General features: G+C 39.4%; 3 protein-coding genes across 8 annotated transcripts in view; 2 read left to right on the plus strand and 1 right to left on the minus strand.

Annotated features, from left to right (window-relative positions):
• Positions 1 to 14,969, minus strand: part of mfsd14ba (major facilitator superfamily domain containing 14Ba) — an 18,174-nt gene extending 3,205 nt beyond the window's left edge. Inside the window, exons 1-12 of one of the 2 annotated variants that reach the window (XM_063463687.1) lie at positions 14,654 to 14,969; positions 7,222 to 7,366; positions 6,595 to 6,693; positions 5,487 to 5,549; positions 5,097 to 5,224; positions 4,526 to 4,640; positions 4,115 to 4,333; positions 3,574 to 3,687; positions 1,909 to 1,980; positions 1,499 to 1,611; positions 1,264 to 1,361; positions 950 to 1,113 (exon numbers count right to left, since the gene is read on the minus strand). In XM_063463687.1, coding sequence (XP_063319757.1) covers positions 950 to 1,113; positions 1,264 to 1,361; positions 1,499 to 1,611; positions 1,909 to 1,980; positions 3,574 to 3,687; positions 4,115 to 4,333; positions 4,526 to 4,640; positions 5,097 to 5,224; positions 5,487 to 5,549; positions 6,595 to 6,603 — 1,095 coding nt within the window. In that variant the 5' untranslated portion in view covers positions 6,604 to 6,693; positions 7,222 to 7,366; positions 14,654 to 14,969. The remainder of the gene's footprint in view (positions 1 to 949; positions 1,114 to 1,263; positions 1,362 to 1,498; positions 1,612 to 1,908; positions 1,981 to 3,573; positions 3,688 to 4,114; positions 4,334 to 4,525; positions 4,641 to 5,096; positions 5,225 to 5,486; positions 5,550 to 6,594; positions 6,694 to 7,221; positions 7,367 to 14,653) is intronic. The other variant, XM_063463686.1, reaches the window with a different exon arrangement.
• Positions 14,970 to 22,764: 7,795 nt separating this feature from the next.
• Positions 22,765 to 37,416, plus strand: zmp:0000001301 (uncharacterized). The gene is made up of 18 exons (XM_063463691.1): positions 22,765 to 22,826; positions 24,959 to 25,031; positions 25,145 to 25,184; positions 26,038 to 26,116; positions 27,613 to 27,701; positions 28,151 to 28,297; positions 28,424 to 28,475; positions 29,384 to 29,484; positions 29,865 to 29,950; positions 33,257 to 33,338; positions 33,430 to 33,515; positions 33,615 to 33,702; positions 34,829 to 34,877; positions 35,045 to 35,135; positions 35,273 to 35,373; positions 35,545 to 35,629; positions 36,845 to 36,949; positions 37,312 to 37,416. Exons 1-18 carry the CDS (start codon positions 22,765 to 22,767, stop codon positions 37,414 to 37,416), a joined length of 1,521 nt encoding a protein of 506 aa, XP_063319761.1.
• A 5,569-nt stretch (positions 37,417 to 42,985) lies between these two features.
• LOC134618332 (spindlin-1) lies at positions 42,986 to 59,201 on the plus strand. Of its 5 annotated transcripts, none has more exons than XM_063463698.1 (9): positions 42,986 to 43,129; positions 45,863 to 45,996; positions 50,053 to 50,156; positions 51,739 to 51,834; positions 54,791 to 54,839; positions 54,940 to 55,075; positions 55,903 to 56,020; positions 56,134 to 56,367; positions 57,921 to 59,201. In XM_063463698.1, the coding sequence occupies exons 4-9, from the start codon at positions 51,795 to 51,797 to the stop codon at positions 58,118 to 58,120; spliced, it is 777 nt and encodes a 258-aa protein (XP_063319768.1). In that variant the 5' UTR covers positions 42,986 to 43,129; positions 45,863 to 45,996; positions 50,053 to 50,156; positions 51,739 to 51,794; the 3' UTR covers positions 58,121 to 59,201. The 5 variants fall into 5 exon arrangements, with proteins under 5 accessions (XP_063319768.1, XP_063319765.1, XP_063319769.1 ...); XM_063463696.1 differs by lacking the exon at positions 42,986 to 43,129 and adding an exon at positions 43,202 to 43,437; XM_063463695.1 differs by lacking the exon at positions 45,863 to 45,996.
• The last annotated feature ends 2,394 nt before the right edge of the window (positions 59,202 to 61,595 follow it).

Genomic DNA, 61,595 nt, shown 5'->3' on the forward strand with positions numbered 1-61,595 from the left:
AGGAGAAAGGGAGAAAAAGAAAGCTAATTTCAACAACAAAGCACATTTAAGTGTAGTTAATTACTGACATGACGATGGAGTCACCTGCTAATTTTAAGCATAAAATAGCCAATCGTGTGAATTACAAAAAAAATAAAAATCACTGTACAATTGGTATGAAGGGAGACACTATCCTTACAGACCAAAACCACTTCTCTTTAGCAGACTGTAAACTTGTTTACTTTTGCTGTAAAGTTGCATTTTGCAAGCAGCCTCAAGTGGCCATTAGAGGAATTGCAGTTTCTGGCACATTCAGTTTACAGCCCTTAAGACTTCTCCTTGGCTTGTGTTACTTTTAAATTGTTGTGGAAAACACATCTAGAAACAATCAATGACTCCATGACATCACCGGAACCTAAATAAAGGTTCAATAGGAAGAAAATGTCTTTATTTATTTCAAATGGCTGTATGGAATTAAGTTCCCTCATCCCGCACTTTTCCTGTGAATGTTGAAGATGACCACATCCCAGTTTTAAAGCCCCAACTTTGTAAGATGAGTAAGCTCATTTTCTCATTGGCTTCTTTGCAGTCAGACTTCTTATTGGGACCATAGAAGGCTCACCCTGCTGGCTGCTAAAGATAATGCTGATTTAAGGCACTACAGCACAGACCTGGAAGCCATAACTGTTCCAAAAGCGACAGGCTTCTCCACTAGTACCTACTTGACTTGACTGTTCCCAGTTTTGGTGACAACAATAGAGAATGTCGAGGAGATGGTGTACCTGTTGCTCTGTCTATGACTTTTTGTCAGACTCAGGGACCACAATGCTGTTTTTTTGTACAGCCATTTACCTTGTTGCCAGGTTTCAAAAATGCTGGTTTTGAATTTTTTTCCAGAAGTCACTAGTAGAAGTAAGTAGACACTAGCGAAAAAGAGGCATTATTGTCAGGATTGGAGTGCATGCTGTACCTCAGTGGGACTGTGGAGTGGCAGGGGGTCGATGTTGTAGTCTCCCTGGATGGGGTCCATGGAGTTAAACTCGACGTTGAAGAGAAAGAAGATGAATCCGTACAGAGCTGGGCCGAGGCCGTTACACAGACCTCTGATGCCTGTGATCATCCCCTGCACCACGCCTGCAACAGGGCGGAAGAAGAAAGGTCATGAAGGCGCAGCAATGCAAGAGTTATTTTACTTCCTGGTTAAGTAACAAAAACTACAATCTGAAACATCTATTACACAACAGTGACCTACTGAAGTGAGAGAGGACAGATTTTATTTGTCACCTTGTTTATCGGGATCAGCAGACTGTGACACCAAAGCAGAAACTGCTGGGAAGGTGATGGAGGACATCGCTGCTACAGCACCAGCAGCCCACATCATCCTGTTGCAAATATACATATTTATACTTGGTTAAAGATGTGCATATCTGGTCTTTTTGTGAGTTGGAACTTAAAGCAAATACCAAAATGTAGTGTAAATAATTGCCTGCTACACAAGCACACACTCAGCAACTCTCACCATGGCTCTGATCCAAAGCCGTACCAGGCCAGCTGAAGGATCTGGAAGCCCAAGCCTAACAGAACAGTGTTTTTAGTACCCAGAGTTCTCATCAGCAGAGTGAGGAAGAGAGTCTGTGGGCAAAGAGGAGACGGGAATTTACAATTATTTAACAGTTCACTAGAATTTATTAACATCTCTTATCGTAATAAGCAGTGTAAGTATAAAGTTGACAGAGAACAAGTCACCCAAGTGTGTATGTTAACTATCAGCCTAAATATTTACTGATGCACTGCTTATGAGGGTAAGTTGTTCTTCTTGTTCATGGAAACTAAAATAAAACAGCGATTTTTTCAATTATATCCTAATGTGTGTGTAAAATAGGCTTATATTTAAAAGGGGTAATAAATAGCCTCCAATGTGTTGGTTACCTGAGCTACAATGGACAGAATGCCCACAACTCCTATAAAAACAGCGAGGGTCGTTGAGGAGAAGTTTATGACCTGGAAAGAGACAAGAAATAATTTTTATTGATACTATATAAGACAACATAATTTTGTTCCACATTTTTAATTGATAAAACAAGAGAACTGCAGCTCAACATGGGTCAAGTGGGTAGTAAATTAATTCTGAACATATAGTTAAGATCAAAGTAAGCGGGTATTCACACATCAAAAGAGTTGCAGGAAATCAGCAACTTCCAGCAACAAAGGAGAAATAACCATTGCCGATGCAAAGTGGACAGGTCAGCTTTAGGGTGAGCAACTACTACCAACACAGCAAGACAAATCTGATGATTAGAGTTGTGATTCAAGACCTGAGTGGGTTGCAGATGGTTTTCAGATTTCAAAATGGGATATGGCTGCATGTAAGAGTTACACAATGAAATAGACTCATGAGCAAATTATATGTGGATGGACTTCCGGCATTTGACTTGAATTTTGCAAGATGATCTGACAAAAATCTAGTTCTTTATAGTACTATGTTCAGAGTAAATGTTTGGAATGATTCCAGTATAAAAACCTAAGCTTCATGCTCTGCCAAGAGCTCTACTTAATAAATAAGATGATATCATCTGCATAAAAACTAACATTGCACTGTTCAGTTGAAAAGCTGATATTTATGTACAGAGGAAATTGCAAAGGCCCTGATCTAGGCCCACAAATCTATGATTCATTAATTTTGTCTTACCTAAATTTGTTTGTACTCTATGAATTCATTTATGACTCCCTCAGAACATGAAGGTCTAGCTGACTTAGAAAAGTAATTCACACAACTTTCAACTAACTACTGCTTATAATGATTATGATTATTTTTGCAGTTTGGTCATTTACAATTTTCCAAAACACCATAAGCCATAAAGTCTCAGAATTAGAATTAAATGCATAAAATAAGACATAAAATATACATAAAGAAAACCTATTCTTACAGGTGTTATCCAATCCAATCTTCTTCGTTCATTAAAAACTTCCATCCTTGCTGGATGTCATCACTTATAGTCTGATTTCTTGAAACTGGATTTCAGTGAATTTCTAACAGATCAGTTGCGCCTATTCTGGCATCCTCCTCAGACACTATTGTTCCAGTTTATTCAGTCAGATTTTCTCCTGTTTTTTTTGGCTCAGCGTGTGGTCTTCTGTCTTATATTGCCACCTCTTTCTCAATTTCACCTCAAGGTAAACATGTCTCACTATAAAAAGACATGTAAGTGTGCAGATTGCACATCGAGTTTCCACGAGCTCACTGATTTCAAATAATTCACTAATATATGCATGGTAGTATAAACAAAAATGGCCAGTGTGAAAGGTTTATGAATCTGTCAGTTACTTTGCACATATACTTATTTTTTGTGCAGGGTAAGAACATTTTTACACACATATTTCTGAATGAGGAACATTTAATGTAAAGACAGACACAAAAGAATGGCTGACCGTTGATGCAGCAATGTGATCCGTGCCTTAAGTGTTTCACGCTACAGCTAATGACCCTGTCTGCTGTGTGACTGTTGGTAGATTCGTGGTAATAGTATCCTTAACAACATCAATACCAGCATTGACGCTAATATTCTTGGAAAATGAGTGCATCAGGTGGCTCACCTGTCTCAGGTACAGGAAAAAACTGGAGTACTGTCCGGCCTCAGGTAGGTAAGACAGGAACACGGTGATACAGATCAGTAAGACTGTGGAGTCCTGTCCCACCTTCCTCAGAGACTGAAGGAGAGAGAGAAAGAAAGAGAGAGGGACAGAGAGACAGGAAACACAACACCGAGGCTGTCAGATGATCAGTCAGTCTTCAGTTAGCGTCTGGGATTCAAAGGGTCAATGTTACAGGCTCTGACGTGCAAATGACTTGCATCTCATTTTTCTTTATTCTCCCCCCCCTAGCAGAAACGAGCTATCATGCATTATATAATGCTATAGCATCATTAAATTATTAAAATAAAGTTACTGCGTTGAGGAACATTGCGGTGCCTTCGCCCACGTCTCCACTTTACATACTGTGTCCAAAAACAGAGAAGAGAGTCAAATCACTGAGGAAAGGCTTCATGCAGCTACAAAATAGACCAGAGTAATCTGATTTGAGCTCATTATTTAACCAGCTAATCAAATATGGTTCTGTAAACGATTAGTTACTGACAGCAAATGGGTCGGCCTGCTCCCAGGAAATGGGCGTCCCCCAGCTGCTGAGCCTCATCTTGTCGGGCAAAGACTCGGGCACGGCCAGCAGGATGAAGCAGATGTCAGCCAGAGCAATCAGCGTGGCCACCAGAACCACCAGATTGTCCCCGTACCAGGCGGAAAGGTACGCTCCGATGGCCGGGCTCGTCACCAGGCTGGCTGCAAAGGTGGCCGACACCTGAAGGGATGAATTTCAACAGAACACAGCTCAGGTATTTTTCTGTCCTCACTCATGTCTGCACACAGATTAAGCTGATCTGTCAGTTTCTTTTCGTGTAAGATTCAGTTTCAGGAATTCAATACCATCAACAGTCTGTCTGTCTGCCTGATGCACTGTTTGATTTTAGGGGTGTACATTAGGACTCCTTACCAGACCATAGGCTGTACTCCTCTCTCTCTCATCCGTAACATCGGCAACGTAGGCGAAGATGACTGAGAAAGTCACGGAGAAAGCTCCAGACATGGAGATCATGGCGAAGTACCACCTGGAGGAAGTGAAAAATAGATTCCGTTTCAAGAAGACTGATACGAGAATTTAAACTTCTCTGACTCTCTAAATGACTGAAATCCAGCAGTGAATTGATTTTTGACAGGCACACTGAAATATTTCATTAAAAGATTGATCATTTCACTCAGGTCGGATCCATTAGAGCAGCAGTTCCTAACCTTTTACATCTGATGTAACTGCCCAACAACACTGTTTATGTTCAACTGCATAATGCTGTATACATTTTAAACTCAATATCAACTAGTTTGAACTCTTTGTGTCTCAGTTTAATCAACAATGTTACTTAAGATTCTAACTCACATTTCATTTGCTTGAAATCTTGCTATTCCAACTATTAATTTGTGTTAGCTCAGAAGGTAAATGCTAGCCATACTTTCCTATGTAACCTTTTTTAGTCATAATATTGTTGCAACAGAGAATATTAGAGTCCTACCAGGGGCTGAGCCTCATCAGAGGGATTGGAGCACAGGTGAAGAAGACGGTGACCAAAAGGAAGGACCGCCTGCCCCATACGTCTGACAACGCACCAATCAGAGGCGCAGACATGAATGACAGCAGACCCTAGAAAGGCGGAGTCAATGATAAAAATTGTTTAAAAAAGTTTCAGCAACAGTGAAATATATCTGTGTGGTCAAGCCATGCTTGATTCATCTTTTATTCATGATCAGTTTTCTGTCATTATTACTTATCACGCCTAAAGTCTAGATATTGTTCAAAAATGACCCATTTCATTGTAGCTATTTTCCTAAATCACTGTTACACCCGTTTAATCTGTATAGCATCAACAGAATGAGTCACAAAATGGAAAAGTTGAGTTTCTTACCTTCACGCCCTGAATAAGTCCATTCATCAGGAATGTGTGCTGAGGAAATGTTTCATGCAAAACCTACGAAAAAAGGTACAACACCATCACGGATGAAACAGTATGAAGCAAGGTACAGAATGTATGCAGTTAGAGCTGAAAAGTCTTGGACAACTTTCACAATTTTTCATTAAAAACTATTAAAGATAAAACAATCAAACCACTGGAAATAAGGTTCTGTGTATAAAAATAACAGTAATTTCTCATTGGTTAATGCAAAGTTTTTTTTAACCCTTCAAATTACAGCTTACGATCTATACTTCATTCACACACTGACATATTTAATTTCCAAAGTTTAAAATTTAACTCATCTTGATCTGCAACATATATGCTATTTATGTACTTTGGAACACAAAGGACTAAGATACACCTGTTGATCTTACAAACAATCACAGCCAAATTTCCCAGATTAAGGTTTAAGTCTAGTCCCAAACTTAAAGAAAGACTCAGTGGAGATCTCCACTGAAAATATTTATGGTCTAGGACTGGGAAACACACATAATCAAAACACATAAAATTACTCTGGTATTCTTTTACCATATTTAGATTTGTATTATTTTAATGCTTTCAAATGCATGTAGATGAGATTTGCTAATACAAAATCACTACTTTTCCTAATGCTTTACATTTTGACTTCAAAAACCTACATTCACAAAACCAAACCCTCTTCCAGAGAACAGAATAAAGACTGGATTACTACCAAAGGGTTCATTTTGGTTGTAATAGGGGTTTTGTCCCATATTGATGTAAAATAACCATATACTGCCAGTCAGATTTGAGAAGGACAATCCAATAATATAGATTTTTCAACATCTTCTTCTAACTATAAACAATATAGCTCAGTCTTAATTCAGTAAGTGCTAAATCCATTGTAAAATGCAAAGCAGACCTGGAAAAACAGACTAACAGTGAAAAGGACACTGACACCATCTCTGCAATAATGCTGCCTACACAGCATGACTAATTTTTAATGTCATCATTTCTTGTTCGGTCTTATTCACACGGAGGCTTTGAATGAACCGGGGTAGCTATATAGATGTTAATGTAAAAACCAATCTGTGTTACTCACAGTGAGCATGGGTGTGGTGAGTAAACCCCAGGAGAAAAACTCCAGGAAGATCACCACCACGGCATGATACACGCTAGGCCTGCCGATGCCCTGCTGGAGCTGAAACGAAAGAGAAACAACACAGACATGTGTCATATGATCACGAATGGATTTTAAGGTGGTATTTCAGCAGGACTTTAAACAATCATCCATCGAGTTTTAATGGTTTTCCTTCGTTCCAGGCCCTTATTTTGTGTTTTTTGGTACAAAAATCAACTTTCACAGACAGACGCTGGTTACCTGCCATTTTTTTGTCTCAACATGACATTATCATCATCACATGGTAATGTTGTTGAGAGCGGGGACTGTTTCCAACATTGTCCCCTAGGGTCTGACATCTAAGATTTGCCAGTGAATACTGAAATTATTGACACACCAAGTCAGAATTTATGTGCAAAATATTTGCAAAAATTCATGGAAAATCTTTTGTTTCTTCTTGCGTTCCAGAGCTAAAACTTCACATGATGAAAAAATGATTCTTGTGTCTTCCAAAATTAGGTTTTACTAATAAATCCGTGTCTACTTAATGAGGTTGCAACATGCCGCTGAGAGACAGCAGCCTACGATTGTCATCTTTTCTCCACCTACCTGGTACCCCTCTTATTTAGCGAATTATGTGAGCCATCACCACAGGTTGAGGCCACCATTACAACAAATGCCACCAGATAAAGGTGAACCACTGGAACACAAACGAATCTTCGTCGCACTCATACGAACCAAAGATTTTGCGTTCCTGCAAACAAATAACAGCGTTACAATCCTTCCTCAAACACAGTACCAGCCGCTGTCATTTTCTTCTCGCTTCGCCAAGGCTGCATGGCCAGAAGCATGAAAAGCAAATCATCATTTTCGTCGTTAAAGCTTGGACCAGCGTGACTATGAACCAGACTTGGTGTGAGGCAAGATTTACGTTTGTTTTTAACTGGATTTCAGTGTTTTAGAAGCATAAACCGAGGTAATGGTTTTGTGGAAGGGATAAACACATAGGGTTAAATAAGACACTTTTTATGGCAGACAGGTAAAACTGCAGTCTCAACTGAACCCATTTTCTAACACGTTTTAAAGATGATTAAAACACAGCGAGTATTAAAACTGGAGCACAGCACATGAAGTGATTACCAGCCGGCTGACACAGATACACAGGATTTAGGTGGCAAATTGGACCATTTTCTATATTTAGTTTGACTAAAAGCAGGTTTCACTAGCACACATTAGAACCACATAGATTATGTGTTACTCTTGGCTGTCCTTCTGTACAAATAATTTTTATAAGTGCAGGAGTGATATGGAAAAGATTCCTTTATGACCAAATACAACCTTCTTCTTTAGTGACTCCATAAAATGACATGATAAAGAAATTATATTTGCATAATTTAAAATTATGGGTAATAAGTTCTTTTGTTTGGTTTTTTTTTTGCAGGAATTAGCCAATTTGTGTGGCAGGTGGTGTGGGAAATAAATACTTCTAATTACCACACTAACATGTACATCATGGTTATTTGTCTTTTTAGTGTTTGTGCACAAAATATTGGAAATATTACAAAAATGCAAATCCCATATCCCCCATGTCTTATGTTTATTTAAATATTGTTGTATTTCATTTATATTACGGTGTTAAAATCATACTAGAATACTCTAAATACATAACTCATTTAATAATTCTTTTATTTTTTATTTTTTCTAGTATTATTGAAACAAATAAAATTAATTTCTAAGTACTAACAGGAGACAATTGTCTACATAAATGTAATGTTTGTACAATTTGTGTTTAAAAAAAAAATTATAAACAGAAATTAATGAAAAGTATAAATAATGATAATAGAACATGTCAGAAAAGTTGTCATATATAACGGAAAGATCAAAGCTTTTATAAACATAAAAAAAGTGCTCATAAATAAAACACTGCGACCCCACTCAGTCATTTTGGTGCTAAAACAGTTTTAATGTCTTCTATTTTTAGACTTAAGTCACTGCTTTACCCTCACGTCCAACCTAGTTTCTGTCTGAAAAACACCTAAGTTCAGTCATCAGCACCACAACTATTAACATAAACAATTTTTGGCTGTATGGATAAAAGAAACTCAGAGATCTGTTTTAAATAAAATGAATCTATGTGTCTCTATGATCAGGCCAGACTGAGAGATGAACAAATCTAGCTAAAATTTGGAAATGAACTTGGAAATCTCTGTTCAGGACTTTTTAAAGCTGAGATGCAACAAATGCTACACAAACGAGAAGAAATGGAGGGTCCCTTGAAATCTATTTTCAGTTGTGAATTTACCCCCTACTGCCCTTCCTGATTTCACTGATAAACATCTCCAAATTTTGCCAGGAAAAGCTTCATAGCTAAAAAAAAGTATTAGATAATGATTTTTAAATCAAGTCTTAATAAATATGCTGTACAGTTCTTCTTTTTCTACTTTATGAAAATTGATGAAGGGGTAGATGTGACCTTAACCCTAAACAGTGACCTGTTTAATATTAAGAAGGTAAATGATTAAATAGAGGACTCTTTGGGTAAGAGACACTTTGGCGTAACTCTGGGATTAGAATAGACATTTGACATTTCTGCTTCAGCCTAACTGCAACTGTAAATTACAGAGAAAATAACCTCATTTTAACAATGATTTATTAAACTTATATTTCTAAATATTCTGGAACTCTCCCATATCTGATGTAATAGAAATAAAAAATGATATCAGTATGATTCCATTTTAAGATCGACGTCCTCTCCATTAACTGCACCCTGCTCTGCAACCTTTGAAAAAATGACCTTGGCTTGCGTTTCGATAGGGTCCTCCTGGATGCTCCAGAGACCACAGAAAATACTATTATGGCTCTCTCCCCATTACTTTAGATAGAGGTTTTAAAATAACTGCTCAAAGATGGTTGCCGAGTGAGAAGAGTTGCTTCTAGAAGGTCTCTGGAAGCATATGAATTTTTAAAAATGCCAGCAGTGAAAGCAAAAAACTGAAATACTGAAAAAACTCTGCTCAGAGGTTTCCACTGCAGTTAATAAGAAGAACAATAATGTTAAGTGTAATGATGCATTCACAACAGATGTGAAGCCAAGTTTTTGCGAGATTATCCCGCAGACTGTCGAGTCTCACGACGCCATCGACAATCAGATATGCAGCAAGCTTACTGTCACCATCTGAGGGCAGCTGGAGCTGAATGGTTCAACTCCATTTTTATAGAGAAAAATAGAAGAAGGCTTGGAGAAAATTGAGCAAAAAAATCTTATGATTTTATGGTAAATTCTGCATGACATAAACCATAAATTGTCTATGGTAAATAGACAATAAATGATCAAACAGTAACTAAATATGAATCTAATGCTGACCCCAGCTTTTTGGACTTGCCTGGACTTTGTCAGCATCCTGAAGTGATAAAAGGTTTAGTTTGAGGCTTTACTTGCAGAAAGATCTCTGCTGAAGCCAAAGCACATTTACTCCATAATGCTGTATTATTACACAATGCACTTAACCACCTACCTGAGCGTTACACAGTGGGGCTGTGTTTTTACAGATTTACTAGAGAGGTTGTAATGCATGTACCCAGATGAGCTGCCAAGCTGCCACTAGTGCTGTTGCCCTAAAGGCATTTACAGGCAGTTTCTACTAGACATGCATTAACTATGTACCGTACAACCATGCTTTCACCTTTCGCTACAATTAAATATTAAGTGACGCTTTTAAACTGCATCTGCTAACTACATTAACAAACAACCCATCACTAAAAAAGCTATTGGTCAGTTACAGTTACAGCTCATTACTAAAGAGCACACCCCAAAAACCTGACCTTTCTTATCATTGCTTCTCAAAAATTGTCATTTTATCAAATTTCATTACTATTTTCTGTGTAATCAGAAAAATGAAGGAGGTGTGCCCAAAATGAAGCCAGACAATGTAAATGGGTAAAACAATTAATAGTTATAAACAGAGTTATACTCTGGGATTACTTCAACAGTTACAGTATGATGGAGCTGTGTTTTGTGCCTGAGGTTTGAGTTTTTGTATTAATATTTGGATTCCTGTGTATTTGAGTTTCTTTTGAGTTTTGTATTCTTTTTATGTATCAGATATTTCCTCATTGGTTTCTTTATGATTATATTCTCACTTTAGTCTTTAGGTTTGATTAGTTTTAGTCTTGCTACCTTTGTGTATCTAGTTCCTGTTGTGATTTAAGTTAAATATAAAATTTAATTCCCGCCTCTCCTGTTTCCCCCATATCTTATTGTTAAGCTCTGTCACTGTGTTAGGTGTTCCTCTTTTATTTTGGTAGTCTTTATCTTTTGTATTTAGTTTTACTTCCTCTGTTATCATTGATTAGTTTCAGCTGTCTTCTGTTACCCAGGTGTTTCCCCTTCCCTTGATTGGCCCCAGTGTGTCTGTGTGAATATATAAGCATCAGTTTCTTTTTGTCCTTTGTCATATTGTCCGCTGTATTGTTTGCTCTAACGACCAGTTAGCAAAGTGCTCTAACAGTTACTTTGCTGATGACCTCATGGTCTTAGTAGCTAGTTTTAAGTTTTTAATAGAACAAGATGTTCTTTTGGTAGATTTTGGTCACTTTCAGAGAGAAACAGATCATAAAGCTACATATGCTTTACACTATAGTTACCACATGTTTAATGTCACTTCACCTCCTCACTTGTTTTTCTTGCAAGTGCAATTTAAGCCTCTTACCAATTTAGTTTTCCATTTAATTGTAATTGTAGCAAATGATAGATGCATTTTGTATGTTCCCCAGGAATGTGTTACCTAATGCTTGCACTAGCATAAAATCAGTTAAATATGAGGCTGGGTATTTTGCAGACATTTTAAGTGACAAACATGACACTTCAAATAATCCAAAACTGAAACCACTACGAAAATTTGCTACAGCAAAAATAGTGCCAGAAATATAACTTCCAGAGGGGTAAAATCTTTGTACAATCTTAATTTGGGGAAAATTCTGCAAAATATGTAAGTAAATAAGTAGACAAGTGCTCTAACCAATCAAATTTGAGTTCACTTAGACCATAGGCTCCGAAAGTGTGGGGCCTGCCCCCTAGGGGGGCTGCACAGCCAATATGGGGGGGGGGGGGTATGAAAAAAAAAAGAAAAAAAAAAGAACGCTTGGACACTGCTAGCATAATGGACAGGTTGTTGACGGGGCGCCCACACAAACGCAAAGCAGGAGATGAAGCATCGCCAAATATGTTTCCAAACCAACTTCCTTCCAAGCCAAAGACTAGAAAATCTGGTGAAGCATATCTTCCCTTTGGCTTCACCTGCACAAGTGCCAAGGTAGGTCTCCCCTGCAGAATTGGTTTTCCCTGCGTCGGGAGCAGTGCTCGGCTCTCCAAATCACGGACAAACAGTATCCCACATTCTTGATTTTTAGTTCACAAACACTTCTTGTAATGACTAACTACTCCTGACATTTTGGAGATGTTAGCTCTTTATACAGTAAAGTTACAGCGGGATACAAATAATATCAGGCTGATCCTGCCACGATTTGTTCCCCCGCTTCAAATCAGTATCCCACAGTTGTTTATGTTTTTGAACCCATTTTGCACAGAGAGGCATTTTTTGAAAAATGTATTGATAGCAATGTTGAATATTATTACACAGGAAAAAAACAACTACATGTAAAATAATTACACCGTGACGCCTCTGCCTTTCTAAATGGAGGGACAGTAAATCTGTGTGTATATGTAAGTGTGTAAAACCTGAAGATAGTCAGATTAACACTAACAGTATGTTGTCTCTATCTGCCATTCATCTCATGTAAACAATAATGTGGCGCACAGCGTGACGTGAAAAAAGGCACATACCTTTGACGAACTCTGTATTCCTCGTCCACATGTAAACACAAAAATTGAGTTTTAAAAAATCTAAATTTTCGGTGATTCGAAACGCCGTTTACGTGTGGACGAAAGGCCCAAACGCATAGAAACAGCTGCGTTTTCAACATTTTTCTTGTAAAACAAAAAAAGTTTGGGAACCACTGACTTAGACAATGACTTAAAATAACTAAATAAATAGGTGCCCTGAGGCAATTGAAGATGGCAGCCGATTTGCAAGACTTGTTTCTAGAAGGTCTTGGGGTCATTTTTGTGAGAAGAAAATCATAGAGGACTGACTCTGTTTGCTCCATCTCTCCAAAACTTGGGAATTTCTTTGCGTTAGGTCTCTCACAACTGCTCCCGTTGATGTCAGTGGTTTCACCTTTGGACTCAGCAATTTAATTTTTTTTTTTTTTTGAATTTTTGAGTAAGGCAGCAGGGATGTACAACTTTATTGGCTGAAAATTGGCTTTGTTGACTGCTGTCAGCTTATAGGAAAAAATAATTAGTATCAAGTTTTTGTACCACATTCTTGGATTCAACTTAATGAGCTTGATAGTGATTATTCAAAGATACTGATTATTAACAAGGTTAGGATTACGACAGTTATTAATTATAACAAAGACTTCTTTGTCTCACTCTGGAATAAACAACAAAAACCCCAATAAACTAACAACAAATTTTCTCTCATGACAAAACCGTCATTTTAAACAACCCATTAATGAAGCAATCTTAGCTAATCTTGTGCACCATATACATTTAGTCCTTTCAGTGATTTCCACTGAGAAGCAATTTAATCATTCAGCTTGTTAAATATGAGAAAATAGTGGAAAATTATACTGTCAATTATAGGTGACGCATTCAAGCGAAAAGCTTAAATCCAAAAAAATTATTTCCACTTAATGGTACCAGTTTAAATTAAACTCATTTATTATTGTCTATTATTGTTTGTGTTCAGAGACACTTTGGTGATAAACCACTAAGAAACCATTTATGAGGATCGCTTTGTTTGCCTGAGGTAAATAATAACAAACAAATTGTAGTCTGAAATATCTGTAAAGGCAGATGCTTTCCCTTTAAGGCAGAGGTCCTTCTGGCCTCTCAGTACTCTTAATTTTGGCACACCTTGATCACCAAACATCAAACAATTATTCCCATTGATTAAACTTTAATCACCTGGCCTGGAAAATATCAGAAAACAGTGAATGTGCTGTCCATTACAGGTGATGTATTTATGCCCCAAACAATACTACTGCTGTTTTATTCCTGGTTTATTATTGTCTTAAATATTCTCATCAGATTTCTCCCAGATGTCTTCTTTCCCTACTAAATCTGAAGATATTCATTTCACCGAGGAAGAAAAGCAGTAAATCTCAGAAAATGTTTCACACTTGCATCACAATCACTGGTGGTGATGGTGGGGGTCTTCAGCTTCTGTAAATGTCTGACTCGTCTTCATGAGGGATGTTAAAATGGACGCTGAGGCTGCGGAGCGATGAGTCTGCAGTGTGCGCCCTCCCCGGGTGAATTTCACGCAGGGAGCTGTTATGTAACAGCTGATGGATCCGTCCTGACCACAGCAGCATCGCACTAAGCTGCAGCCGTCTGTGTGCCACATTAAACCTGCCCTGTCCTCTCCCCGTTACTGTGCACTCACCTCCAGCCATTTTGGACCAGACCTGCTCTGTCACGGCTGATTATTATTATTAATATTATTATTGCTATTATTATTTTTAAAATAGCAGCACTGTCACTACTCAAACGTCCCGTTTTTGCCTTTTCCCCTTTTAGATTTGTTACGTTTGAGGTTTTTAATCATTTGAACAGTAAACACAGTAAAGTATAAACGATTTAAGCAGAAATTTCCACATTTTGTTGGCATTTTGCTGTGAAAAACACTAAAAACAATCTTCTTTTTAAAGCTGCACTGATTTGATAAACCAGCCTTACGTCATGTGTTTAATTCCCTGTTATGTCATAAACATACAGCCCTTTAATTGTTTATTTATTTGCCGAGAATTGAGTATTATTATGGTTGCGTGGGTGATTGAACTGGACTGAATATACGTCACACGTCATTTATAGATATTGATTATCAATATCTAAAAACACCTGCTGGACAAACAGAGCTGTGCGTTTATAAATGAGCAATAAAATACAAGTAAAAATGGCGGGTCGTGTACCCACCCCAGCTCCGTCCTTCATGATGATCTTCTTGACCAACAGCACTCGGCCGGTGGCTGCCGCCGGTTCCCCCGCCGTCTCTTCGCACCTGCCGCGGGTCACGAAGCATCCGTGCCGCGTGGATATCCGCGGTTCTCCGGGCGCTTCCAGGGTGTCTACTTAATGAGTCCCCACGCAGAAGCTAAAACCGAGCTAACGGAGGATAACAATTACAGAAACGGTGACCGGTAATATCCACAGCACCTCTTTCTCTGGATCCTCCGTTCTCTTCAGCACCGAAACGTCCGCAGCAGCTCGGAGACGACGTCAACTTACACGCAACACGCAGAGAACTTCCGGCTGGTGCTCTTTTCACAATAAAAGCCGAACATAGTCACGTCATTCCATAGACTGTATATAAAAGATTGAGCAGTCACTGTAATGTCATAAAATTCGCATTTTGGAGCCTAAATGGCAGAGGTGTTTAGTAACGAGTTACATTTACTGAGTTACATTTACTTGAGTAAGTTTTTGAAAAAAAATTACTTTTAAAGTACCTTTTTTGCACGATACTTTTTACTTTTACTTGAGTACATTTGTGAAGAAGAAACAGTACTTTTACTTCGCTACATTTGCAAAATTCGACTCGTTACTTTTTTAAAAAATAATTAGTTTAACACATTAGATAACATGCCGCCAGTGGAGTTTCCGGTAACTCTTTTACCAATCAGATGTGGCCATGCAGTCACATGACCAGTTTGAAACTGTGGCGGGCAGAGCGGCCCAAGCGTTTCAAAGTAGCGGACACACGGAAAGAAACACATGAAAACATGGCATGCGATTTTTTTTTCAGTCGCGTTATTCAGCTCCTGCTCAAACTGTACAATTGAATCTCAGGGGTAAGAAGTTCAAAGGTCACGATGCAGGGTCTCACACTATACGGCCCGATGCTCTGATGCGACTTGAGTTCTCAAACTGTGCGTCCATAACATGAAGCTTATCATACAAAATCTGTCTCTCGCTCTCCCTCTCTGTCTTTCACTCACACAGACACACACACCACCACCATCAACTTTGCTAAATTACTAATGAAAAACATTGACCAGGCAGCTGCAATTGAGCAGCAGTGTCCATCCAGCTCTTTTCATGGTTGTTGTAGTCGTGATAATTTTGTGAGGCCACATTGAAAAGCCTCAGATACGGAAGCGTAGTACATAAGCGTAGAGCTGCCACCCAGGCAAAAGAAAAATAGAGCTATATCACGTTATAACGTGAAAAGTATATTGTTCTAACAACATTATTACAATATACATAATTATCACGTTCGTACAATATAAATATTATATTGTACGAACGTGATATTATATTGTTCAAACGTGAAAGGTATATTGCACTAACATGAAAAATATATTGTTAGAACAATAAACTTTTCACGTTATAACGTGATATAGCTCTATTTTTCTTTTGCCTGGGTGGCAGCTCTACGCTTCCGTACTCGGATGAGCATGCCAAAGTTCTACAAGTTGTGCCTCCATCTCGTGTCCACTGCCGTGCTGCTCCGCCTTTTCACTTTCATTTCTGTGTTTGTGCGTGCGCAGTGTGAGAGGTTGCGTTGAGGGGCGACAAGATTTCAAACAGGTTTGATTTTCTTGCGACCATACGATTGATGATTGGGAGCTGGTCGTGAGGTGTTAATCGCTTTTCGTTACCCCATGTATACTACATGATGCACGACACACGATTAAGGCGAAACTCGGGCCGATCCCCAAAACGGTTGCGCGACTGAAAAATCGGCTCAAAATGGGCCAAAAAATTGCACAGTGTATGCCCAGCTTTTGGAGGCTAGCTTCATCCAACTCCCTACCCTGTGGTTGGAAGGGACGTTTTTCATCTTTTTGCAGCCACGCAGACTGAGGTGTTTGTCTTCTCAGGACAGCCATGGAGAGATTAGAGGCTACATCGCAGCTCCAGTCATGGCCAGGGCTGGACTGGGACAAAAAATCGGCCCAGGCATTTTGACTAGAGACCGACCCACCAGGTATTATAGGAAAAGCCATAAAACCTTTGAATGAAAACAGACGCTGTTGTGACAGTGATGTACACTGTCTTGTTGGTATATGTATGATTTCTATACATTTTACGTCAGATAAAAACTTTTTAAATGAGAATAAGAAAGAAAAGTATTTCTTTGTGCCCCCCTTTCCCTGTTAATGCCCTACCTGGCCCCCTGGGAAAACTTTGCTAGACCCGCCCCTGCACAGTTACCAGCTGTTAGATACGTAAAAAAGGATCCTGGTGTTATTTGTCTCTCAGAAACAGTTCATAAATTCCCTTCAACTCATTCATGTCACCTAAAAGGTAAACCGGTTTCTCCATCACCTGTTCAGCTCTGATGATTCAGTAAGGACATCTCCTGGTTTCATCTTCATGTTTCCCTCTCACCAGATATACAAACCAACATCATGACCAGCAGCTTTACAGCTGTGGCTCCAGCAAACATCAGCTGATACTAGAAATTAATATTAAATAAATTCTAACAACAGCTGATCAAGCTTAAACGTGCTGCTGTTGTTTAGCGCGACATCCGCTGGTTTCCTCTTTCTGGCGCAAAGTGGGCGATAAACAAACAAGAGAGAAAAGCCGATCAGCTGATCATTGATCAGTTTCATGATTGAAGTAGCAACAGGAGAGGGAGGGAGAGAGAATGAGAGAAGAAGAGGCAGCTGTGCAGCAAAGACACAGAATAACTCCAGCTTTGTGTTTTTTTCCATTGTAGCTGAAGTCCGGGACAAATTCTGTTCCTTTTCAGCTCAGTACGAAACGCGTAATATTTTCTCTGAATGCGGGACGATTCCGTTTTTTACGGGACGGTTGGCAACTCTACTAACTAACCTTATGAATAAAATAAAGTTCAACATCAGTAACATCATAGCACCCACCCAGCTGTGTAGAAACTCTGTCATGCTAGTTGGTAGGAGTTATTGTAACTGACTGTAAAAAGTCAGCACAACGAAAATAAACTCCACCTGAACTTGGTTTATATCTGACTCAGATAGACTGCAGGTCATAACTTCTTACCTGAAGTTCATTTCACCTGACACTCGGACCGGCGGCCGCCTCGGGTCTCTCCTCCTCCTGCCTCACCTTTCCCTCATCCACCTGCTGGCCTCTGTGGAAGCTCCGCCATAGCCACCACCAAACAACTGAGTTATTTTTACACATCGACCAGCATCTGGCCAATACACCACCTCTCATTGTTCATGCCGTTACAAAAAAAAAAAAAAAAATCATCGGCCCATAAAAACGAAAAATCACCATCGGCCCACCGGGCAAATGCCCGGTATGCCCGATGGCCAGTTCAGCTATGGTCACGGCTTCCATCACTGTCTTTCCCCAGAGTAACAGCCAAACAGTGCAAGGAGGATCTATTGGTTCTTATTTTAAACTTAATCTGGAATTCATTGCAAACTGTTTGTGTGGGATATGAATGACAAGATTTTGTTTTTCAACAAGAGTTAGTAAAAAACACCTCCAGTGTGATCAAATTTTCTTGCCAAACATCTGCAGCTTGGCAGTGTATACAGCACTATAATGACCAGACCTAATTCTTTTGAAAACCATACATCTTTCCACAGGTCTCAACTTCATCAGACATCACCTAGACTCAGAGCTGGATGAGGCCAGCACAAACAGCAGCCTAACCGACTAAGATGATGGGTCCATGGGGTCAGGAAAGCCAGAAGTAGGGGAGCTGGAGAGGTACCTTTCATGTCCATTCACTGGAGGTGTGGATCTATTGCATGGCTTTCCTCACATCAAGAAGCTTTCGATCAAAATCAATACAGCTCTTCCTGCATCTGGAGCTTGTGAAGGACTTCTCAGTCATGCAGGACTCCTGTTCACTGCTAAACAGTTACAGCTTCACAGAAAAAACCTTGAGAGCAAACTGCTGCTGAAGCTTAACCATCACTTCACTGAGTGAAGAAATGTTACGTTTTTGCTAAATATGCAGAAATAAATGCACACCCATACAATTTATGGTATACTGAGCTGCCTTGTATGTACATATGTTGAAGATGCCTCGTTCTAATGGTTTCTCTGAGGCTGCTGTGCCATTTGGAGCAAAAATGAATGTAAAATTTACAGCATATCTTGTCACTGGAAATTGTTTGCACTGTTTATATTATTTACTGTAGGTATTGGTGAAAAAAGCTTTATGTTGTGAAAAACTGAAATCTGGAAATTAGAATTGTTGTGCCTTATTTTGTTGAAGTTTTTACATATATTCCTTTTGAAAATACTAAAATTTGTATATTTATTTATTTTTGTTTGTCTGATAGCATTTATTTAAAAAAAAAAATTGAAAATGAACATTAACGATTGGATTTTATCTAGGCATCTAGCATGCCTAGATAAAATCCTCAAAAATTAAAAAAAGAACTACAAGAGAATTAATTATTGTTTTTAAGCTAAAAAGACCCAAAGAAATACAAATGTTTATTTCCACATTTCACTAACAGAAACTAAGCGCTAATTTATTTTACTTTGAAAGCCGAACTCTATTTCCTGTCTGATAAACTAAACTTGACTGATGATCAGTTGAGTACGGTTCGGTCCATTGGAGATATTTGTTTCTTAGAGCCTCCCTGAGCCTGACGGGGCCAGAACAGAAATCGGACTATCTATTTGATTTACAAGCCATGAAGAAAGGGACTGAAAAAGGACTGTGAGAGCGTCCGCTTGGCCAGGACCCCCATGGATAAGCACGTTTTTGTTAAGTCAAGTTGGGACAATAAGGTCTTATATAAGGCAGAACAATAACACAAGAGCGGATATAATTCTTTCACAATAAAAGTGCTATGAAGGGGTGGAATAGAAAAAAAAAATCAAAAATCAAAGAATCAGTTTTTATTTGCAACATTTAATTAATTAAAGATTTAAATACATAATTTATTCAAATCAGTAGATTTTCATCAGCCTGAAGACCAGTACTGAGAAATTGGGTGAACGTGTGTGTATTATTTTGAAAACGAGGCTGGACCCCGGTTGGTTTGACAGTGGCAGACGGAGGTGAAAAAACGAGAAACTCACGTGTCCGTGGCTGTGGTCGTTATGTATGTGTGTGTGTTACTGTCTGTATGAATAAAACATGACAAAAAAAGAGTGGTGACGGTGGGAAACGTGACCGGCCGACTCGCATCATCAATCAGGAGAGAAGCAGACGCAGATTGAAACATTTAAAGTGATCACCGTCTTATTTTAGAAGCATTATTCTGCCTCCACACATAAAGGATAGCCGTGATTACACTTTTTAGTGCCTTAATCTACCCAGTGAGGCCAAAAAGATCATAAGAATGATGTACACGGACATGAAGAGCCTCAGAGGCAGAGAAGAGCTGTGATCGTGCTCCAAAAAAGAAATCAGATGTGAAGCAGTGTCTGCAGAAATGAAATCAAAGATTTTCTCTCTGGCCCTGTGTTTACCTGCAGCAGCTGGTGCACTGAGGAGAAACCAGGCATCTTGGAGCATCCACCAGTTAAAAGCAAATCATATTTCCATGGATACATTTGAAAGAACACATATTTATAGACTCCTTATCCGGAGATAAATGCAGGTGACTCAGCGTCTCTCTGGCAAAAACACATTTATGTACCATTTGATCTGTTTTCAAGTCACCAGAAGCCCAAATCTTTGGCTTTGGGCAATTTAAAGGGCATGCTGTATTTACAGAAGCCTTTAATCTTTCATTTAGACCTTTAAACGGAAACCACATCCATGTGGAATTCCTCATTGCTAGCCAATGCAAGGACACTTTTGCAATCAAGAATTAAATGATTAATTGATTTACACTGATCAGAGTTGGTTGAACTTCATGGGTATTAGTTGGTTCAGAAACTGAGACCAGTGAGAGTCCATTTCATCTGCTCTGCTGAAAATCAAAGCGACAGACCCCACTCCAGACTCTCTCACATCTGCCACGTGTGTTCAGTGTGAACCTGTTAAGAAAACAGGGCACCAGTGGCTGACCTGCCAGTTCTGCTGTTCTTTGGTGACTCCCAGCTGATCTGGTGTGCTGGACCGTCACAGAGTCTGTCTCTGACATGCTCATAAGTGATGTGGTGCAGGTCGTTTTGCTGTGAACTTCCTGTTCCATGGAGCCCAGAGTTGTGTTTTTTGGTTAGAAAATGCCTAAAATACTGAAATGATCAAAGTTATAAAACCTTCAATGGCCCAAATTCAGCCTGAGTGGAAATTCAGGCAGTTTGTTTTAAATAACAAGCAGATTTTGGACCAAATTTAGTGAAGTACATAATTCAAACGACATAAGCCATGTTAACACACCAAACAACAGGACTGACAGGCCCTTACTCTGTAGTAAGTATGGATAAAGTAGTTTATCTTTTCTCTGCAAGTGAAGTAATACATATGATCAGTTATTACCCCGTGAGTGTCAATGACAGGCTATTGCATTAATTTTTCCTTTAGCCTGAACACACATTTGAGCATATACAGCAAGTAAACACTAAACATTCAAGCCTACATCTTTATTATCAGTGACAGATAACAGAAAGGCAACAAAGGCTAAAAATGTCTGTGGATTTCTCACTTTCAGCCCTTCTCCACCTCCTGTCATCGTTACTTCTTTATGAGTTTGTCGCCCCCTGTCTCTCCTCACTTCTAATTGCATATCTGCATGTTTCATGTATTTATAGCAGCCCAATCACTACAGTCTCTGGGTTACAGTTAGATTTATACTGCAGCTGAAGGTCTTTATAAAAAAACAAACAAACACATTTACAATTTAATGCTGTGCTCGGTTAGAAGTTAGTGCAGCTTTTAAGGGGCTGAAATTTGAAGCACCTGGAAACAAATCAAAGAAAGTTCGCACACTGCTGCTGTGTTTCATGTTTAATGTAAACAAACCTGTCTCAGAAAAAGTAAGACTTCAGCTAAAGAGGGTCAGGTTGTACCAACTGGTTTATTTTAACTGTGCATTACTTAACTATGCATTGAATATAAGTCACATGGACTTAATTTTAAGTTCAATCCATTTCATGTTATATTAATTTAGAAAAATATAGTCAACATTCATAAAAGTAACTTTAAAGAGTTTTAAAAACATAAAGTCATGAGTTTTTGTTGCATTACTGCGTCCCATACACTGCAGTTATGGAGAAAAGTGGAAAACCAGACAGAAAAACATAGATAGTAAACTCAACCTGGATAAATACAATAAGTGAGCGCCACCTACTGTACAGAAGCTGTTATAAGAGAGAATATTAAAGCCAAGTGTAGAACATGAGTGGATTTCACGTTACATATAGATTAAAGAGTGTTTTCCTCACTTTTTTCTGCACTTTGGTCTCACTCTCATCCTGTTAAATGCTGACCTGCTTGGCTCGGCTCTGTGTTTGGAGGTGTTGCTGGGTAACGGTCTACCTGCAGAGGGAAGTGTAGCTTACCTGTAAGCTGAGACTCAAAGAGCAGCTGTCAGACTGTGGAGCTGAGATGACTCATCTGTGGGCTTAATCCAGCATCAATAAAACAACGAAATAACAGGAAAGAAGCCGATTTCCTGGCAGACACAAACACCTCCACAGGTGGGTTTTATTCCGCTGCTGCTGTTGGTGTTCGTAACTGGAGCTACAAAAATGCATATTTTGAGATTACCTTGCATCTGTGGCACCACCTGCAGGGGAAACTGCATGAAAATTTAAGGTTTGGTCACCATTAAGAATTGAATTTTGCAAGAACCACAATTTGTGTTGAGTAAGGATATATTATGTGCACACCTGGAAGAATTTTGTATAGAGAATATGAGTATGAAATATCAGACTGTATTAACAATGAAAATCTTCATAATATGTTTTCGAAAATGAGTAAAAAACCTCGGCTGCGTTATTTCACTTTTTAGGGCTTATGAGCAAAAATTGGTGTGATGCTCTTTAACAACACATTGGTACTTGTGCCTTTATTAGCAGCTGTTACTTGTTCTTACAGATTCAGTAAATTTCAGTTAAAAAAAATTAAATATTTTCATGATTGAAAAACAAACTATGTGCTTGTTACAACTGTTACTCCAATAAAGCAAAACTGTGTGTGAGACAGAGACGGAGACACAGTAGGTGTGAAGATGGCATTGGCCAGCGGTCACTGGTTGGAGAAGGAGATAAAAGGAGAAGCCCCAAGTCCTAGGTGAGTGCGCCAACCTAAATAATATAAAGGTGGTGCTCTGATGCAGTATATACCACAAATAAACAGGTAACAATCACTCTTGAAAGATTAGTGTATAAATGCTAACATATGATAATGCTTAGTATATTGTGACATTGTTATAGTGAAGGTTGTTTTACACGATACGATCAGGTCAGTAGACCGTTAAAGTAATGAAATAAACTGAGTTTAATCACGTTAAAACCTTAAACCTGCATTCTTTTAAATGACCAATAGGGGCCAACTCCTCTGGTTGCAAAAATAAGTTTGGTTGGGTAGAGGTTTATGGGAAGCCCCCAGTTCCATTGCTGCATGTCTTTTAAATAGTTTGGTGACTTTATTGGCTTGTTGAAGTGTTCCAGGTTTCTTGGTCAGCTTGGTTGTCCTGAGGTTTCTGGACATGGACAGATGGAGACCCAACAGCCGAGTAGTCATTCCTGTTGGAATTCGAGAACATGCCTAATTGGTGCATTGAAATTCACATTCTCTGTGGCGGAAACCACAAAACAGGCTTGTCACCGTCTGATGACAAAATTTATGTCAACTCATGGATGTTGAAAGTATAATTTAGGCATTAGGGTACTTCAGTGGATATCAGTGGATGATGTCACTCATGGCTACGTCAGTTTATATACCATATGTCCAGTCCGGTGATTTTAGATGGTGTGGGCTGCAAGAGGTCATTTTTTCAATTTGTAATTTAATTTTTATCACCATAAAAACAGAAATATTACATAACACAAACTTAAAAGATTTAAAAATGAAACATTACCACAAATTTTACATTATTCTTGATTTCTGGCTTATTTTGGCTCCTGATCTCTTTAATATAGCTCATTAGTGTAAGAGCTAAAATGCAGCACTATTGGCCAAAGTAAAGCTGTTGATAAAGAATCAGCCTCAAACCAAACATCAGAAGATCAAAAGGAATCAATGACAACATGAAGCAGAAAATATGTCTTCTTATGCTAATGTGAATAAAGACTTTGGTGGGCTATAGAAGATTTTTTACATTTCAAAACAAGCTTGTAATAAGTAAAAGTCTTAAGTTTAGGAATGCCCAACTTAATGTCGTGCCAACATTTCCATTCACCTCATCATAATTCATTCTTGTAATAATTGGGCTCAAAATGGACTCAGTGAGCAGACTCAGACAGCTGTTGGCAGTTTTTTGTAGCTTATTACAGTTGGCAATGGTTATTGATGACTGCCAGTGGGACTGAGAGAGAGAAACTTTATAACAACAATGTGCAGACGAGCTCTGCTGAAAATGAGTTGCATTAACTGTAGTTCCAAAGGAGAAGGAATATGACTGTGAGTATTCCGAGTCTGGACCTTTGCCTTACATATCGGGAGGTGGTTTTGGGGCTAAGAGGAGCATCAGGTCAGCAGGGGGAAATTCAGACACTCCGGGAATGAACAGCGGGCAGGCAAGTTTGCTGAGGTCTTTCCCTTACAGGTTAATCAGCATTGCTGGGAGTGTCTACATTCCACGGGCAGGTGAGTCTCCAAACAAAAATGCTTCCAGGAAAGGGTCCAAAAAGGTAACTAGGAGAGAGACAGAGACAATGGGTAAGATGACATTAAAGACTAAGGTTCACTAGAGACAAAGGTGGCCTAAATTTCATCATATTGGTAAAAAACAACCTGGTGAAGAACTGCTGCACACCTCGGCTCACATATACTTGACTTTTGATTGCTTCAACAGGAACGTCTGTGCAGAACAGAAAGCAACAAATGGGCCTAATAACTCCACCTGAGAGTAATCAAAAAGAGAAAAGGGAAACCAGATTTTAGGGCTCTTGATTAATTGCAGTGAGTCAAATAATGCAGTCCTGTTAGTTGTCAATGATGTACTCCATCAAAGAAGTTACTTAATAAAGAATTGAATTATCAATTGTGCCCTTGTGTTTTATCTGCCAACGTGCTCTTGTGGGACTGTCCCCACTATGTTCATTTTTATGTAAAGTCTATAAAGTTGATTCATTTCAGAGTGACTAAAAAGTCAGAATATGTACATTTTGAAAGAAAATTTTGTTTTGTTTCAGCTGCTAATACTGAGCTCAGTGATGTCTGACCCACTTCTATTTCTGTGTGTTTCTTTAAATCCACAGACACGGCCACGCTTTAGCCGTGGCTGGAGACGTTGCCTTTCTTTTCGGAGGTGCCTGCAGCATCAGTCAAGAGGTGAGACCACTGTTTATTTTTCTTTTCATTCAGTCACAGTGAAACATGAGTGAAGCATGGAGCCTGGGTGGTCTGTGTTTCTGCTAATCAGTCTTTTCTGGTTGATTCAGGAGGGCAGTGTTGTTTACTTCAGTGACTTCTACATGCTAACAGGTACAACATGCAGCTGTAGTCCTGATGTGCTTTATCTTGCATGCATTTTTGGAGGTTTGGACTTCTGCAAGTGGTATTGAGCAAAGTTTTAGGATGTTAATGATGCTGAATTTAAAACCCATTTACTGAACTCAGTTTTAAGTTCACACACAGCCCAGTTCAATTAAAAAGTCACGACAAAAAAAATCTTCTTCTTTAAATTGTACCATGATGATTAAAAACAGGAAAACAACCTAAAAAGCACCATAAGCTTTAGAAAACTGGGAGTAAAAAAAGCTACAATAAATAAATAAAAAGAAAGAAAGTTATTATATTTTTCCAGTGGTTTGGAATAATTATCACATCTGATTAAAATGATCAGTATGTCCATTTACAGTGGCAAGGTCAGTTTTATTTACGCTATGTAAAATATCATGAATACCAAAATAAAAGCCTCACAGGGTTTTTTCTAAATAATTTTTGGCAATAGCAAATTTATTTCTAATGTGTTTAAAACAGAAGATTAAAAACATACAAAGCGGTGTAACTTTACAACGAAACAGCAAAATAAAACGTTACAAAGAAGTAAAACACAAGTTAACATACACACACGCACAGCAACACACAGACATTGAGTGTAGATTTGTGAGAACTAAAAGGCTTCAAGTCTATTTTTGAATGTATGCACAGATGTAACTGACCTCGGGTCGTCAGCAGGCAGCTCGTTCCAAAGAAACATGACCACAGTAACTGAAAGCACCCTCACAGGTCACGGCATGTTTTTATGACCTCTTAACTTACTAACTGGTTTTAAATGACGTTATCAGATCAGTTATTTTGGCCTTTGCATTTGATGTTTTGGCGTTGTTTGTAGTGACTCCTGAAGATGTGACCTGGGAGGAGATTCCTCAGAGCGGAGACGTTCCCTCGGCCAGAGAAGGGCACACTCTGTGGTAAAATACAGCACTGACTCTGAACTCTAATTATTGATAGTTTAAAACATTTTGAAATCAGTGTCAGAAAGAAATAGACATTTTTTTTTTAATAACGTTACATAAATTCTTTTCACATTTAGCATATTCTCCACTGAATTCTTAATTTTGGTCTTGATTGTACTGTCCTCATTACCAATACTTTTTGTAGTTGTTTGTGTGAGGTAAAGCAGCCAGTAAAGCTCAAACTGCTTTTCTCACAACTTGCACAGACTTTGACCCTAGTTCAAAGTCTTTGTAATGTCCAGTCGAGACAGATAACAATAAATGAGGTGACTATCTTCAGAATTCAAAGCAATCAAGTGGACTTTGTGTGTCCTTCTCCTGCACACTTGCTCTGAACACTACCCAAAACCAAAGAATTTCTAGTGGTGAGATGCCTTTTCTCCTGCTGTGTGCTATATTTAGAAAAAAAAAGGTGTCATGATTTTGGGTCTTCGACCCAGTTTTTATGTTTGTTATGGTTTATGTTCTAGCCCTATATTGGTGATTCTTTAGCTCAGTCTTCCCTAGTCTCATCCCTGTGTTTCTCAGCCTTCCCAGTCATGTACCCATGTCTGTTTTCTCCCCAGTCGCTCTGTCAAGCCCATGTATCTTAGTCTTGATCTCATTCTTTCTACTTCTTGTTTTATTTTAATAGTCTTATGTTTCATGTGTATTATGCTCAATTTTGCTTTCGCTGTCTCGTCAGTCAGATTAGTGTCAGCTGTGTTCCCACCTGTGGCCTGTTCCCTCGTTATCCTCCTTGTGCATATGTTGTCTGTGTTTCCCTATTGATTGGTCAATAAGATCTAGAGTTATCTACGTAGAATTCCTGATAAGGTTTCTCTGGCTGGACTTGAAGAAGGCTCATTAATGGTTGCACAGGATCTCTCACCTGGTTCACGTTTGGTTACTTGAGTTATCTGTTGATTGTTAGCTTTGGTCTCCATCGCTTTCCATGTATTATGTAAATCTGCCCCCAAGCCCTTTGGTGCTCCATCTGCACACACAGACATGTCATAGTGGCAACTGGAACCAGCAACTGGTTTTCCAAGACAAGCTTTATTGTCAAAAACAAACTCCATCTTATGATGAAGCCTCCATCGTAATTTATTCATTTGTGTTTCTCTTGAATTATATTCAAAGCTCAAGGAACTCTCCTGTAAAAAGACAGTTTTTTAAGTTCAGTGATAGCACAATGACTGTAATGTTCCCCCCATCCATGTGCATGTTTTCTTCTCACTGAGCTTCTCCCACCATTATAAAAGCTCAAGACAGATAGACTAATGCTATCTGTCTTGGGCCAGGACACTCACGTTAGGTTAGGTTATATTATGTTACAATAAATAGTTCTGTTGAATATTCAAGGTTACAAATGTTGAGCAAAATAGTCATAATTACAGTTGTAGCTATCGCAATGCTACAACACACTGATGTATTTTTACTGTAAACACCATGTTTTGTTTCCTTCTCAGTGTTGTGAAAGGAAGGCTGTATCTGTTTGGAGGAGCGTCCAGTCCTGATGCCACTGAGTGTCTCCCAGGAGTCTACAGCTTTGATATAGGTGAGGATGTACAGCAGCTAGAAGAAACAATGAACTAGTTTAGTTTGATTTGTGTTGTGTGTGGGTCATATAAAACATGACCAAAGTTTCAAATAGTGAGGTTAGGGTCTGTACAAGCAATGACTGAGCCAAAAAGTCAGACACTTTTTTTCTACTCTTGGCTTTGTATGATGTCATAGAGTGTGTATATACCTAAATGGGCTTCTCAGGCACAGAAGTCGCACCCAGCTGCTGTTCAAAACCTTGTTTGGGAAGGAAGAAGGTTGGCTTTAAGAGAGAGAAGCTACAATGGCACAGTATGAAACTGATGAGGTTTATTTTAATCTATTATTTGTGCAAAGCTACTCTGGTAGCTTTAATTTTACTCTAATTTAGTCCAAAATGAAAACAAGCAGAATGGGCCCCCCATAGTGACGTCCATACTTCATTAGGTTTCCATGTCCTGACAGTGACTCTGACCTGGGAGTGCTTAGCGGTTGGGGGTGTGGCCCTCAGAGCTCTAAGACACTGCTCTGCTGCTGCTGGCGAAAACATCTACGTGTACGGAGGTGCTGTGGAGGGGAATCCAACTGATGACCTCATGGTGTTCAACACAGGTTACAAAAAAATTATATTTATGCAGCTTTCTTCTTCTTCTTTTTTTTTTTTTTATAAAAATGAATCACCCTATTTACATATGTTTTTACATTTTAGATTCTGATGTCCTTTCTGCTCTGTTTCAGTGTCTCTCACCTGGACACCGGTCAAAACGAGTGGATCTCTGCCTCCTGCCCTGTGAGACTTCTTCTCTGACACACTGTCAACAAAAACTGTAGTTCAAGCTTCACAGTCATGGCTCAGTGAAGGAATTTAGCATCAGATGTCATGGTTTGGAGACACAAAGACAGCGTTCAGAAACAAAAAGCAAGCTGTTTAGCTAACAAAAGGCCAACATGTAAATTTAAAGCTGAGGCAAAATAACAAAATCCAAGCACCTCGGAGAAATGTGAGAGGAAAGCTACATGTACAGGGCTCAGCTGAAAGACTTACAAACACAGGAACACAGCGAGGGGTACCGTGGGCAGAGGAAACAGCTGGGTGACAAGAAACAGGTGGAACTGATCAAGGATAACGAGAGAGCAGAAATGCAGTGTTATGAAAAAGTATTTCCCAGTTTTTAAGTTTTTTTTTTTTTTTGCATATTTCTCACACTTAGATGTTTCAGATTGTGAAACTAATTTTAATATTATAAAAAGACAACCTGACTAAATACAGATAGGTTTGCATAGCTTTCATCCTTTAATGGATGAAATCGTCATTTAAAATCTCAGCTATCTTTGTACAATATGAAAAATTTGTTGGCTGAACATGTAAGTGTGACAAATATGAAAAAAAAAAGAAATCAAGAAGGGGGCGAATACTTTTTATGTTATTAAACTAAAAGCAGAGCACAACAGAGATGGATTTACCAAAATAAAACAGGAAGTGACTAACTGAACACTGAGATAAACCGTTACCACACTCAGGAGCAGGAACATGATAATAAAAATGTCTAATCTAAATAATACTTTAGGCCCCAAAATTTCAAGGTCCAGGACCATGACTATCAGATTTTTATAAAAACAAAGACAATTCTAGTTTGGCAGCATACTAATTTATGAAACCCAAAAAATCTGACAGATGTGTCCTTTTTCTGTGTGTAGATGGGGTCAGAGTTGTGCTCTGGTTGGAGATCAGGTGTTCATGTTTGGAGGTTATGGAGCAGGAGGAGACTTCTGTAAAGACCTCTATGTTCTCAATACAGGTAAGAGCCAAGCTGAGACATTTTCCAGTTCTGGTTTTCAGAGCTAGTTTTATATAGCACATAATAATTACACTTGGTGGGAGATGGAGATGGTCATAGAGATCCACTAAATATTAGTGCAGCTTTGGATTACTTGCTTTCAAATGACCAGATAGATTTATTTATGCAACTTTATTTCTTGAACACGATCAAACAAAAAATTTCTATTTACACAAATGTCAGAGATTTAAACAGTGTATGTTGAACTGCATCAGAATTCACAGGTGTATCTAGAAAAGATCATTCATGCTTATATATACAGCAAGTATACAAATTAAGTCTAACACATGACTCTTATGACTTCATCTGACCTTTGACCTTTATGTCCTTTGGGTTTTAAGAGAACCTGCAGTGGCAGAAAATGGAGGTGAAAGGAGAATCACCTGCAGCCTGCAGCGGACAAACACTGACTGCACACCATGATAAGGTACACACACACACACACACACACACACACACACACACACACTGAAATGAACTATATGAATGTATTAGTAGCAGAGGTGTAGGAAAGAAAAAAAATACTATTATGTATTTTACTTATTATTTAATTGGTGTGATTATAATTCATTTGTTTCTACCTATGCCATGCTTTGGAGAACTAGCTGTACTAAAATGTATATTACCGTAATATTAATATTTTTATCCATCCAACCATCCATTTTTCTGCAGTTTATCTAGGCAACAGTCTGAAATACCCAGACCTTCCTCTCTCTGGAAACTTGGGCCTTAATATTAAAAGAAAAAACCACATAAAAAAAAAATAGTGTTATAGAGGTGGGAAGAGTAAAGGTAAGGTCTTATAGGGAGTTGTGAGGCTGGACAGTAAGGAAGGAGAAAGGGACTTGTTAGTGACTGACTACTAAGAAGTCAATCTGGAAAGTATGTGCAACGTGGCAGAGTGATCAAGGACAGAGATGGAAATGAGCTAACAAGTAAAAAGACTGTGTTGAGAAGATGGAAGGAGTACTTTCAGGATCTCATGAATGTAGGATATATGAGAGAGGTGGACAGTTACCACCTCTCTCAAGTGGAAAGGAGAGCAGCTGTGGAAAGGTAGTTGGTCCAGTTGACATACAGTGGCTTGCAAAAGTATTCGGCCCCCTTGAACTTTCCCACATTTTGTCACATTACAGCCACAAACATGAATCAATTTTAATGGAATTCCACGTGAAAGACCAATACAAAGTGGTGTACACGTGAGAAGTGGAACGAAAATCATACATGAGTCCAAACATTTTTTACAAATAAATAACTGAAAAGTGGGGTGTGCGTAATTATTCAGCCCCCTGAGTCAATACTTTGTAGAACCACTTTTTGCTGCAATTCCAGCTGCCAGTCTTTTAGGGTATGTCTCTACCAGCTTTGCACATCTAGAGACTGAAATCTTTGCCCATTCTTCTTTGCAAAACAGCTCCAGCTCAGTCAGATTAGATGGACAGCATTTGTGAACAGCACTTTTCAGATCTTGCCACAGATTCTCGATTGGATTTAGATCTGGACTTTGACTGGGCCATTCTAACACATGGATATGTTTTGTTTTAAACCATTCCATTGTTGCCCTGGCTTTATGTTTAGGGTTGTTGTCCTGCTGGAAGGTGAACCTCCGCCCCAGTCTCAAGTCTTTTGCAGACTCCAAGAGGTTTTCTTCCAAGATTGCCCTGTATTTGGCTCCATGAGGTGACTATCTTCAGAATTTAAAGCAATCAAGTGGACTTTGTGTGTCCTTCTCCTGCACACTTGCTCTGAACACCATCCAAAACCAAAGAATTTCTAGTGGTGAGATGCCACCACCATTTACCATTTACCATCCATCTTCCCATCAACTCTGACCAGCTTCCCTGTCCCTGCTGAAGAGAAGCACCCCCAGAGCATGATGCTGCCACCACCATATTTGACAGTGGGGATGGTGTGTTCAGAGTGATGTGCAGTGTTAGTTTTCCGCCACACATAGCGTTTTGCATTTTGGCCAAAAAGTTCCATTTTGGTCTCATCTGACCAGAGCACCTTCTTCCACATGTTTGCTGTGTCCCCCACATGGCTTGTGGCAAACTGCAAACGGGACTTCTTATGGTTTTCTGTTAACAATGGCTTTCTTCTTGCCACTCTTCCATGAAGGCCAACTTTGTGCAGTGCACGACTAATAGTTGTCCTATGGACAGATTCCCCCACCTGAGCTGTAGATCTCTGCAGCTCGTCCAGAGTCACCATGGGCCTCTTGGCTGCATTTCTGATCAGCGCTCTCCTTGTTCGGCCTGTGAGTTTAGGTGGACGGCCTTGTCTTGGTAGGTTTACAGTTGTGCCATACTCCTTCCATTTCTGAATGATCGCTTGAACAGTGCTCCGTGGGATGTTCAAGGCTTGGGAAATCTTTTTGTAGCCTAAGCCTGCTTTAAATTTCTCAATAACTTTATCCCTGACCTGTCTGGTGTGTTCTTTGGACTTCATGGTGTTGTTGCTCCAAATATTCTCTTAGACAACCTCTGAGGCCGTCACAGAGCAGCTGTATTTGTACTGACATTAGATTACACACAGGTGCACTCTATTTAGTCATTAGCACTCATCAGGCAATGTCTATGGGCAACTGACTGCACTCAGACCAAAGGGGGCTGAATAATTACGCACACCCCACTTTGCAGTTATTTATTTGTAAAAAATGTTTGGAATCATGTATGATTTTCGTTCCACTTCTCACATGTACACCACTTTGTATTGGTCTTTCATGTGGAATTCCATTAAAATTGATTCATGTTTGTGGCTGTAATGTGACAAAATGTGGGAAAGTTCAAGGGGGCCGAATACTTTTGCAAGCAACTGTATCTGTGGAGGTATGGAGATGTCCAGGAGAAAGGGCTGTGGACTTTTAAACAGAGTACTTAATATAACCTTGGAAAATGAGGATGCCTGAGGAATGGAGAAGAAGTATACTGCTACTGATTTTTAAGAACAAGTCTGGTATAGAGAAGGTGTAACAGTGAAGCTGCAAGGAGCAGCGATAGTGACGCTAGATGAGGATGGGTGTAAATGCTTGGAGTCAGCCTTCTAAAGCAACAGACAGTGCAGTGAATTTGTGCCCATTATAGAAGCAGGAAATGCAACAAATATTTAAACTTTATTCAGTTTGCATGTGTGCATATAATTACATTAGAGGACCTCCGTTTTCATGCTCACAGCAATATATAATAGTCCCTTTAGGTTCTGGATCAGCCATGGTTAAATATTTTTATCATCCATCCACCCTGACCTCCTCCCTGTGCTGACTGTATGCCTCCACCGTCTTTCTTCCCCCCCCCCCCCCCCCCCCCTGTCATAATTATTCTAACCACTAGAGGGTGTTGCCACAAAGTCTTTATTTTTCTTTATTGTTATTTATAGTGAATCTTTTCTCAGTGTTTTTAAAAACACTGAAATAAAGTAGTTTTATTTAGCTACTGAAAACTGATACTTGCTATATGCGAGCCTCTATAGCCGCTATATCCTTAAAGCTGTATAAAAATAACAGTATAAAAACAAGTAGGATATTATTTTTTAAATCACACGAAAAATGGACAAAACAAAATAAACAAAAAAGCTGTTAAGACAGAAATATACAATTATCAAAATATATTATTTGTAAAGCAAAATAACTGTAGCTTTAAAAAAAACAGTCACCTTGACTCCTGAATACAATGTTTTGTTTTGTTTTTGTATTTATTTTTTTGTTGTTAATTACTTTTGGAAAAATCTCATGTAGGACATCTACCTGTTTGGTGGCAAAAGCACCAATGAGGATGGCACAGTGACATCGTCCAGTGAAATCTACAAACTCAGTATTGGTGGGTTGGATGCTGCAGAGAAGTTAAAACTGTGACTGGTGTAAATCTGAAGAGTTAAAGTCTGTAAATACTTCACACTGTGTGTCTGCAGCGAAGACGAAGTGGAAGGTCCCGCTCTACATTGGGATTCCTCCGACACGTCGGCATGGACACACCGCCTTCATCCTTCACAGCCATGTCAGCAAAAATAACATTTATTATTATAGAGTTTTTTTTTATTATTACTGTGATGTGATATGAAATAAAGTGTTCTTTTTGTGCCTACTTGATTGGCAGCTGTATGTGTTTGGAGGGAAGAACGAAGAGCAGAATTTCAATGACCTAAAGGTGATGAAGCTCATTAACCCATCAGAGAGGCAACCAGGTACGTTATAGTGTTTTAAAGGCAAACATACGGATGATTTGGCTCTTGTTAACGAGCACAGGAGCTGCAGTGGCAAAGCTGTCCACAGGATGGTGCTAGAGGAGAGGTCAAATGGTCATTTAAATAGGCACAACAGGAATGGATTCAGTTTTTACACACTTTAATGTGCAGTACTTTTACATTTTAAATTGATAAATTTAAAATCACAAGTACTGCTTTTTTTTTAATGTCACATCAAACTCATTCCAGAAAGACAAAGAAAAGTTTTTCAATTTCACACATCCCCCACAGCCACAGTATGTCTTCTTCTACATTAAATGCTGCTTTTGGAACTAAAATCACACTAGCTGTTTCTTTAGATTCTTTTCAAACCATTTTTTTAAACACAGGAATTAACAATGAGTAGTTATAATAAAATGTAAAAAAAAAAAAAAAAAGTCTTTGCGCTCTCTGAGTTCTTTAAAAGCCATCTGGCAAATGTCAAGTAGGCTGACGTATCTCCTTACCTCTCCACAGTGGAGACAGTTCAACCTTGCTTCAGTCAAGGAGTGCTGCTAAAATTGTTCCTTTGACCTCGCTGACCAAGTAACTCCTCATTTACTGAGTTTGGACAGGTAGCTGTTCCTAACAAAGTGTCCTAGTGGTTACAAACTTCCTCCACTTTACAAATACTAACATCCTTGTGTTTCTGAGAACATTCAGAGCTTCAGACATAGTTTTTTCTGAACTGTTTGCTACTCATTTAAATTAGCACAGATGGACTCCAAGTTGGAGATACATATCGAGGATATTTAAAGCAAACAAGATGCACCTGCTCACAGTTTGGAGCCACAGCAAAGGGCTGGATTATTTTTTTAAATGGAAGATTTTAGTTTTTCATTTAATACACTGAAATACAAGTTTTCAATCATGAAGTCTTAATGATTAATGAAACTGCCAATTAAAATTAAGCATACAACAAAGAAGAGCGTGCAAAAACTGAGGGGGATCTATTCTATCATCATTATGTGAGTTTAATAGCTCTCATTACATTTACATCATTTAGAGCACTGCACTTGCTCCATGTGAACTCACAGATTAACTTTATGTGTCAGACTGAAAAACAAAAAAACTTTTGTCTCCACAGTGATGAAGGAGATTCTGTCAGAGTTTGGTCTCCAGGGTATCAGCCACAGGTCAGCAGCTGCTGTCTGTGTGTGCACACAGTGTGTGCACACTCACTTTCATATGTGTGTGTGTGTGTGTGTGTGTGTGCGCCATTTGAGCCTCTTGTCATGCTCTGTTTGAGTCTCATATCTCGGTTTTAACTCACTGGTTTCATTCTGGTTTTGACCGTTAACAGCTTCACTCCCACAAAAGTTCCCAACGTCCGCTACGAGCTGAGCGAGGCAGCTCCATCCGTCCAGCAGAAGAACACGATGGTGAATCCACAGGTGTCAACATAATACACTCGCCTTCATTCATTCTTTTCAAATGGTGGTAAAAAGTCATGCAGATTCAGAGGGTTGGAAGACCGGGGTGAAACTCTGGTTACTATGCAACGCAGATAAAATTGCATTTCCTGCTGCAGGTGTTTGTCCACAGAGACTTCAGCGCAGTGCGTGATCAGGCAATGACAATGATCCAAACAGCATTCACACTGCTGGACCAGGAGTTCCACAAACTAGATCGGTACATGCACATCTTCATTTACACATTTAACTACAATGCAAAGGGCAAGAACATACATGAGGTGGCCCACTGTAGGAGCTCATCAGGCTAAAGGTTTAACTGCCTCACCTCTAAACATCATATTTCCTGTGCTCATCCTTCTAAGGCTGAATGTGGTTTTTTTTCTTTCAGAGAGAAGTCAGAGCTGACTAAAGCTGCAGCTGCGCTGCAAAGAGAGAAAGATGCTCATGAAGCACATAGACAACAACAACAACAGGTTCAACAGCTTTCTAACATCCACCAGGTCAACAGTGAAGCCCCCGGGGGCTGGGGCAGGTTTAGGCTGCATGCTACATGAGTATAGTTTCAGAAACCTTGTAGATGTAGTCTTTACAGTTATTCTGTACTCCTGGTATAAGGATGGTGCTATTAATGTGTAAAAGCTCCAGATAAAGGGGTCAATGTGAATGTAATCCAAGCTGAAATTGGTAACTAACTATTATTTACAAAGAATATTTACAGAAACTTGGGATACACAAGACAAGGGTGCAGATTGTAAAATCAAAAAAGAGGAAAAACAATACTGTTTAAAATATACAGCAGATTATTTAAACGGATTAATACAAGAAGGGCAATAAAATCGAGTAAACTCAGGAAAGAATGAGATGGAAAAGAGGTTAGTGACTCTGCTGACCTGCCTCTCTCTTTAGATTTACATGTACAGGCTTCAGGCCTCAAACCTGAACCTTTCACCTCTCATCCTCCTTGAATGGAGTGACCTCATGCTGCTGCCGAGCCAAATTATGGATCCGCTGCTTCGATCTGCTTGTGCAGAAATGTTACGAAAATGACCCAAGAAGGCGAGGTCGTCGTATGTGCAGTTTGGCATCAAGCTCTAAAGCAACAAGAGGGCAGGAAGTGAACACAGGACCACTAGTGACTCCTGTTTTAGTCCTGTGAAATCCCCCTGAGTGGACCACCTGTGATTGGTGTATTGTAAGTTTCTGCATGTGATCCCAAAATACTGGAACAGTATTTGAGGACAAAATTTAAGCTGCTCAGACCCAAAATTTAAAACACCTTTCAAAGTTTAACAGTAAAAACTGGAAATGAATTTAAAAACAAATCAGGAACTTTATCCTGGTTCTTGTTACATTAAGTCCATTTAATCCTAATCTAACCCATTAATCTAATCTACCATAAAACCATTACATTTTTATCTGCTCACTAACCTAATTCAATGCATGAGAAGAAGTCAGTAAATATAGTGCAATCCAGTATGATCTAGTTATTTAAACCTAATCACATGTTAATCAGTGATATATCATTTCTAATATTTTTTGTAAGATGTTTTAATCTGTTTTATGATTTATTTTACTTAATAGAGCAATTTTATTGTGCAATTCTGCTTTCGTCTGCCATTTTCATATTTCAGGTGTTTTGACCCAGGATATACTTTATTTACACAAGTGTGTGGGTGTGTGTGTGTCAGCAGCTGCAGGAGATGCTGGACAGACATCGCTCTCAGAATGAAGCTTGGCTTCGAGCGAGAGCTGAGGAGAATGACCGAGAGAGGAGGGAGCTCTGCAGACTCAGAGTCAGTAAAACAAGCAAACACACTAACACACACGCACACTCTGCTTCACTAACATATTTTTGCATTTCATGCATGTAAACAAGACAAGACAGTCATTAAACAAATAAAATAAGTTTTCTAACTCCCTGGTTTACGTCCACACTGTGCTGCACATCACAGCTTCACTGTTTCCAGGGCTGGCTTTGGGAACGATCAGAATGTGAAATCACTGATGTTATTTTCAGTTTAAGGTGTCTTTATGACAGCTTAGCAGACAAAAATCCATGGTAAACTGTTGTACGTGCAGTCCTGTTCATCAGTTAGTCATTATTTGAGATATGTGGGAGTGTTAAATTTGATGTGTGCGATGTGTCTCTCCTCAGGAGGAGGTGTTACAGGAGCAGGAGAGGCTGAAGGAGGAGCAGAGCAACATCCAGAAACGCAGCGAACACCTCCTCTCCATCATGCAGCAGTTCAAAGGAATGTGAGATAGATGGATAGATTGATGGAAAGAGAGAAATAAACAATTTTTGCGATCATAAGTCGAAAATTTGTGTCATTATCTACAATTTTGTACTCGGTATCTAAAACTTTTAACTTACTAACTCAAAACGTCTAAGAAAATAATTCAAAATTTTGAATGGCAACCTTTCCCCCCCCAGCAACATAAACAACCTTCCATAAGAATAAAAAAAAATGGCCTCACTTGCAGCAGCGTCTGATGGTTAATCTAGTCCCAGTGTTAGAACAGTATTTATTAGCCTGATGTGTTTTTTCCTATAAACTGTATATAGAAGATGGATGCAACCATGATGTTTCTGATATTTTGAAGCCTTGACTCTAAATTTATGGTCACTGACATTTTCATTTTTTTTTCTTTAGTTTTGGTTAGTTTTTGTTTCTTCGGAGCCAGAGGTAATCATACTTAGACAAGAGGGTCGAGTGCTGCATTATTAGAAAAATACAGTTTTCTTAGCAAGCTACACCCATAACTGCCCACACAGACACCTGCTGAGTAGTGCTAAATGACAGACTGATGAAAAATTAGAATTGCACTGACTCTGGAGCATGAAATTCTCAGATGGTCTGTCCCTCACAGGAAGCCATTTTTTTCCTGTCAGATAATCTGACTAAAGATCTCCAAAAGGCATCTGTGAAGGTTCTCAGTCATCCAGGTCATCGTAGTCTAAGGAGCTTGGAAAGAAAAGCGTCTGGACTTCTTTAAGTTGCTTGAAGACGTTTCACCTCTCATCTGAGAAGCTTCTTCAGTTCTAGGGTAAAATGATGGAGAGTCCCAGATTTAAACCCCATGGGAGTATCCCCCCAAAGAGGGACAAAAGGACCCCCTGATGATCCTCTACCTAATCACATGAGCCAAGGTGTGAAAGCGGGTGTGGGTCACAATCAGCCAGGGTTTCGGGTGAGCTCATTGTGAAACCTGGCCCCACCCTATCATGTGACTTCCTGAGGTCAGATGGCCCAGGGTGTCAGTGGGCGTTAAGGCGTCTGGGAAGGGATCTCAAAACTGGATTATAGATGGCAGACAGTTGGTGCCGTAAGCCACCACCTCTGTTCAAAGATGGTCGCTCACAGTGGACATAAATGGCTTTTTTCACTCCTCTTTCAAACCATCTATCTTCTCTGTCCAAAATGTGAACATTGGCATCCTCGAAAGAGTGACCTTTGTCCTTTAGATGCAGATGGACCGCTGAGTCTTGTCCTGTGGAGGTGGCTCTTCTATGTTGTGCCATGCGCTTGTGAAGTGGCTGTTTGGTCTCTCCAATGTAGAGGTCTGGGCATTCCTCGCTACACTGTACAGCATACACTGTATGCTGTACAGTTGTTAAGTTTGTGTGTACAAACTTAACAATGTGGTGAAGTCCAGAGGCTTTTCTTTCCAAGCTCCTTAGATATCCAAAATTCACAAATGCCATGAAATACTTGAGCTATTGAGTTCCAGTGACTCTATTTAGACAAAGGGAGAACTTAAGAGGCCAGAACTGTTTTGTAAACATGTTTATTTCTGCTGTAAAGCTGAATATTTTAACATGGGACTCTATGGAGATTGACTCACTTTTGGTTCCTCTGGTGGACACTGGAGGAACTGCAGCTCACACTTGTTTCCTTGTTTTATTTGTTTGCCGGGAAAAGCAGACACCATCTGAGTGTTCACAAGAAGACGATAACCAGTTTCAGGGTGATTTTTTTTTCTTCTTTGTCGTCTGTCTGTACACAAATCACTGAACCATGACGAGCTCCAGAACAGCTGCGTGATTCACAGCAGAATTACTGGAAGCACAGTAAAAAGGCACCTGTAGAACATTTTGTTTATCTGATGAAACCGTGGATATGAAGTGTTTTATTCTACTTTAAAGAGGGAAATTCAAGCTGTTCCACATAAACACCCATCAATCCATCCATCCATGGGCTGGAGCTTATCCCAGCAAAAATGTCACAGGGCAAAAACTGTTTCACAATTTGGATTGTTTAAAGTAGTCAGTATTTCTCTTGATTGCATGAAGTAGACACTTGTAATGGTTAAAGAAAATCCACGTTATAATTTAAGATGAAAGTTAGTAATTCCCAGTAAGTGTATATTTGTGCTGGACAAATATGCACTTACAGGCTGTTCACACAGGAACACAGACGAGACAAAAGATGAAGGTAACCTTGACTGATTGATGAATGAGGGGAAGAGAAGAAAGAAGCCAGCAGCATAAAGAGACCACAGACCTTAGATGAAACCTTCCTGGTGGAACCGCTGCAAAGAAACCACTACAATCCTTTTAACACAGCCGAACTAAACCAAGCTGAGATGGTTTGGCATGCAGACGTGGGAACTCCTTCCAAGCTGCTGGAGAAGCTCCAGTGGTGCAAAGCCGCTATCAAAGCAAAGAGGGGGCGACTGTGAAGAGTCAGGAGAATCTTAAATATGAAACCCAGTTTGTTTTCCATTTTCTGTTGTTCGGTACAAACATTTGACTTCAGCTCTGTACTGCACTGTGGAAAAAGAGTCAAAATAAAGTGATGAATGAGTAGATGGGCTTGAACTTGTGACAAGTTCTACAGCAGGATCTTGTAATCATTTTAACTGTGTGATAGCGAGCTGTAATTATAAGTGGTTATCTCTGTTTTCTATGATTTTATTTGGTAGCTGCCACATATCATGTGATATTTTTTCATAAAGCCCATTAGCCATTTGTAATTTTTGAAGGTAATATTCAGTATAGATGGTGACACCAGCTAGAAAATATTATTTTTTGAAGACAAAGTCAACTAGAATTCTTACTTGTTCGACTGTTCGATGTCTGAAATGACTCTTTATACCAGTGGTGTCAAACATAAGGTCCAGAGGCCACAGTCAGCTCGGGAAAGACTTAAATCTGGCCCTCTGGACAGTTTTAGAAAATGTGATGGAAAGAAGGCATAAATTTTGTACTCTCAACTGTATTTTCATAAGTTTTACACTACTAACAAAACACTTTCATGGCCATTCATACAACACCAAGGTAATTATGTAACAGATAACAATTAAATGCCAGATGTTCCTTTTTTTTTTATTTCTCACTACAGACAGTGGGCCCATATTTAAAAGGAATTTTCGTTTTCTTTGAATTAACTCTTTTAAATGTATTATTAAATTAGAAAGAGTGTGATTAGTGTCATTTACTACACCAGCATTTCTTTATCGTGTAGAAGAAGAAGCGCATTGTTGAACTTGTGCTTATCACAGGGATTAAATGTGAAGTTAAACTTGGCTACACTGACAGAAAGAGGAGATTCACTGGCTCAGCCCACTCAAAGCAGGTTGCATGTGGCCCACAATGTAAAATGAGTTTCACATCCCTGCTTTATACTGTATATAAATGATGACATACATACTGTATATCATTTTCTGTTGCTTAGGGGTGTAGTAGTAGAGGTAGTACTTTTGTTTAATCTCCTAGCACTTCTTATCAAATCTCTCCTTTGGCTCCAAGAAGCATCCTGTCCATAGCTTTGACTGCACACTGCCTTTTTAAAATGCTTTTCTGATGGTTTGATCTCTTGCTAATCCAGTGCACATGTTAAAGTGTCCTCAGGTGACCAGCAGGCCACCCTAAATTGCCTCGATTGGATTGGAAGCGTGTGCCACTGAGCTGGACCTCTCCACTATGTGCTGTTGGAGCTTTTTGGAGCATTTTAATGGCATGATCAAATTCTGTGTGGTACAGACTGTCTAGGGCTCCAGTTTTGGAAAGGGAAACTTCAGTATTTTATTAGTCTGTTACTCATTAGCACTCATTAACAGATCTGTGTTTAGGCTTTGCACCGCTACACAAACCTCTCATCCAATTACAGTCACTTCTGGCTCCAAACAACTGACATGGTGGAGTCAGTGGGTGCCAGCAGCTGTCAAATTCAGGCTTGTGAAACAGGTTGCTGTGAGTTAGTGGTGTGGGAGATCTCTTATCTGAGCGCATGCTGGATTCAATATTAGCTGCCTTAATGTGGACCAAATTGTCCATGACGGTGTACAAGACATAGTTTTTGGATTGCACACTGGCCATTCATATGATGTGAATTTGACACCCTGTCGTTCCATATCATTAAAAAAACTCACATTTTTACCTTTCACACTTCAGTGGTCGGTGAGTTTATTACAGCTGCAGGACTGTCGGCAGACATTAAAATGGACTTTTTAAATTAACCCATCAAAATGAGCACAACAAACTCCACTAACTGACAGAGCAACACGGGCCAGACAGGAAGGGCAGAACAAGCCAGTTTATTGGTCTGTCTGTCCGTTTGTCCTTCCTGCTTGTCCCTGTTTCTGGCTGTCTCTGTCTGTCTCCTCCACTGTCGCATTCAACAGAAGGACGGATCACTATTAGGCAGGGAAAAACAGCGTAATGCGCCAGTCGGTGTACTTGAATTTCCTCTCGGTTGCACTATTTGGCAAAAGGAGTGAGGGGCGGGGAGAGAGTGAGAAGAGTGAAGGCGGCAGCAATACCACCGGAAGTGTGGCTCTGGAGTACAATAAAGGCCTTGTTCTCGCCTGTATGACTATTAAGTTAAATGAAATAAATTGATAGGAAATTAGATTTTTTTGACATATGAAAATTAAGAAAAAAATACCTTTGTGAAATAAATATAGAAGGACTATGAGTAACAGCTTCTACTTCTCCTTTCTTTAAATGCTTTTGATATGATTTGAATTTGCTGGTGTTGTAATAATGTTTTGTATGATTCAAGTTCAATATGTGAGTGTCTTTCCTATGCAACCTCAGAAAATAAAGAATATCATGTCTATGTCTTGCAAAGTTAACTATAACTTTTATCTATAAATTTACCTTTTCTTTTTCTCAGACTATTTTTTCCTTAGAAAATTGACGTTTTTTCACCATAAAGTTGCAATTTCTTCCTTGTACATTTTCCTGTTTTTTCCCCTTAAACTTTGTCATGAATTTACTTAGTTTTTTTTCTCAAGTTACCAATTTTTTTCATAAATTTGGCAGATTTCTTTTCTTATGACGTTTCCTGTTTATTTCTTGTAAATGTGGCAGTTGTTTTCTTGCAAATTTGCTTGTTTTTCCTCATACATTTGTCTGTGTTTTGTTGTAAACGTTTTTCTCATTAATGTACCATTCTTCTTCTAATAAGTTTGCAGATTACTTGTAAATGTCCCCTTTTTTGTAATGAATTTGACACTTTTCCACATTCATATTCCTACATTTTCTCCCTAGTGTGTCAATTTCTTTTACTTCTCTTATAAATTGGCCTTTTCTCATAAATGTGGCTGTTTTGTCCAGCAAATGTGCTTGTTTTTCTTATACATGACCCAAAAACAATTCATGAAAATTTGTTTTTTTCTACTAACTTTTCCAACTTGGTCTCTACTTGTCCAGCCCCTAATTTATAGCTATTTATTTATTTTTAATTCCTCCAGTGGCACCAATAACTTCGTCACAAAACAGCTGCTTGTTCGTTCGTGTGGTTAAAGTTTTGCGCGTCTTTCTTTTGGGCGCTTTTATTATGAAAGGCTTGACCGGAAACATGGCGCCTGGCCTCCTTTAGCTTATCTGTTCGTGGCGAGATGGCCGTGGAGTCTCAGAGGTTCCTGTGAAGTCGAAACGGGCTCTGTGGACAGACAGCAGGAGGCGAGAGAAAGTCCCTCGTTCACGGTCCTCTTCGGCCTCCGTGTTTTAAATAATATCAACGGTAAGACGGAAACAAACATGCACGTGTCTGCTAGCTAGCTAGCTAGTTAGCGCGCAGGTAAACAAGCAGAAACAAAAACACCGTGAGCGCTCGTTTTGTTGGTTACGTTCTCCCGCCGAGGGGGAGGGGCGGGGGGAGCAGCAGCGGCAGACTGGGTTAGGTCCGTCTGCCGCTGCTGCTGCTGCCTTTCTGTCTGGGACACTGCTGCCTTTTCCGCAGAAATGCCTTTCCCGGACGCCCCCTTGTCTTCCGCAACTCTGAGGCCCCTATCCGCCCCTTTCCCCTCTCATCTGGAGCTGTAAATAATAGTGAGTATAAAAGAAACCGAGCAACATGGCTGACGCTGGCCCTGCAGAACCTGCTTGGTCGTTTTGTCAGTGCAGATGATGACTGTATGATGATTATTGTGTACATATTTTTTCTAACTGAGCAGGTTAGCTCGATGCTCATCAGACTCCCTTGCAGAGAATAAAGGAAGAGGTGTGGGGGCTCGTGCTGCTGCTGCCATGCTGCAGATTAAAAACAGTGTTTGTAAGTCAGCCTCTGGGTTTGCTGCATTGTCTCAGTCAAATGCAGCCAATAAAGTAATTGGTTTTGCATGTTACTGGAAGCGGATTTAAATCCTCCAGCCTGATGGTAGCTACGCCCCCTGTGCCAACTTGTAACCAAATCAAAGCAAAGGTCACCTGGAGGCTGGTCCCCCAGGTGAAGCTGCAGCTTACCTGCTGTTGCTTCCCTCACTGAACAGAAAAGCAGTAAGGTTTGGGAGTGAATGTGTATTTTTCTCTTTGTCTTTTTGTTTTCTTAGCACCCCAGTGAATGTTAAATATTTGATTTCCCAGTCCTGCTTTTTTGTGTAACCTGAAGGTGACACCGACTCTACCTAACACCACCTTTTAGTTTCTCTATTTCTATTTTAATTTTAGCCTACCTGTGTCTCTCTCCTGTTGTTTATCTGCTCTGATGTATTTTTGCACTAGTAAGCCAGTCACTGCACCTCCTCCCCCCTTTTTTTTTGCTATTTTATGTCAGGGTCCAGACCTCCAGTGCTGAAAAATGAAGCAAAAAAACCAAAACCCTGCAGTTCCTCTAATGGGCACTAGAGGCTGGCTCCAACAGTTGTTAAAGCTGTTAAAATGGCCAACTTTACAGTTTACAAATTTTCTTGAAGCCAGTAGTGTCGTGGTTACTTTGTGCACTTAACAAGTGAAAGGTTGCTAAGCTCAAAGCTAATATGCTTTAAGGTTGGGAAGAGAGTAAAACTGCCAAATCAACCACGCTGTGGCGACCCCTTGTGGCAACATAGGGACTGAAAATAGGTTGTTCTATTGTGGCTCCATGGTGTATTGGTTAATTTGCCTTATGCACAAGAAAGCCACAGAGACCCAGCATCAGTTACAAGCTGGGAAATAAATGAAGAGCTGAAAGCAGCGGTTTAATATGTTTGTCATAAATTTTAAGCTATACCTGCTGTTGTGAGGGCTGAGAAGGAAAGTAATGAAATCTAAAATATGCGATTTCATTACTCGCATATTTTGCGATTTCATTATTACCAAAATTAACATTTATTATTATTTGTAAAAAATCGGATAAAGATGGCAGTGTGTGTTAATGCTAAAGTAAAATACTAGAATTTCACTCACCAAAACTAGAGCACATACTTCTTGGATGGACTGTACCTCACAGTGAGCCGTATTATTATATGTCAGATATTTTTATAAAAAGACACGGCTGAGAGGTCCAGTTCAGTTTACGTGAAGTCCAGCAGACAGTCGGCAGCTACAGCCACCTGTTTCAGCATCCACCTGTCTGTCAAAGAGGCCATGCCCCTAACTTTAAATCTCAGCAAAATCATAACAGGTGACTTATATAAACGTTATATAGACTGTATAGTTGCCATGCTGGTGGAAAATATCCATAAAGACCAAAACTGTTTTATCAGGCTGCAAACATTTTAACATGATGGTCTATGAGGACTGACTCTGTTGTAACCAGCCTCTAGTGGGCATTAGAGGAACTGCAGTTTTTGACACTTCCATGTTACATCATTGTTATCATTGTTATCATGGACAATGATGTCCCATTGTCCATGGTTGTCAGTGATGCCTGTAGTCTATAACACAAGCTGCCAGAGGTCAGTGATGATCATACAGTCGACCTTCTGGTGTTTATTAATGAAAGAACCATTTAAAAAAACATGAAGAAAATGAATAAATTATATAAAGTCAACATAATAAGAATCTAAATGAGTGGCTATGCCGTCAAAGACACCAGAACACCAAACCTGCCAGAAACCTTTTTGAGCTCAGTGTTACACTGTTTAAAAGCACATGTTAGGGGAACTCTAGATTTATTTTACTTTCTGAATCATGACCCTGAAGAACAGTTTGGGCAGTGCTGGGACTTGATGTAATCCAGATGTTTTGGGAGGTGAAAGAACCCCAGAATTCCTCCATAGATTTTTCTAGTCTGGGTTTCCTTACGGTACCCCTACAGAGTGTGTGAGTACTCGTATTACTGTTGTTGTGGAGACGGATCTGTTCACGCAGTCACATTGTGGGGATGTGCGGCTCTTTCCAGTCCCCGTGAGCTCAGGTGTTAAATCTTTAAGGCTCACACTTGGTTACAGGTTAAGCTCGGGAATGTTGTCAGCTCTGATGGGGTAATTCTCCAGGAAATGAATGTAAGTGAGCTATTAGTTGGACCGAATGACGCTGATTCTTTGCTGTCCAGATTTCCTCTTCCCCTCAGGACGGCAGATGACTAATCCTGTGTTGCTCCAGGCAACGAGAGGAAAATCACCACCAGCTGCAGCCAAGCACTGCAGAGCGTCTCTGGTGTTTCTGGTGGGTTAGTCTCCTCTGCAGGTGAGCGGGAGCGTGTTTGAACATCTGCTCTGCTGATAAAACCATCAGAAAACCTGTTTTTCTTTCCTCGCTAGTTCTGCTGCCCAGCACCAAACCGTTTGCTCTCTTATTGTGAAATGTGTGCTGATGGATCAACCCAACGAGTGAGCAATCAGTAGTGAAGGGAGTAAAGGAAACATACAGCCTCTGAGGCCGGTTTCACAAAGATGGAGCTTGATTATGGTTGATTTAAAACGAATAGAATACCGTCATACTGAAAGAACACATCCAGCTGCTTACCCCAGTAGAAAATGTTGGTTAGAAGAAGAGGAAGCTCACGGGGAACGCTTAAAACGATTAAAAATGGTGCTGAGGTTATGTGGTGGGGGTTTTATTTTTTTTTTCTGTGGATAGATTGTGAACAGGATGTCAGCAGTCAGATTCGGGCAGTTTAGTAGTAAATCATGGCATTAATTTTTGCTAAAGTGGGCGTTTATAGAGATTCACAATGGCTCATTCTTCTGCAGAAGTATACCGCGTGGAAACCTTTTTAATCTTATTAAAATGAGTAAAACATAATTAAAATAAAACCACACAGATACATTAAATGTTCTGCTCTTGGGCAATGTTAAATAAAATGTAGTATAAAATCAGACTGCTGTTTTTAAACAAAGTCAACATCTGGCTTGTTAGCTCGTTAGCTCTCACACGTCTGTTATTTCACTGATGGCCTCAAAATTATATGAAATTTCAAGGAAATTTGCGATAGTGATGTAAATAGGTAAAAAAAAATACTGAACAATATTTTTGTGTGATTGCAGCTTGCAGGCAGCAGCGTTACTGTGTTATAGCAGTGATGAAGCATAAGTTAAAGAACAGTCAAGAACAGAAGTTGCCTAAGTTGCGTTTTCAATGGAAAAGTGTAGTAAAACTTAGAGCTGGGCGATATAAGATTTTTTCATATCACGATATGTTTTTTTCATTTCAGGCGATAACGATATATATCACGATATAAGCCAAATAACTATATTTGTAAGATTTAAATGTGTCGTTGCTCACAAGTAAAATGTGAAATAATCAGCAGATTGTCTTGATTTTAATATTTATTTCCCATAATAAGTTCAACAGGGTAGATGTACTTAAGGAACATGAGACTTTTTCAGATAAATAAAGGCAAATATTGCAAACTACACAAAAGGCAGCCGCTAAAGCGTTTAAGTTTCAAAATAGAACAAACAAAACAGACTACTAAATTGTCAATTCCACTTAGAAACAAAATATTAATTCTAAAAATAAATCTTAGTTTGTTTTACAGAAGAACAGACAAAATTAACTAACTTTTGTCAATATCAAATAAACTGAGAACTAAAAGGAAATTTTCAATCTCTCCTTGTTGTATAGCTTTCTGAACTTTCTGAATCCTTTATCATCCGCAACTGAAAATAGTTGTGGATGATTACTATACCTTTCTAATGTGACGTTGTTGTCCCTGGCTCTCTCTCTCTCTCCCTCCCGCTCTGTTCCTGTGCTACTGCGAGTGTAACTACCGCCCCTCCCCCCTCTTCCCAGCGCAAAGCACAAGGCTCGCGTGCGGAGTGAAGCTGAAAAAAAGTGCAAGAGATAGGGTGAGAGAAGGAAAGAAAAAAACCCACGGCTCGCGACAAGGAGCCGGCTCGCGTCGTTCACGTCAAAAATCCGGCTCTAAGAGCCATTTCGTTCGCGACCGACACATCACTACGGAATACCTTCGCACTACGGAACTTCTATGGCCCTTCCGTTCGACAATCTCTCCGGCATTGGAACCATCATCTCTTTTCTCTTCGGTAACCTGGTCACCCACGCTCTCGGTTGATTTTTCTCTAGTCGGCACACTCATTTCCTCCATTACGTGGGCAGCCCGGCTGGCTGCTTCCCAAACAACTACACATGTGCGGCTTGGCACTTGTGCTGTACGTAACAAGTCACGTGACATGACGCTGCGGCTGTGATTGGTTCGGCTCTGCGCTACTTAATTTGGATTGGCTGTTCTTTTCTTTTTTTTTTAAGAGAGCAAGGTCTATCGCTATAGTTTATTTTTTCTATCGAGAAAAAGTTATTTCGCAATACATATCGTTATCGTTCTATCGCCCAGCTGTAGTAAAACTGCTTAATACTTAGAGAATAATAATAATTCAGGTAGTGTAACCTTCACATAATGAAACTGAAAAATATTTTGTACCTGGGATGTTTCCTGTTAACCAGTTACTTAAAGCCCTCCTTTTCTACCATGCAACTGCATCAGTAATTTGATGCAGCAAGCGAGTGCTCCGTTGTTCATTATTAGTCATTTGTTTATGCTAATAACATAAACAAATGTTATTAGCATTTATTTATGGAGGCTGAGACGCTGCTCTCGCTCTCACGGATGTCTGAAGTTTCGTTTTATGTTTAAGGGAACATAAACTCATACCACCTTTATATTATATGACTTTTTTGTAATCACATTAAAATTTATAGCAGTATTATTGTAGACTGCATCATGTGTCACAGCCCTAATTAGCAGTCACTTCAATTGCTCGCCTAAAAGCAGGGAAAAGTTCATGTCACAACCAGTTATTTTGCAGTTCAACCACCAGGCCTGAAGTAGATTCGAAAAATCGTTGTCAAGATCGATGAAGAAGCGAGGGATGGACAGGCGTACAGAGATTTCCCACGTTGTTGGGAAGATGGCAGTGGAGTTCAGTCGGGGCAAGTCTTGAAGGTGTAGGTTTGAAGTCTTGAGCACAGCAGACAGTGAGCAGTTAGGGGGTCAGATGTGATGCGTAACAACCCGCATACAGATAAATAATACACTGCAGGCCTTCCTCCCAGGCTCCACTGATCAATAATTGAAGTCTCATGTTCAGGACATGAAACCTGTTCTCTCTTTTCCAACGTGAGATACAAGGTGCAGCGTGGCCTGTTGCCAGTTAGGAAAAAATATGTAATATTCAAGGAAAAGCTTTTGTAGCGCATGTGTAGAGGTAGATCTTTAATTCTAATTACTGATTTGACCAGTTCCCGCTTGATAGTGGATAAGTGAGCGCTTGTGTTGTCAGTTTTCAGATCAGGATATTGACTAAAGATTTCACGATCTTTCGTCATCTTCAAGTGTTTGACAGTCAGGCGGCGTGCCGTGTCTAATTTAGGCATGCCTCTGAACAAGGCGGTTAACCACCGACTGGTTGTTCTGGCAGAAACCGAGTTTGTGTGTTGGTTCAAGCTCCCGTCTGATGAATAAAACAAAGTTAAGAGGGTCTGATAAATATTGCAGCCTGCGATCAGAGTTCAGGGCCGATGCTCAGTTTGGATGGCAGATTCATCTCTCTGTCCCTTAAACCTGTTCTGAATATCCTGTCCCTCACCTGGAATTTGCTATAAATCAATAAAATCTGAGGGAACAGGTGTGCTTTGAAGATGTCAAATGGAAGACTTCTAGTAACTACCAAATTTACAAAACTTTCACTGGTGGATTTTAATTACGTGTTTAAGTGAAATTGTCACAGTTTATCACAGAAAATTAGTTTGAAGTACCGACTTACTATAATCATGTAAGTCAAGATCCATTGACATGCTTCTTTTTATTTAATATTTTGGGGTTTTGTGGCTGTTTATTTTTCTTTGAAGGCGGTATTGAGATTGTTTGTGGGTCGGCTCTGGCTCTTGGGTGTGTCCTGATGCTTTTGCCTGAATGTAATCTTCCATATTTTGTCTAGATTTCACTTTTTAAGGTTTTTCTACTTTGTTATTTGTTTTTATTCGCGATATTCTGCAGTCATGCAGATGTTGTCGGGTCTGTTGTGGTAAACTGAGAGCCGAGCCCGAAGGCAACGCCGTCAATTTACTGGTCGATCTGCATTCCTCCCCTCACTCTGTCACACCTTAACAGAGAGAGAATCTAAATATGAAGATGTTATTGTGATGTGATCACAGCATGGAACTTCATTATGACATATGTCATTTACTGTAACATCAAAAACATTTGGGGTTATTTTCTGAGTTAATGCGAGAAAGCCGTCGGTGCTGAATAATTGTTTAATGAAATGATTTCTGTCACAGGTTTGAATCTGGTTTTGCTGAAGAGGGTTGAGGAAAACGAGCTCCAGGTTCTGGAAAGCAACCTGCTGAACCTCACATCAACTGTGCTGAATACTGCAGACCGGGTAACCACTGCACAGCCTCATTAACCGCCTCAGTTTATCTCTACTTTTAGATAAAATTAGTGTAATTTTAAAGCCATTATGTGATGATAATTATAACACTAATTGTTCGTTGGGTCTTTGTGGATTGATGATGCACATTCAGTCGTGTGTAAAAGAAAGTTTCCACAGGACTCTCTGCAGCTCTGTGAAAAACTAAGTGCGCCCTGTGATTCAGAGGCTTGTAGACTCACCTTTAGCAGGAATAACCTGAAGTAATGTTTGACTATCAGTCCCTCATGTTCTTGTGGAGGAATTTTGACCCACACTTCTTATGACGTTGCTTCAGTTTATTGATGTTTGCAGGCATTTGTTGTTTCACAGCTCTCTGAAGGTCCCACCACAGCATTTCAGTCAGGTTGAGGTCTGGACTTTAACTGGGCCATTGCATCACCTCGATTCTTTTTCAGCCATTTTATTGTTGATTTGTTCCTGTGCACACTTGAGTGCTCCAGACCAGAAAACTCACAAAATATCCAGTTTTGGACCATTCTGTTTTTGATTAACAACACTTGGCTGCTACTTACCCTCCTAATTCCTATGCAAGCACTTAGGGTGAATTTAGTTTTTCACAGGACTGTAAGCTCGGCTGGCTGACATCCAGCAAAGACAACAAGTTACTCTTACGGTATTTAACAGAAATGAGTGTTTTTTTTTTGTTTTTTTGTCATTTCTGACATTTGACAGAAAAATCTCTCTTAATCCTAAGGAAATGAAACCCCAATTTAATAAAGCTTGTCACCAATATGATTATTATTATTAATAATCATATTGGTGATTTGAAGTTTCTATTTAGTAGAAAGTGGGATGTTATTTCATAGATTTGAAACACACTCATCCTCAGCTTCACATGTAAGAATACTTTAGTTGTGTCCCATCATCTTTCTGATTCTTACGTCTGGGATCTGGTTGCATAATTGTGTACTTATTAAACATTTTGTCTTCCGTGAACAATACAAATGAAAACAGTCACGGTATCAAGGTGCCGAGCCTCTAGGTGTAAGTGTGTGCACCATAGATAAAGAGCTTAAGGAGGGGAGAAAAGACTAAGGCTGTGTGCGAGTGGGTGTGTGATTGGATGAAGTGTATAGTGATTTGAGCTGAAGGAAAAAGCGCAGTATAAAAATGTCACTTCACCTCTTCCTCCCAGTGCACATAATATTTGATACCAACATGTTCTATGTATGTAAAGATATGTGCATGTATACAGGCAATAGTAGTTAGCACAGCCTGATCAAGGAGTATTATATTTAGTATTAAAATGTTCAAGCAGTTAAATGGGGTCAGAGTTAGGAGGTGTAACCTCTCAGTTTCTGACCAGTTGTTGAGTTCCCCCCCTGCATCTGGTCTTTGTGCCCCACCAAGCTCTACTTGTGTTGGACCTGTTTGAATGGAAAATTCCCAAAACAGAAAGGCTCTGACATCATGTTTTGTTGATCATGTACAAACATTTTCCACCACTAGATGTCAGTAAAGTTGCAGATAATAACTCCTCTGTGCTTTTTTTTTTTCTATTCTTTTTTTTTTTTTTTTTGGTCCTTGGCAGGTTTGAGCTGTAGCTGTGTGGCCGGGCAGCCTGGCTGCCCCCCTGCCTCCAGATGAATGAAGAACACTCCGGGACACAGAGGCACAGCTGATACAGGTCAGGATGCCCTCACTGCCCCGACACATACTGCTGCACAGAAATAGTGTTTGTTTTCTGTTGCATTTCCAGTCAAGTCCAGTGTGTTAGAAATGAATGCAGATAGTTGACCAGTCTTAATCATACCTCGTAAGACCTGTCATTCAAATCCAAAGATCACAGATGGTTGTAGTGGTGACTTGGAGATACTGACAACTAGGGCTGTGCGATATGGCCAAAATCTCATATCCCAATATAAGACATCAATCGTCCCGATAACGATATAAATCACAAAAATTTAACATTTTCTGTAAATTCTGTGAATCTCGGGCAGCTCGACGTGCGTGAAGTGTTTCCAGCTGGGCGTCGTGTACCTGGAGTCGAGTGTTTAAACCGATGCATGAAACCATACATTTTTAGACATAAGTTGTAACGGCCGCCGTTTTCTTTGTGAGTATTTATTACACAGCGTGCTGCGGGGAAAAGCCTGTTCTAACGTTTGAGTCTAAGGTTTATTTTTTAGCACCTGACGGCTCTTTTTTGCCTCTCATCCGTAAATACTCTGCATACTCTTTCACAAGATTCAGTTTATTTTGAAAAGCCTCAAGAGGATCTTGAGCTTTATTGTGAAAGGTTTATGTGGAAAATAAACAAGCGGACACGCGATGGTTTTACCGTCGTTGTTGCTAACGACAACACATAAAAACAGGTGCTTGTCCGTCTGTAGTGCAGTTATATTAAATATAAGAGAAAGAGAGAAATGTAAGAAATTAATATAGCCACTACAGTGACCATCAAAACGGTGAAAAAATATTGCCGTAAACAGTTTATTTTGTGACACCACGAAACAAACGATAGCGTAAAATGAAACGATAGATGTTTTTATATCGTCATCCAATACATATCGTTATATCGAACAGCCCTACTGACAACTGCAAGCAGCAGTGATGAGTAGAAATTCCTGTTGTACTTTTAATGAAGTCAGCCTGAGTGGTGCATGCATAGCTGCTGCACTGTGGTGCAAAGTCTCTGTGGGCCACACAGCCACAAAAAAATTGACAGTCATGCAGAAGTGCATGACGGTGAACTCGAAGCTCTGCGCAGACCTCACTGTGAAATGATGAAATTCATTAACCTTTGACACAAGTTGATCCTAGCAGCCTTAGAGACTCACAGAAACTATAACACGCCTCTTTGGGTTAGGCGTGTTTGGATCTCAGAGGGTTCATTCATTTAAAATCTCCTTGAAACTTGCTGCAAAGAGAGAGTCCAACATAACCAAGTGTTTACTTTTGAAGTCCTAAGCTTTGGTCACTGTGTTTAAATGTCTCAGTGTTCACAAATTAAAGGCTAATGTAGCCACCGAAGAACGCAGGCTGAGCCTAAATATTCAGTTTGGACTGTATATGAGAATCAAATTAGAGCAGGTGAATTGGTGAATATTTTAAATGAATTATAAACTTCATCCGTCTTTCCAGTTTCTTAACTATTTATCTGTCTTGAGGTTGACGTGGCAACACTGTACCGGCCTGATTTTATCATCACATCACAGTTTGAAACAGCAGTGTTGAAGGGTTAGCAAAGACTTTACCATGTAAAAGCAGTTTAGGAATCTAGCCTACTTAAATTAGGGAACAAAAGTGGAGCGATATCAGCTGAACACGAGTGATCATCACATTTTCTTCTTTAGGCTACGTCCACACGTACACGGGTATTTTTGAAAACGCAGATTTTTCTATAGGTAAATGCCATTTTGGGTCACTGAAAACAGAAATTTTTAAAAACTCCTGCCAGGCTGGAGATTTTCAAAAACTGTTTTTGCGTTTACGTGTGGACGAGGAATACGGAGATTCAGTCACACAATGTCAAAGGTGTGCGCCGTTTTTCACGTCACAGTGTGCGCGTAATTGTTTACATGAGATGAATTTCTTCAATGGCGGACATAAACAAAATACTGTTGCTGTTAATCTTACTATCTGCAGTTTCACACGCTTACATATACACACGCAGTTAGTGCCCCTCCAGTTAGAAAGACAGAGGCGTCAGAGTGAACGTCGGACGTGGCTTCTACATTCAACACAGACGCTGTCACAACCCAAATCCTGATGTTGGTTTTGAATAAATTAAATTAAAAAAAATAAATCTATGTATGCTGTATGCATTTTGCTCTTTCCTAAGTTGTGAGTCCACACAACACTCAAAATACTGTCTTTAGTTATTAATATTTGAAATGATGAAGGCACTTGAAAAGTAACATCTAATTAGCTGCCTTTCCAGAAAAACAAAAACTTTTCGTAAGTACTTAAGGTTTTGTGAAGGTACAAAACCCTGTTTACTCTTTCCCTCCCAGACTTCTAGACTTCTGATTGGCCAACATTTTGTTTTTAGTGTTTACATGTGGATGGAGATATTTTTTCAAAACTGCACATGTGGACGGGATTAAAAAAAAAACACCCCCCCCCCCCCCCCCTCAAAAAAAAAAAAAAAAAAAAAAAAAACCCCAAAACAAAACAGAAAATCTCAGTTTTCAAAAAAAAAAAAATACACCTTTACAGATAGATAGGTCTTTTGTTTTGTTGGTTTGCCCTCTTCTGGCTATAAATGCAGTATTTGGATGGTTCAGTTCTAATCGAATGTGATTTTTTTGTTGTTGGTTTTTTTTGTCCAGTTTTAAAAGCATTAGAGCAGAAACACCAGTTTTCTTTCAGGTTGATGAATGCTCAGAGCTGGTAATAACTGTGGCTTCCCGAGTCTACATCAGAAGACGTGCTGTTTGTTACAAAGTGATGCAGCAGTATGTGAGTCAGTGCCTGGGTGTTTTTCCACCTTAATTCAAATGTCTCTAATAAAGGCGAGCAGTAACAGGAAATATCCAGGACTTGCAGTAAATAGGCTGGAACACATAAAACCATCACCATTTTATATGAGCAGGAAGCTGCCGTTTGGTAAATGATCTGTATCGTGCGTTTCTCCTCAGGGCATGCAGGTGTTTCTGCCAATATGATGAAGAAAAAGAACCCGCACAAGTGAGTAAAGACGCGCTCCGGCTCATTTATTTTTGAATATTTGCTCTCGTGTGCAACTTTTTAAGGGCAGGGAGCATTGATTGTATTGTTTTGCATAAAGGAAGCATAAGAGCAGCCTCGGCCCGCCCACCAAAGTCCTGTCGCAGCCTCGACGCAACATCGTTGGCTGCCGGATCCAACACGTCTGGAAGGAAGGAGGAGGACATGTGATCTGGAAAGGAACTGTACTCGACCAGGTAACCAGAGGCTTCTATAAACTGTCCAATCATATGTCACTTCATTCTGTCTGTATACACCTGAGCTCACTTTCTTCTGTGTTAAAGATATAAAAGAACAATGTGACCACTCTGATACCACCAATTTTGAAGCTTCAGTGTTAACGTTTTGGCAGCTGCCATGTTATTGTTTTTGATAGCCAGAATTGACCTTAACTGGAGCTAATGCTGGCTTGCTTGGTTAGCATTGCACAGAGAGATGCCTGCAAATGAAATACTTGGATTTCACTCACCAGAACTAGAGCACACTAATGGGTGGTCTGTTTGTTATTTATTGTTGCTAGTTACTTCTGAGGTAACTGCAAGACAGAAACTACACACATTCTATAGAGAGGTGTACTTCAGTGACTTGAATTACTTAAGACAGGGGTGGGCAACTCCAGGCCTCAAGGGCCGTTGTGTCCTGCAGGTTTTAGATCTCACCCTGGGTCAATGTACCTGAATCAAATGATTAGTTCATTACCGGGCCTCTGGAGGACTTCAAGACATGCTGAGGAGGTAATTTAGCCATTTGAATCAGCTGTGTTGGATTAAGGGCACATCTAAATGGGCCCTTGAGGCCTGGAGTTGCCTATACCTGACTTAAGGTAAAGCTCAACAGAGTGGTAAAGCATTTCCTAACTTACATAACTAATTAGTAAACTATTTAAAAAACTGCAGTTTTAGGCACTTGGCCTTAATTTTTCTGTTGCTGTCATATTATTAAATATTATTATGATGTTACTGTTGCATTAATTTATGAGGTTGTGTGGACACAAGCACAAAAATTGGGTATTTGTGTCCCACAGGTGCCTGTGAACCCGTCTCTCTATCTGATAAAGTATGATGGATTTGACTGTGTTTATGGTTTGGAGCTTCATAAAGATGAGAGGGTTCAGGGACTGGAAGTGCTCCCCGACAGACTTGGTAAGGCTGAACATAATTTAAACCCTTTTATTTTTCTTCTTTGTCTAAAGGTGCTGACACAGCAGACATGTAAACAAGTAACATGAATTGTGATTTCATTTTGACCCCATCAGCTAAGTCCCGTCTGACAGACGTCAACCTGGCCGACGCCATGATAGGTAAAGCGGTGGAGCACATGTTTGAGACAGAGGAGGGTCCGAAGGAGGAGTGGAGGGGTATGGTGCTGGCCCGGGCTCCCATCATGACCAGCTGGTTCTACATCACCTACGAGAAAGACCCTGTCCTGTACATGTACCAGCTGCTGGACGACTACAAAGAAGGAGACCTGCGCATCATGCCCGACTCTAGTGAGTGAAATTCATTTTTAAAGAGACTCTGCCGAGCATTTGGATCATATTTGCATATGTTGTCCACATTAAAGGCCATTTTCTGTTTAAATAAAATGAAAGTTGATGTGCTTTCTATGTGGTAAGGATCGTATTCTAAATGAACTATTCTATATTTTCCAATATTTCTGCTTTTAATTTCATCTAAAAGTTGTGCTGCACAGTCTCACCTCCATACATTATACATACATTATATATACATTGGTTAGCTGCAGTTGTTGGGCAGCAATTGGCTTTTGGGAGAAATTGTCCATCCCCATTCTTATTCATGGACCGTAGAAAAAATGCACTTTTATCAAAGCTGCTTGTGTACAACTAGTTCTTGTAAAGTAATCTTGAAGGATTACTTGTGTAAAGGGTCAGATTTACCCCTAACAGTAACCTAACCAAGCACAGTACTGTGCAGAAGTCTTGCTTCAACCCTAATTTATTTATTTATTATTTTTAACTACATGGCTTTTAAGGAGGCAGACTTTCTTTTGATTTTTGAAAAAGCGGTTTTCAGCAGTAGTTCTTCATCATGAGGCTTTTTGGAAATCTTTCAGGTTTTCTTTTGACATTGGATACTTTTTCAAATATCTGAAAAAGACTATAGACACGAGATAAACAGTAACTGAACATCATGTCCTTGAGAAATGGGAGGAATAAAATCCAGCAAAGACCTGACACATGATGTTAGAGATGTATCTGGAGCTTCAGGTGTTTCATCTATTGTTTACTGAAGGCTCATCAGAATTGATTTAAGTGGAAGGATGGCTGTCAAGAAGCCATTCTTACTGAAGGGAAACGGGGAGAAAATGCTGAGGTATGACACATTACACAACAACTGAACTGAAAATCAGTTGCAACAGCTCTGATGGAGTGATGAATCTAAATTTGAAATATTTTGGTTCAACTTATTGTCAGTGTGTACAGAGGAGGTTGGGAGAGGTACAACAGTGAGCCATGTAAAGCATGGTGGAGCCTCTGTCATGGTTTGTAACTGGACATCATGGAATCATGAATCCAGAAAAATACCATTAGATTTTGATCCACCATGCCATACCATCTGAAAAGCAATGATCCCAAACACACTGCCAATGCAGTAAAAGGATTGGCACATGGATAGAGAAACACACAAAGGAACATTATCAGTCACTATCAGGCCTTCCATAGAGCCCGGCCTAAACCTGACCCAAAGAGTAAGTGAGAATAAAAAGCCCATGGAAATGAAACTATACAGCAGATAGAGAAAAAGTAAAACTAAGTGCAAAAATAAATGTCCAAATAGACTTCATGTTCACCCCTATTAGCGGGAGTTTGTAGGTCTTTAAAGTGGAACAGTAATTTCTGTCTCAGTGTTGGGACCGATTTAAAACGATAACCTGTGAGTTATGGGTGCAACCTCAACATTGCAAAATGGGCTAAAACCTTAAAATGCAAACATGTTGGTGAATCAGTAACATTTTTATCTATTTAAGAAAACAAACAAACAAACACATCTGTTTTAGCAGCTGTCTCACTTTCTCCTGCAGATGACAGCGTCCCAACAGAGAGGGAGCCAGGCGAGGTGGTGGACAGCCTGGTGGGTAAACAGGTCGAGTACGCCAAAGAGGACGGCGGCAAACGAACAGGCATGGTCATCCACCAGGTAGAGGCCAAGCCGTCCGTCTACTTCATCAAGTTTGATGATGACTTCCTCATTTATGTGTATGACCTGGTCAAAACTTCGTAAGATTCTGTGGATTTCCTGAAGCCCACCCAAACCCAGTGCGATGGAAAGAAAATGCAGCACACGTCAAGACATCTGAAGCATTTAACCCGGACTTGTTCTTCGGACCATCAAAGATGAAAATAAAGACTGAAAAGAAGATTTTTCACAGCGGGAAATTAGAAGAAAGGCTGTTTTTGCGAGTCAACTTGTTTCTCTGCAGGAAGGTTTAAAATGGAAAAAAGACCTCCTTTAAACCCTTAAAATAATAGGAAAAAGTTACCTTTAATAGGTCTAAAAGCTTTTGAAGCCCTGTGTTACATTTCTGGAAAAAAAGAAAGTTATGTAAAAGATCAATTTTAGAATAGAAAATAATACAACATGGATTAGATTCAAGAAGAGGCTTCTTTTTTTTTTTTTTTTTTAAACTTTTACTAAACAGTGATCTTGTAAATAGATCAATAGTAGCCATCTCTTTTTTGCTTGAGCATTTAAAGATTCTTCTGGAAAGATTTCTGTGTCATGTTTTCTACTGAAGCTCACCTGGCCACAGAAAAACAAGCAGACTCCCAGTGAAGAAATGTAGCTTGAAGCCGGTTGTTGGAAGGGACTTGACTAGAAATCAACAAATCAAACAGACTAGAAGATGAAGAAGATGATGATGATGATTATGATGAAGATGATAAAGAAGAAGGATTCTTAGACTGGAACATTTCTAGTCACGATGAAGGAGGAGTTGGTGTTTGGACTCAGATGCCACATCTCAGTGTTGACGATAACTTCTCCATCTGCCTAGCATTACCATGTATGGAAGCTCATTTCTGCCATGATTAAAAAATACTCATGCTAAAGGCAGTATTACAATATTTCTAAGTAAAAATTATGACGCCCTAAATCCGAATAATCTGATAGTTTTGAAAGGTAGCTAGATGCGCCGTTTGGCATACGCTTCACTGAATCATGAATTCATACATTCGCATTTCTGTGTGAATATGCAGAATTTGTAGTTCAGGCTCTGTTGGCCAGTAACAAAGGTAAACAGAGCAAAGCAAGTGAGGATTGTCTGACAGTGATTTAACTTTTTTTTTTTTTTTTAATTTATATGCAGATAGAACATGACAGCCAGAAATGCTGGTTGTTCCCAGGGGTTAATTCAGCAAATACGTCCAAAAACATCCAATCATTTTCACAATTTTACAAGTTTAGTTAGTTTAGCTGTTCAAAGAAAATGATAGGAAAAAAAAATCTGAATCTTGACTATTTTTTTAGATTCATTTCCGACATCAGTTTTATTTAATATTACAAACTTTTACAAACAAAGCCAAAAGTATTCACTTATTATGTTGATGTTGAACTAAGTAAACAGTATTTCATTTTAAGATCAGATTAAATAATACTTTGACTTGCTAGCTAATATTTAAACTAATGATTTACAATCCTTGCTCAGTGAGATAAAATCTTTGCCTTTAAAACAGGGTCCTGTTTCATAAGTCTGACTAAGCAAGGCTTTTATTGTTGGTTTGTTTTTGTTGTATTTAAATGGTCATTTATTTTCTTGGTACAAATGGGCTTCCATACAACAGAACTCCATAAGACAGGAAGTGAAACAAACTGGTTCCGTTTTGACAGTTTAATGTCAAAGCTGGACTTTGTAAAGCCCTGGAAACTGTTGGCCCAAACTAAACGCCTTCATCCAAGCCGGGTGGTTTGGTGACATCTCTCTGAAAAAGGAACTGTTGAAAACATCAAAATGACCTTTGGAAATATCCTAAACGCCAATTTGTGGCCCATCTGATTGGATGAAGGAAAAACTACATTTTTTGTTTGGCTCTTGTACAGAGAAAACCAAGCTTATTTTCATCACATTGTGCGCTACTCACACAGGCCCCATGTTGAAGACAAAAAAAAAAAGCTCATCTAAAATCTCCAGCAGTTCCAAACTGTGATTTAAAAAAAAAAGAAAAAAAGTTTTTTGTTTTTGTTCCTTTTTTGCTTTCGTCTTTGCCAAAATTCCCCCTTCTTGTCGTGAAGTTGTTTGATGTTAAAGATGATTGCTTTTTTTTTTTTTTCTGTTTTTTCTCGTGATTTCACTAAAGCCTTTGGATTTACTCTCGTGTTGTCTTTTCTAAGTCGTCAAAAAAAAAGAAGGAAAAATGGGGCAGAGAAAACGAAACTGAACCATGGCCAAAGCCCTTTCTGTCCTTTTGGAGTTTGTTTAAAAAAACAACAACAAAAAAAACAAAAAAACCCAAAAACTTGTCATGGATAGCGAGCAAACACCTGGTTGTGTCACTATTCATAGAAAAACAGACTTTGAGAGCAGAAAGCCTGACTTAATGCTCCTTAAACCTGAAAGGTTGGAGGCATGAAGAATGCTTCCTGGACACTTTGTATTGTGTGTTGGACTTTTGAAGTCACCAGAACGCACGAGGACAGACAGATTTGCTGTAGCGCTACAGTCATGTTTCCAACCTTGAAACCATTGGTGAGACCTGAAACTTTTGTCAAGAGCGTTGGGAGCCTAAATCCGGTTCACTTCCATGTTTGGCTTGATAACATTATAACTGAAAATATCCCAGTTTGTATTTACACACAAACCAAAAGATCACAGACTCCTCGTGGGCAGATCGGATCTTCTCCTGGACGTCTTGGAAAGAGCTTCTGTGGGTGCTCACGAGGTGATCCGGTCTGCTTCACAGCATGTATGCAGTAAGAGAGGACACAGTTGGTCGTGTTTAGTATATAAAGAGATTAACAGCCAGTGAAGGTTTGATTTTGATTTGTCACAGATGTACTTTTTATTTTATTTGGATTTACTCCAGACTGAAGGTTTTCTAAAAACTACTGTTTATTGTACTTATTTGAACTTAAGTTAAAGGGAACCTATTCTGTTTATTGCTACTAGAGTCACTTTGTGTGATTCAGAATTATAAAATAATCCCTAAAAAGCAAGCAAGCAAACATCATTTATACTGCAGATTTCCCTCCACGGGGAAGCACGATGTGCTGGTTCTTGCCAAACCTCTGTACAGGCTGTGAATTTTAGCATGGGAAAAGAAAAAACGAGCAACAATAGCATAGTAAAAAATTATGAAACTCATAAGTTAATTCCATAACATACAGAATCAATAAAATAATTGAAAGCTTAAAATAAAACATAATCATAATCAACTCTGCTTATGTGTAACAAACTGTTTTAGCTCCTCCCCTTTTGTTCTGAATTGCCCCTCTCCCTATACAGGTGGTTGGAGCTTCTGTTGTCAGATGACCATATTAGGGATATCCACTCTCTCTGACTTCATGCAGAGCCAAGAGTAGAAAAAAACTGAGTTTAAAGCAGTCTGAAATTTAAACTTTTGCCTCAGATTTATAAACAATAATGGTTTTGATAAGAAGTGCCACAATATAACACTACTGATAATGATCATAATCAGTATTTAAAAATAGCATTTTTATTGCATCACAAATGCACATATGATATTATCTTAAACAATCCAAG

Source organism: Pelmatolapia mariae, linkage group LG20 (assembly GCF_036321145.2).
Source record: "Pelmatolapia mariae isolate MD_Pm_ZW linkage group LG20, Pm_UMD_F_2, whole genome shotgun sequence".
NCBI classification, from domain to species: Eukaryota; Metazoa; Chordata; class Actinopteri; order Cichliformes; family Cichlidae; genus Pelmatolapia; species Pelmatolapia mariae.

What these genes read in the sequence shown, in the direction of transcription:
- LOC134618332 (XM_063463698.1), top strand. Translation starts at nt 51,795, where the DNA reads ATGAAGAACACTCCGGGACACAGAGGCACAGCTGATACAG. An exon ending in CAGAGGCACAGCTGATACAG is followed by an intron (nt 51,835 to 54,790) that starts GTCAGGATGCCC and finishes GTTTCTCCTCAG; the next exon opens with GGCATGCAGGTGTTTCTGCC. An exon ending in AAGGAACTGTACTCGACCAG is followed by an intron (nt 55,076 to 55,902) that starts GTAACCAGAGGC and finishes TGTGTCCCACAG; the next exon opens with GTGCCTGTGAACCCGTCTCT.
- zmp:0000001301 (XM_063463691.1), top strand. Translation starts at nt 22,765, where the DNA reads ATGGCATTGGCCAGCGGTCACTGGTTGGAGAAGGAGATAAAAGGAGAA. An exon ending in TGACTGCACACCATGATAAG is followed by an intron (nt 29,951 to 33,256) that starts GTACACACACAC and finishes AATCTCATGTAG; the next exon opens with GACATCTACCTGTTTGGTGG. An exon ending in CCTTCATCCTTCACAGCCAT is followed by an intron (nt 33,516 to 33,614) that starts GTCAGCAAAAAT and finishes CTTGATTGGCAG; the next exon opens with CTGTATGTGTTTGGAGGGAA.